General features: G+C 46.5%; 2 protein-coding genes across 2 annotated transcripts; one reads left to right on the top strand and one right to left on the bottom strand.

Moving 5' to 3' along the window:
* Positions 1-12,973: 12,973 nt before the first annotated feature.
* On the bottom strand, positions 12,974-17,497 carry LOC112258906 (forkhead box protein J1-B). The gene is made up of 3 exons (XM_024433554.2): positions 17,144-17,497; positions 16,230-16,874; positions 12,974-14,831 (listed from the first exon to the last, which is right to left on the bottom strand). The coding sequence occupies exons 2-3, from the start codon at positions 16,797-16,799 to the stop codon at positions 13,989-13,991; spliced, it is 1,413 nt and encodes a 470-aa protein (XP_024289322.1). The 5' UTR covers positions 16,800-16,874; positions 17,144-17,497; the 3' UTR covers positions 12,974-13,988.
* Positions 17,498-22,753: 5,256 nt separating this feature from the next.
* LOC112258898 (UBA-like domain-containing protein 1) lies at positions 22,754-50,903 on the top strand. Its single transcript, XM_024433544.2, has 3 exons — positions 22,754-23,053; positions 23,693-23,752; positions 48,284-50,903. The coding sequence occupies exons 1-3, from the start codon at positions 22,946-22,948 to the stop codon at positions 48,608-48,610; spliced, it is 495 nt and encodes a 164-aa protein (XP_024289312.1). The 5' UTR covers positions 22,754-22,945; the 3' UTR covers positions 48,611-50,903.
* The last annotated feature ends 21,186 nt before the right edge of the window (positions 50,904-72,089 follow it).

Raw genomic sequence — 72,089 nt, 5'->3', positions numbered from 1 at the left:
CTGAGTGGAGGACGGCTCATACTAATGTCTGGATTGGAGCAAATGGAATGGCATCAAACACATAGAAACCATGTGTTTGCTATATTTGATACCATTCCACTTATCCTGCTTCAGCCATTATCACGAGCCCATCCTCCCCAATTAAGGTGCCACCAACCTCTTGTGGCTTACACATATGTGTGCACACAGAGAGAGACACACACACACACGCAGGTGGTCCCACAAGACCCAATCAGTTTTAATTAACCCCTTGTGGTGTGTGTATGTGTGTGTTTGTGTGTGTGTGTGTGTGTGTGTGTATGCTCTCTAACTATCACAGCTTACTAATCCACTTCAGCTCGGCCAGGTTTGTCATCATGCAACTAGAGTCCTGCAAACCACCTCTGCTACAATCTTCTAACTCTCCAAGACCATGTTGATGTGGTCACTGTAAGGTAAGCTGAGGGAAGACACCTGATGTTTGGCACATGGCATATTCACACCCCACACAGGTGACCAGTCAGTTCATGCATATTTAACCAACAGGTGATTAGTTTAACTAAGGCCTGACCGATAGAGTTACACACCATACAGTCACCCTTATGTAATCAGAGGTGCTTTCCCAACAATGGAGTGAGATCATAGAGATCATGATCAGAGTTCGACAGATGTAAATGATTTAGACTGGACTGGTTTTTGTTAGGAGTGCTGCTTACGCTACTGATGGTGATGTTGATTGTGGTGATGGTGTGTGTATGTGTGTACGTGTGTGTGTGTGCCAGACGCCAGGCTTGACAAAGCAAAGCCCAGCTAATCAAATAAGAGCCCCTAGCAGTGTATGTGTAGACTGAGAGAGAGAATGGATGTGTGTGTGTGTGTGTGTGTGTGTGTGTGTGTGTGTGTGTGTGTGTGTGTGTGTGTGTGTGTGTGTGTGTGTGGACGTCGGGGAGAGAGAGCGAATGAGAGGAACCGTGGGGAGGCTCAGTGCTCAGTGTAGGGCCTTCAAGAGGCTAAGGACATTTGGTGTGGGTGTATAGACAGACAGGCACACACTCTCATATACACACACACACACACACACGCACACATTCTACCGAAAAATACTTTTTGCGAGAGTCTCAAGAACTATTAAGCATTCATATCTTTGTTGTGACAATCTCCACCATGATAATCTCCACCATGACAATATCCACCATGACAATCTCCACCATGACAATCTCCACCATGACAATATCCACCGTGATAATCTCCACCGTGATAATATCCAACGTGATAATCTCCACCGTGGTAATATCCACCGTGATAATCTCCACCGTGATAATCTCCACCGTGGTAATATCCACCGTGATAATCTCCACCGTGATAATCTCCACCGTGGTAATATCCACCGTGGTAATCTCCACCGTGGTAATATCCACCGTGGTAATGTCCACCGTGATAATCTCCACCGTGGTAATATCCACCGTGACAATATCCGCCGTGACAATATCCACCATGACAATATCCACCATGGATGGATATACCAATGTGTTGTATATTCATCAGAAACGACTTCTGCCGTCACACTAAATTACGTGGTGCAGTGTGTTTGGCATGGTGCGGTGTGTTTTGCATGGGACAGTGTGTTTGGCATGGTGCGGTGTGTTTTGCATATGGCAGTGTGTCTGGCACGGGGCAGTGTGTTCGGAATGGTGCAGTGTTTTGAATGGAGCAGTGTGTTCGGAATGGGGAAGTGTGTTTGGAATGGGGAAGTGTGTTTGGAATGGGGAAGTGTGTTTGCCATGGGGCAGTGTGTTTGGAATGGTGCAGTGTATTTGAAATGGAGCAGTGTGTTTGGAATGGGGAAGTGTGTTTGCCATGGGGCAGTGTGTTTGAAATGGTGCTTTGTGTTTGGAATGGGGCAGTGTGTTTGGAATGGGACAGTGTGTTTGGAATTGGGAAGTGTGTTTGCCATGGGGCAGTGTGTTTGAAATGGTGCTTTGTGTTTGGAATGGGGCAGTGTGTTTGGAATGGGACAGTGTGTTTGGCATGGGGCAGTGTGTTTGGCATAGGACAGTGTGTTCGGCATGGGACAGTGTGTTTGGCATGGGGCAGTGGGTTTAGCATGGTGCTGTGTGTTTTGCATGGGGCAATGTGTTTGGCATGGGGCAGTGTGTTTGGCATGGGACAGTGTGTTTGGCATGTGGCAGTGTGTTTGGCATGGGGCACTGTGTTTGGCATGGGGCAATGTGTTTGGCATGGGGCAATGTGTTTGGCATGTTGCAGTGTGTTAGGCATGGGGCACTGTGTTTGGCATGTTGCAGTGTATTTGGAATGGGGCAGTGTGTTTGTCATGGGGCAGTGTGTTAGGCATGGGGCACTGTGTTTGGCATGTTGCAGTGTATTTGGAATGGGGCAGTGTGTTTGTCATGGGGCAGTGTGTTAGGCATGGGGCACTGTGTTTGGCATGTTGCAGTGTATTTGGAATGGGGCAGTGTGTTTGTCATGGGGCAGTGTGTTAGGCAGGGGGCAGTGTGTTTGGAATGGTGCAGTGTGTTTGGAAAGGGGCAGTGTGTTTGGAATGGTGCAGTGTGTTTGGAATGGGGCAGTGTGTTTGGAATGGTGCAGTGTGTTTGGAATGGGGCAGTGTGTTTGGAATGGTGCAGTGTGTTTGGAATGGGGCAGTGTGTTTGGAATGGGGCAGTGTGTTCGGAATGGGGCAGTGTGTTTGGAATGGGGCAGTGTGTTTGACATGCGGCAGTGTGTTTGGCATGGGGCAGTGTGTTTGGCATGGGGCAGTGTGTTTGGAATGGGGCAGTGTGTTTGGCATGGGGCAGTGTGTTTGGAATGGTGCAGTGTGTTTGGCATGGGGCAGTGTGTTTGGCATGGGGCAGTGTGTTTGGAATGGGGCAGTGTGTTTGGCATGGGGCAGTGTGTTTGGAAGGGGGCAGTGTGTTTGGCATGGGGCAGTGTGTTTGGAATGGTGCAGTGTGTTTGGCATGGGGCAGTGTGTTTGGCATGGGGCAGTGTGTTTGGAATGGGGCAGTGTGTTTGGCATGGGGCAGTGTGTTTGGAATGGGGCAGTGTGTTTGGCATGCGGCAGTGTGTTTGGCATGGGGCAGTGTGTTTGGCATGCGGCAGTGTGTTTGACATGGGGCAGTGTGTTTGGAATGGGGCAGTGTGTTTGGCATGGGGCAGTGTGTTTGGAATGGGGCAGTGTGTTTGGCATGCGGCAGTGTGTTTGGCATGGGGCAGTGTGTTTGGAATGGGGCAGTGTGTTTGGCATGCGCCAGTGTGTTTGGCATGGGGCATTGTGTTTGGCATGGGGCAGTGTGTTTGGCATGCGGCAGTGTGTTTGGCATAGGGCAGTGTGTTTGGCATGGGGCAGTGTGTTTGGCATGGGGCAGTGTGTTTGGCATGCGGCAGTTTGTTTGGCATGCGGCAGTGTGTTTGGCATAGGGCAGTGTGTTTGGCATGGGGCAGTGTGTTTGGCATGGTGCAGTGTGTTTGGCATGGGGCAGTGTGTTTGGCATGCGGCAGTGTGTTTGGCATGCGACAGTGTGTTTGGCATGGGGCAGTGTGTTTGGCATGGGGCAGTGTGTTTGGCATGGGGCAGTGTGTTTAGAGCAGCAATTTAAGTTCCATAGACCCTCCCCCATTCTGTCCCCTGAGCAGCCAGTTCAGTTCCATAGCCCCCCTTTCTCTTCCCTGAACAGCCAGTTTAGTTACATAGTCTCCCCCATTCTGTCCCCTGAGCAGCCAGTTCAGTTCCATAGTCTCCCCCCTTTCTCTTCCCTGAGCAGCCAGTTTAGTTCTATAGTCTCCCCCTCCCTTCTCTTCCCTGAACAGCCAGTTTAGTTCCATAGTCTCCCCCCATTCTGTCCCCTGAACAGCCAGTTTAGTTCCATAGTCCCCCTCCCTTCTCTTCCCTGAACAGCCAGTTTAGTTCCATAGTCCCCCCCTCCCTTCTCTTCCCAAACAGCCAGTTTAGTTCCATAGTCTCCCCCTCCCTTCTCTTCCCTGAACAGCCAGTTTAGTTCCATAGTCCCCCTCCCTTCTCTTCCCTGAACAGCCAGTTTAGTTCCATAGTCTCCCCCTCCCTTCTCTCCTCTGAGCAGACAGTTAGGTTCCATAGTCCCCCTCCCTTCTTCTCTTCCCTGAACAGCCAGTTTAGTTCCATAGTCCCCCTCCCTTCTCTTCCCAAACAGCCAGTTTAGTTCCATAGTCTCCCCCTCCCTTCTCTTCCCTGAACAGCCAGTTTAGTTCCATAGTCCCCCCCTCCCTTCTCTTCCCTGAACAGCCAGTTTAGTTCCATAGTCTCCCCCTCCCTTCTCTCCTCTGAGCAGCCAGTTAGGTTCCATAGACCCCCTTCTCTCCTCTGAGCAGCCAGTTAGGTTCCATAGAACCCCCTTCTCTCCTCTGAGCAGCCAGTTAGGTTCCATAGAACCCCCTTCTCTCCTCTGAGCAGCCAGTTAGGTTCCATAGAACCCCCTTCTCTCCCCTGAGCAGCCAGTTAGGTCCCATAGAACCCCCTTCTCTCCTCTGAGCAGCCAGTTAGGTTCCATAGAACCCCCCTTCTCTCCTCTGAGCAGCCAGTTAGGTTCCATAGACCCCCCCTTCTCTCCTCTGAGCAGCCATTTAGGTTCCACAGAACCCATAGATCATGATGACCAAAGGGAGCAGAGAGGAATGTCTTTCACTGACCTGGGCAGTAGTGCTAGCAGCAATGCCAACACACAACAACACCCTCTGGAAAACACTCCACGGACTCCAACAACACACATCATTATGTCACTTACTGCTTACCAACTTTATCATACAAACACCACTGTCCATAGCACTGCTAGTACTGCCCCGTCAGAATAGAGGCCTGACTGGAATGATTTTTAACACAATTTGAATAGACAGAGAAGATCATCTTCTCCAATGAGCGAGCACCATAAGCTGTTGAAAATAAATGGCATCTCTCTGTTTCCCATTTCAAGCTCTCTGTTCTGCAGCTTATAGATCCCCCATTACTACTACGATGCAGTGGTTCAATGGTGGCACCCATTTCCAAATCGGCCCCCAGTCCCTAACTCCTAGGCACTTGTGTATACCTGGACAATTTTTTTATAAGTACAGTTGAAGTTGGAAGTTTGCATATACTTAGGTTGGAGTCATTAAAACTCGTTTTTCAACCACTCCACACATTTCTCGTTAACAAACTACAGTTCTGGCAAGTTGGTTAGGACATCTACTTTGTGCATGACACAAGTCATTTTTCCAACAATTGTTTACAGACAGATTATTTCACTTATAATTCTCTGTATCACAATTCCAGTGGGTCAGAAGTTTACATACACTAAGTTGACTGTGCCTTTAAACAACTTGGAAAATTCCAGAAAATTATGTCATGGCTTTAGAAGCTTCTGATAGGCTAATTGACATAATTTGAGTAAATTTGACCTTTTTAAGATGTTGGGGGAAAAAGGTAAAAAAGGATCTATATTTGCAACTGTTTGCAACTGCACATGGGTAAAAAGATTGTACTTTTTGGAGAAATGTCCTCTGGTCTGATGAAACAAAAATTGTTTGGTCATAATGACCATCGTTATGTTTGAGGAAAAAGGGGGAGGCTTGCAAGCCGAAGAACACCATCCCATCCGTGAAGCACGGGGGTGGCAGCATCATGTTGTGGGGGGTGCTTTTCTGCAGGAGGGACTGGTGCACTTCACAAACATCTCAAGACATCAGTCAGGAAGTTAAAACTTGGTCGCAAATGGGTCTTCCAAATGGACATTGACCCCAAGCATACTTCCAAAGTTGTGGCAAAATGGCTTAAGGACAGCAAAGTCAAGGTATTGGAGTGGCCATCACAAAGCCACGACCTCAATCCCATAGAACATTTGTGGGCAGAACTGAAAAAGCGTGTGCGAGCAAGGAGGCCTACAAACCTGACTCAGTTACACCAGCTCTGTCAGGAGGAATGGGCCAAAATTCACCCAATTTATTGTGGAAGCTTATGGAAGGCTACCCGAAATGTTTGACCCAAGTTAAACAATTTAAAGGCAATGCTACCAAATACTAATTGAGTGTTTGTAAACTTCTGACCCACTGGGAATGTAATTAAATATTTAAAAGCTGAACTAAATAATTATCTTTATTATTATTCTGACATTTCACATTCTTAAAAATAAAGTGGTGATCCTAACTGTCAGGTTCTCCCTAGGAGAGGTGGGTGTGGAGTCAGGCGCAGGAGAGAGTGAATTGCAAGAAAGGGTGTTTATTTACAAGTCCAAAGAACAGGAACAGGACCATAACAGTAGCCACAAAACAACAGGAACGCAGTCCAGAAAAAACTCCTGTTCAACAGAACAAACCAAAACGCAACCCAAACAAATGACAGCTACACGAACAATCCCGCACAAAACCAAGAGGGTAGAGCGAGATTAAATACCCCACTAATAACTTAAACTAGACACAGGTGAACAACAAGACAGACAAAACCAAACGAAAAAGAAAAGGGATCGGTGGCAGCTAGTAGACCGGCAACGACAACCGCTGTTCGTTGCCCGGACAGGGAGAGGAGCCACCTTCTTTGGAAGTTGTGACAGTACCCCCCCCCTTGACGCATGGCTCCCGCAACGCGCCGACGCCCGGCCTCGAGGACAACCCGGAGGGCGAGGCGCTGGGCGACCCAGATGGAGGCGGTGGAACTCACCCAGCAGAGATGGGTACAAGATGTCCCCCACCGGCACCCAGCACCTCTCCTCCGGACTGTACCCCTCCCAATCCATGAGGTATTGCAGGCCCCTCAACCGACGCCTAGAGTCCAGGATGGAACGCACAGTGTACGCCGGGCCCCCCAAAAATGTCCAGGGGGGGGTGGAGGGACCTCCCGCACCTCAACGTCCTGCAGTGGACCAGCTACCACCGGCCTGAGGAGAGACACATGAAACAAGGGGTTAATACGATAGTAAGGGGGAGCTGTAACCTATAACACACCTCGTTTATTCTCCTCGGGACTTTAAATGGCCCCACAAACTGCGGCCCCAGCTTCCGGCAGGGCAGGCGGAGTCCCTAACTTAAGCGCGAACCCGCTGTCCATAAAACTCCCCGCCGCGCCTGAATCTACTAGTGCCTTATGCTGGGAATGAGGGGAAAACTCAGGAAAGGAAATCAACACATACATATGACCAACAGGGAGCTCTGGGTGAGCCTGGTGCTGACTCACCTGAGGTGTCCCAGCAGTGCTCTGCCTGCCCTCTCGACTTCCAGACGAGCTCCTCCAGCACCGGTCAGAAGTGTGCCCTCTCCGACCACAACTGGTGCAGGAGGAGGCTCCTCCTCTGGTCGCCCTAGCTGCAGCCCTCCCTAACTACACGGGTGTCAGACCGGGAGGGCTGGGAGGTGGAATGAACAGAACCCTATCTGGACGACCGCGAGCAGCCAGCAAGTTGTCCAGCCTGATAGACATGTCGATCAGTTGGTCCAGAGTGAGGGTGGTGTCTCAACAAGCTAGCTCCCTGCGGATGTCCTCTCGCAGGCTACACCTATAGTGATCCATCAGGGCCACTATAGGTGGACCGCGCCGGCAGCTAGGGTCCGGAACTCCAGCGTGGAATCCTGTGCGCTCCTCGTCTTCTGCCTCAGATGGAACAGCCTTTCACCCACCACTCTGCCCTCTGGTGGGTGATCGAACACAGCCCGGAAGCGGGTGAACTCTGGGTAATGGTCCCTCGCCGAATCTGGACCCTCCCAGACCGCGGGGCCCACGAGGACGTTGACACTCTCCCCTCCCGAGGGAGTCGGGTGAACGGTCGCCAGGCAAAGCTCCAGCTGGAACAGGAACCCCTTGCACCCGGAAGCCGTCCCATCGTACTCCCTCAGGAGCGCGAGCCGAATCCTGCTGGGGCCGGACGCCGCCGGAGAAGGTGGAGGTGCAGGCTGGAGAGTGGCTGATGACGGGATAGGGAGGCCGCTCCTCTCCCATCTCTCCATTCTCGCCAACACTTGATCCATGGCTGTCCCCAGGTGGTGTAGCACGGCTGTATGCTGGAGGACATGTTCCTCCATGGACGGAGAGGGCGCGTCCGCTCCTGCTGACTCCATGATTGTGGTGTGGGATTCTGTCAGTTTCTCCCTTTGAGAGGTGGGTGTGGAGTCAGGTGCAGGAGAGAGCGAATTGCAAGAAAGGGCGTTTATTTACAAGTCCAAAGAACAGGAACAGGACCACAACAGTAGCCACAAAACGACAGGAACGCAGTCCAGAAAAAACTCCTGTTCAACAGAACAAACCAAAACGCAACCCAAACAAATGACAGCTACAAGAACAATCCCGCACAAAACCAAGAGGGTAGAGCAAGATTAAATACCCCACTAATGACCTAAACTAGACACAGGTGAACAACAAGACAGACAAAACCAAACGAAAAAGAAAAGAGATCGGTGGAAGCTAGTAGACCGGCAACGCCGAGAGCCGCCCGAACAGGGAGAGGAGCCACCTTCAGTGGAAGTAGTGACAAACTGACCTAAGACAGGGCATTTTTACTATGATTAAATTTCAGGAATTGTGAAAACTGAGTTTAAATGTATTTGGCTAAGGTGCATGGAAACTTCGGACTTCAACTGTGCATTAATAATATGTTAATAGTTTCAAATTGACCCCTAATATACTAGTTTGAGTTGTTGTTCACCATATTGCTTCCATCTCATTACCTATAGTTCAGGTGCCTAGAATAGATAGGGATCGATTTAGAATTGGTGGTCGTCACCTTTGATCGAAGAGGACGTCTGTCTGTTTAAAGCATGCACCACATTTATTTGCATTTAAATGCTTCTCTGTTTCTGTAGCATACTGGTCCACTGAATGACATATAATTGTGCTTAATAGTCATCCCCCTATAGAATGAACCCTCTGAATAACATAGAACTGTGCTTAATAGTCATCCCCCTATAGAATGAACCCTCTGAATAACATAGAACTGTGAGAGGACGAGAGGGCAGGTGAGGGTAGGGTTAGGGCAAGTGAGGGGAGGGGAGAGGAGGGTAGGGGAGGGCAGGGCAGGTGAGGGTAGGGTAGGGTTAGGGCAAGTGAGTGGAGGACAGGTGAGGTAAGGGGGGTTAGGGCAGGTGAGGGGAGCGGAGTTCGGGTGGTTGAGGGTAGGGTAGGATAGGTGAGGGGAGGGCAGGTGAGGGTAGGGTTAGGGCAGGTGAGGGGGTTATGGCAGAGGAGGTAAGGGGAGGGTTAGCACATGGTGAGGGGAGGGCATGGTGAGGGGAGGGCATGGTGTGGGGATTTAGGGCAGGTGAGGGGAGGGGAGGGCAGGGTAGGTAAGGGGAGGGTTTAGGGCATGGTAAGGGCATGGTGAGGGGAGTTAGGGCAGGTGAGGGGAGGTGAGGGGAGGGCAGGAGAGGGCAGATAAGGGGAGGGTTAGTGCAGGTGAAGGGAGTGGGGGCTTAATGAGGGGAGTTAGATTAGGTGAGGAGAGTAGGGTAGGTGAGGGGAGGGCATCGTGAGGGAAGTTTGGGCAGGTGGGGGAGGGGAGGTGAGGGGAGGGGAGTGTTAGGGCATGGGGATGTTCTGGCCTCCATCCCAGATACCTCTGCTACGGTCTGAATGGATCCTCTTTAAGCCATCTGCATGCTTCCTATCCAAAACAGTTTGTGCATTATGATGATATTTTGTCACGTTTTTGTTTGTTTTGTTGTTCAGCAAGGGTTTTCTCGACTGTTTGTGGCACGATATTTTATCCTGAGGCATGCCGAAGTTCGGTAGCCAAAGTCTAGGCCCCTTCGTTGATTGGTCAACAGTAGGGATTCTTCAATTAAGTGTTTGTTGTCATTCAACGCATTTTTTCACTTGAGAAATACTGCACCAAACATCAAATTTAGATGTAAAATTATGTGACTAAGCAGCAAAAATGTCAAAATTAATGACAGATTCATTCAGACTATTTTGAGGAAGCATATACTGGCTGCAGCGTCTCAAGAGGGACAAACAGTACTATTGCCGCTTTTTTCTAGTTTTTCAAGCGAACGATTAAGGGCGTATGCGAGGCACAGACGTTCACTTCGCCTAGCCGAGTTCTGCTAGGGGCAAACCGAACCTAGTATGCAGACGCCACCATGTCCCTAATTGCCTCCTGGCTAGGGGAGGAGGGGTGGGGGGTGCATGAGTAAATGAAATTAGCACATCAAAAACAAATGAAAATGTGTGTGTACATGTGCGTGTGTGCATGTGTGTGTGTGGGGGGCACACACACACAACTTATAAGGTACAGCCACTGTTAATCATAGCCACATAGACATAATGGTTAATTGCTGGGGAAAGCTTCTGGGTTTAGCTTAACAATAACATCACTAAACCCCATTCAACACAGGCTGCTGAGAGCTTTTACATGTAAAGTGTTCTGAACAGACGGACATATTGACACACGTAGCAGGCACACACACACACACACACACACACACACACACACACACACACACACACACACACACAAACACAAACAATGTAAACCATTGTATCACTGGTACATAGTACACTGAGAAGCACAAGGATGAAAAGAGCAAATATTGTCAAATGGAACAGACCCTCAAATGGAACCTGATTTACATGTCATGCATAAACATCAACATTTTAGAAAGGTCATTGAGGTGTATTTCCTTAGCCACTCCCCTTCCACTCCTCAGATTCCCTTCTCATGTTTTCTATGTGTTATAGGGGTCTGTCTGTATGCACCCCGCTAATCAGGGTTTGCCCCCCCCCACACACACACACCCTCACACACACATACACACACACAGACACACCCACACACACACACACACACACACACACACACCCTCACACACACATACACATACACACACACAGAGACAGACACACACACACACACACACATACACACACACACACCCTCACACACACACACACACACACACACACACATACACACACACACACACACACAGTGATAAAGTTGCGTAGCATAAGCCCACTGTGACAGGCCGGTCTTGTTCCTGGTCCTGCAGTCACAACATCTGCATTTTGAGCAGCGCTGGTCTTAAGAGACAGGGTGAATAGAGCTGCAGGGACCTGCCCCATGGAGATAAGGTTATCTATTCAACCATGGGGACAATATTTAAACCTCACATACAAACACATTTACAAACAAACACACATGCACACACACACACACGCATACACACACAGAGACACACATGCACACAGAAAGACAGAAAGACAGACACACACACACACCGGGTGACACAGAGACACGCAAGCACACAGAAAGACAGACAGACACACACACACACACACACACACACCACACACACACACACACACACACACACACACTGACTCTCCTCAATGTGCCCCTCAACAACAAGCGTTAGTGATCCCTTGACTTGACAATGATATTAGGCGCACTGTCAAACAATAACAACAAGAAGCTGGTCTCCTTTTTTTGAGACTGGAACATAACAACTGGTACAGGCTGGTACAGAGCTGATGAACCATAGTGTTAATCAGCTCTCAGGATGAATATGGAAACAAGTAGCGTCACAATTCTGTCTATGTGCATAGTCCCTGCTGTTTCTAGGAATCTGAGTTATTTGGTCGATCCCAAAAGATCTTTACTCCTGACCTCCAACCCCAGGGAAGGAGAACCAATGGGATAATCCTCATTTGTATCCCCTTTTGCTGCCTTTTTCAATTAAAAAGAGATTTGAAGGGAGAAAATCATGTTTGTATTTATTACACAGATGTAATATCCTTGAAACCTGTTAATCTTAGTTCAAACCAACCTGGTTTGAGAGAATGTTCTCTGGATAGAGACTTGATCAAGACAAATGCTTCAGACCCTTAATCTTTCAAGTAAAAGGGGCATGTCAAGAGACAGCAAAAGGAGACAACTGGAAATAGAAAATGACATTAATGCCGTTCTTCATGCTCCAACCCCACAATATGCTCCTGTACTACCATGAACAAGTACACTTCAGCACATGGCGTATCCAACCTCTAACAGGTGAATGAAACACTCTGTGCCCGTGGCATGCCCATGCTTGCCCGACATCCCCCCAATCTTTGACCCTCTCTCTCTTCCCACTCACTCTCTATTAACACCAACTCATACTCTCTCTCTTGTGATGTTGAGAAACCAGGCTAGTCTGAGAGACCAGGTTAGTCTGAGAGACTAGGTTAGTCTGAGAGACCAGGCTAGTCTGAGAGACGAGTCTGAGAGACAAGGTTAGTCTAAGAGACCAGGCTTGTCTGAGAGACCAGGTTAGTCTGGGAGATCAGGTTAGTCTGAGAGACCAGGCTAGTCTGAAAGACCAGGCTAGTCTCAGAGACCAGGCTAGTCTGAGAGACCAGGTTAGTCTGAGAGACCAGGTTAGTCTGAGAGACGAGGCTAGTCTGAGAGACCAGGTTAGTCTGGGAGATCAGGTTAGTCTGAGAGACCAGGCTAGTCTGAGAGACCAGGTTAGTCTGAGAGACTAGGTTAGTCTGAGAGACCAGGTTAGTCTGAGAGACCAGGTTAGTCTGAAAGACCAGGCTAGTCTCAGAGACCAGGCTAGTCTGAGAGACCAGGTTAGTCTGAGAGACGAGGCTAGTCTGAGAGACTAGGTTAGTCTGAGAGACCAGGTTAGTCTGAGAGACCAGGTTAGTCTGAATGATGAGGCTAGTCTGAGAGACGAGTCTGAGAGACCAGGTTAGTCTAAGGGACCAGGCTTGTCTGAGAGACGAGTCTGAGAGACCAGGTTAGTCTAAGAGACCAGGCTTGTCTGAGAGACCAGGTTAATCTGAGAGACCAGACTAATCTGAAAGACCAGGTTAGTCTGAGAGACCAGGTTAGTCTGAAAGACCAGGTTAGTCTGGGAGACCAGGTTAGTCTGGGAGACCAGGCTAGTCTGGGCCTGACTATGATTGAGATATATTGTCTTCCCAACTATGAACAAGCTGTTCTTGACCCTTATTGACCAATGGATTCCATCTTTGACTTTCATATGCAGTATGGCAAACGAATGAGATAAAACATCTAAATTGCCATTTATTGCATTGAGGCATGATTGCATTTTGAACAATTTATGAATTACACCAGAATTACATTGAAGACATTGTATCAAGTTTGAGCTGAACTTCACGATTGACTCAAGAAGTACAAGTATTTCATTGGTTCATCAGTTTTCCCAAACAAGATACCTTTTAAAATAAATCATCCTTTTAAAAACATACAAAATTATAGTAACTTGAAGTAATCAATCAGAAATCAATATCACTAAAAGGAAGCCGATCACCCCAGAGAGAGAATTTAGATTTCCTCAGTATATCAATGGGTAGCCTAAACCTGAACATACTCATCGACAGAGTTCAATCAAATGCAAGATTGGCAGAATAAATCATGGAAAACTTGAACAAAAGCATCTGTGCCTGCCAAGGCTGTGGTATTGTTGTCAAACAATGGAGTGTTCAATCTGTGTCTTTGCATGTTTTATGGAACAAGGGCAAATAGCATTCTGACGGACAGTAGAGCATTAGAAATTGAAATGTTTTCTATCCTCAAACATACCCGTTGTCTCTCATGCTTGGATATTCTGATTGAGGCATTTCAGTTCATTTATGTCCCTCTCTCCACTTTGCCATAGCCTAGGACTCAAAAGACTAGTGCCCAGCCAGACTCTTATCATAGACTCTAATGGATATATATTAAATTGACTACTTGAAAAGCATATTGAAATCTGATCTCTAGGTCCGACTACGACCCACCACCATAAGTGCATCTCCACTTCATTGACTCCTCTAGTCCTCCAGTCTGTGATCAAACCAGAAACATAGATCATCTTGAAGTCCTAAACATACAGTATAGATCTCTCAAAACATGATGACTTTATGATGCTAATGTAGCAAAATAGTAGTCTGTATGTAGGTCTCCCGGCCCACTGGTGAAGTCTGACTTTCCTGTCCCAGCATTTACTGTAAGAAAGCTGTGGCTAGGGCCTGAATCCCTTGGTTAATGGCTGGCGTAACAGTAGTTGGTCTGTCACAGGTAGGCCTCAGCCCTCTCCCAGGGTTGTATCTCTGAGAAGAATCCTTCACACAGCCCAAAGCCCTGATCCAGAGGGATAGCCTGAGCCTCCTCCTTCATCTCCTCCCAGGGATGCACCTCCTGCTGCTCTGGAAACAGAGTCACCTCCTCGAACTGGTGCAGGTGGCTCTGTAACAACTGATCCTGGCTCAGCTGTTGCTGTTGAACATGATGGTCCCCCATGTTACTGCTGTCATATCCCACTGAGCCACTCAGCTCCATGTAGTCGTAAGAGTAGTGGGTCTGCTGGGTCTGGTTGTCCCCCTCTCCACACCACCTTCCCAGCCCAGCGGAGTGCCTCCCCTGCAGGGTCAGGTCCAGAGAGCAGCCCAGGGAACTCAGAGCAGTGTCGATGTCCAGTTCTTCGAACGTACTGCAGTTACCACTGAGGACGTCATCAAACACAGACACAAGGTCAAAATCTCCCCTCAGAACTATATCTGCGTTGTGGGCCTCCATGGCTAACAGTGGGGATTTGTGGGTCCGCGCAATCTTGCCGTGTTGCCTTGGAGAAGGTTGTTTACGCTTACTGCTGGCTCCAGCTCCTAGGTAGTGGTAGCCATCTTGGCTCCCCTGAGTGCCTCTATGGTAGTCAGTTTCCTGGTTGTGTAGGAGCTTGCTCTGCCTGTTGGTGTTGTAAAGGTTGGAGGACATTCTCCTTCTCTTGAAGACTCCGTTAACGAACATGTCAGCGTACTGAGGGTCGATCTGCCAGAAGCCTCCTTTCCCTGGTTCATCCTTCTGCCGCGGCACCTTCATGAAACACTTGTTGAGCGAGAGGTTATGGCGGATAGAGTTCTGTTAGGGGAGGGGAGGGGAGAAGTGGAGGGGGAGTGGAGAATGGGAGGGGGAGTGGAGAATGGGAGGGGAGGGGAGAAGGGGGGGGGGAGTGGAGAATGGGAGGGGGGGGAGAAGGGGAGGGGAGAAGGGGAGGTGAGGGGAGAAGGGGAGGGAGAGGGAGAAGGGGAGGGGAGTGGAGAATGGGAGAATGGGAGGGGGAGGGGAGAAGGGGAGGGGGATGGGGAGGGGAGAAGGGGAGGGGGAGTGGAGAAGGAGAGGGGGAGTGGAGAAGGAGAGGGGGAGTGGAGAATGGGAGAATGGGAGGGGGAGGGGAGAAGGGGAGGGGGAGTGGAGAATGGGAGAATGGGAGGGGGAGGAAAGAAGGGGAGGGGAGAAGGGGAGGGGGAGTGGAGAATGGGAGAATGGGAGGGGGAGGGGAGAAGGGGAGGGGCGATGGGGAGGTGAAGGGGAGAAGGGGAGGGGAGAAGGGGAGGGGGAGTGGAGAATGGGAGAATGGGAGGGGAGAAGGGGAGGGGAGATGGGGAGGTGAAGGGGAGAAGGGGAGGGGAGAAGGAGAGGGGGAGTGGATAAGGGGAGAGTGGAGAAGGGGAGGAGGGGAGGGGGAGGTGCAGGGAAGAGGGGGAGGGGAGAAGAAACAAATGTGTTAAATCCATGTTGCATGTGATGTAAATAATAATCTAATTTGATATAGTGTGTGTATGTGTGTTCATATGCGTGTGTGTGTCAAATAGAGAGAAAAAGAGAGAGGGCCTTCTAAGGGGGAGGAGGAGTTATTGTTGTTGTTTGTGTAGGAAATGTACCTAATGAGGCTTTCTAGTGTAGAGCTCTGTGCATTTCAAACGTGATCAACTATGCTTAGCTGCCAAGGGAGATCTCATAGGGATACTCATTAACACACACACACACACACACACACACACACACACACACACACACACACACACACACACACACACACACACACACACACACACACACACACACACACAACAACCCCTCCCTAGAGCAGTAAAGCACTTGTGTCTGACCCCCTGAGATAGAAGCCTGACAGATATCTCTCAGAGGGTAGAAATAGCAGAGATGTACTCTTATTTGAGACACCTTGGTTTATAAATTATGAATGTAAATTCAAATGAATATCACTAGGATCTAATAAAATACAGTATAAGTTACTGTTGGTGATTATAAGTTACTGGATGATTATAATAAATAACAGGAACAATGTGTTTTAAATGGATTTTTGTGTATTAATATTCTTACAACAAAACAACAGGTTTAGTATGCATATTGCAACCCTTCTGCTAGCCCTTATCTGGTCTCTCTCTTCTCTCTTCTCTCCCTGTCGCCATTTAGCTCATCAATAATAGAGTGACAGAGGAGAGCCGGGTCATTTACCTGCCAGCTAGGATCTGCGTGTCTGTAGTAGCAGAAGTTGTCTGTGATCCAGTTATAGATGGTGGACAGAGTCACCTTGGGCTTCTTGCTGGCCTGCATGGCCATACAGATGAGAGAGGCGTAGGAATACGGCGGTTTGACTTTGGGGTTCGTTTTAAAGTCAATCTCCTCCGGTGGGATGATCTGCGCCTTGATGTGGTGTTCGTGGTGAGGGTAATTCACCAAACGCACATCGGTGGAGTTACTGCCAGAGGTAACCGGGCTCCCGAGGCAGCGAGGCATCCCGCAGGCGGCGGTGTCCCCCGCTGGAGGGCTGGACGGGGACTCGGTTCCACGGCGGTACAGGCGCTGGTGGTAGGAAAGTAGGTGATGTGATGGGCAACCGGAGCCAGTGCCGGTGGGTCTTTCCTGGTTAGCGCTGAGGATGGAGAAGTTCTGCAGCCAGTGGAGGCTGGTCAGGCTGTCGTCCAGGTGCACTGAGCCGGCTGCGCTGTCCTGAAGCTCTGGCTGGAGGTTCAGCCATTTCTCTTTAAACTTGGAGGCGATCTCCGGACTCATCAGGACAGGCATTAAGCGTGACGCAGTGGAGGTTCTGGTTCAATCGCGAAGATGTGGAAATTTTGAAGGACTGTTCAATGAGATGTCCTGCAGCAAAACAAATATTGAAATCGACCGAAACCACATAAAAAAGATCGCATTTGAGCCACTACCTCCATTACAGTAGCCTATTAAAAACACACTATATAAAAAAGCCTATGTGTCTCAACAGTCGAATTCGAGTCACTACTCCCATTACAATATGCTATTAAAAACATTCTATATATAAAAAAAACTTTTTTTTTCTCAACATGCCAACATGTCAAAACATAAAAATTAAACAAGTGATTATAACACAGTAGCCTATATACCCTTACCTCAAAAACAGGTCAGCGATAATGCTCGGGAACAGTGTACACCTGTTGCAGTGGTCGGTGATCGGTCGGTCCCTGTGCTCTATTCTCCTAGGACTCCGGAGAAGCAGCATCTATCTTCTGCTCAACAAGTGCAGAGGGGGAGGGCTCACCTAAGTATGATCCAGCAGTTTATATAGAAATGTAGAAGATGATTTAATCAATTTCAGTCGTTTTTAATAATCCATAATATTTCAATCCCGGCCAATTGCTCACCAGAATGATACATGAAAAGGTCTGGGTGCTGGAAGGTTCTTAGATGCTCATAATAAAGGCGGAGAGACTTCCCACGAGCCCTTTAAACGTCGTAGAGGTCTCTGATTGGTTGCCTGCTCTCCAGGTTTCACTTGTCTTGACAGACAAAGCTGGTGTGCATGAGGATATGAGGAGCGCGCTCAACTGCTCAACCAGGAATGTATCATTATACCGACATTAGGCTGTGTTAAGGTTACATTGCGGAATACAAGGATGATCACAAAATCAACAACAATTGACATCTCTTTCTAAAGGCTATTGTTGTCCCGAGCCCAATCCTGATCCAAGACCTGTTGAGAGCAATATGGCGCGACAATGCCCCCACGGAGCGCTGAAATGTCGCGCCTCAAGTCCCGCGCGTGTGCTACACTTTACTCTCAGCATTCCATACCTTTTGTCAACATTTAGCTAACCCCTTATTAACTGTAGGCCATCAAATAGCACCATCCAACTGCAGAGAGGGGAAATATGAGAGGGAATTCCTACACAATAGCGTCATAGGCTATAGTAGACCTTAGGCCTACTATAACATATTACGGTATCTGAATTATTTCATTTTAAATAATGTAATGTATATTCAATTTGTCACCAACTATAATGCTTGTGAAATAGAATACAAAATGACTCAAGTTGCACAACTTCACTCCTAGGGAATTAGCGTAATATTGGGGGATGACCTAACAAATTTGCCTACTCCAACAAATTATTGCAATTTTGTGGGATTTTGGACATCTCGTTTTTCTATTTACTACAATCCACAGTTTATAAATGACACAAAAAAACCTGCCTCCATCTGTTGCCAATGGAAAGCTATCTCAGCTCCTCACATAGGGATGCACTGCCGCTCTGTGGAGATATAGTGTACTGCATCTTAATTTGAGCCAATTTGCGACAGCAGGAAAATAATCCTCCAGCAACAAGAAATGTGAATTATTATGTGGATTATAATTCATATACATTTTTGTAGTGAATTGTACATTTTTCATATCGGAAAATCAAGTCTGAAATTTCAAAGTGAAAACTCAAATGCCAACAAATATAAATGTCCTGTATTTCAGGAAAGTTCTCCTGCTACAGGGTGATCACATTAAGATCCTACACTGTACCTAGAGAGCTGAATCAATTTGTACTGATATGAGAAAACTGGACAGGTGAAAGCAAATTCCCAGCAGGTTGGTGCATGTAGATCAATGCAAATGAAGGAAAGGGCATGAGCAGAGCAAAACACATAAGACATTGAGATGCTGCCCATGGTGGTTTCAGCATCTTCAAACAGATGGCCCCAGACCTGAGCCTGTAATAGATCAGACATTTTCTAGAGGTTGGCAGAGATTGAGGATCCTAACCTGACCTGACCTCACTCTCCCTCACACACAGTGACCTTCCCTTTCACAAGCCTCATTTAACCTCTGTTGCAGTTGCTCTGAATCCATAGTCGTGGGAAGTCGGGGTGCTGAGGGTATTAATATATTAATATGATAAAAATACAAATAAATCTGACAAAAGTAGTGCACTGGGTCTTTACTAGTATTAAGGGATCGATATAGCAGGCATCTCTGATTTGGCAAGAAAGGTGGTTGTATAATGAAGAACAGTATCTTGCAGGATTCAATAGTTGGAATTGTAAGAGTTGTTGCCCTGACCCCTTCTCTTCTAAATCCATTCTAATAGGATCCAGAAAGAACAAAACCCTGTCTGTCCTCAAACATTTACATCAAAAGGCGTAAAGTTATGGGCAAAGACACAAAACATCCACATCAAATTATTATTATTTTTAAATCAAATAACAATAAACCACCACTTTTTGTGCAGTATTATTTTAGCATTCTTACTTAGTCTTATTGCACTTAATGTAAATGTACATTACTGTGTTGTACATAGGCTGGTGGTCATCTAGGTTTGTACCTGTAGACTTTCTGTCACCAAAAACAATGCACAATATAGTAAGTGAGTACATTGAGACATCAAGTGGTTTGCAATGATGTGATGATGTGGTGCAGTTGGTAGACCATGGTACTTGCAATGCTAGGGATGTGGGTTTGATTCCCATTGGGGATCAGTATGAAAAAGTATGCAAATGCAACTTATTTCTATGTGAAAACTGAAATGGTCTATTCATTCCTTTTCCATTTTAGTAGACACTCTTATCCAGAGAAACCTACAGTACTGAGCACATACATTTTCAAATTGGAAAACATATATCAACCAAGTATTTTTATATCCACAAGTATTATCAGATAATTATCAGACTCAAGTTACAAATGCTTGTAAACACTCAAATACATTTAGGTTTTTAAAAATCACAAATGTAGTGCATCCCTCAATACATTTTTCTAATTAACTGCCAACATGCCTACATTCCATTCAAACAATGCAGTCCAGCCACAGCCGGTCACTGGCTGAAATCAGTTGATGATAGGACAAGTTGTAAATGCAACAAGTACTGACATTGTTTCATATAATAGCACTCATAGTTTTCCCCCACTTTTATTTTTTATTTGGACATTTATGGTCTGTTTACATACATTTTAGAGGCTATTTATACAGAAAATTGGTATAAAACCTGTTTAAACTATATTTATAATTATATGACAATATTCTAGGTTGACAAACATGTTATTACGCAATTTCTGATATATTACATAACTTACGCTACTTTTATTTTCCTGCTTTAAGTAAAATCAGGATTATGCCTCTACTGCCATTCATTCTAATTAGACTGGTTAGGATTTCTCCCTGACCAATATGGCTGCCATTTTCACCCATTCTGGAACTTTTAGGGTTTATGACGTAGTCCCTCTAGTAATTTAATAGAATCTCTATTGTGCTTGCCCTGTAACTTGAGGGGTGGTGGTTGGAGCGCCGAGCTGGCTGTTCCCTCTCAGTTGTTACATTGGTGGCACTAGTGGGAAAATACTGCAGTCTCTCAATCATTACACTGTTAATAGTGGGCATACTAAAGAGCCTTTGGTCCATGCGCTTGTAGAAGAGCAGGTTCACAAACAGTAGGCCTAGTTGCCTGAACAGATCTGGGGCAAAGCAGAGCTGTGAATGCCGGGACAAAGAAGAAGTGGGTCATTTTATGAGTGTAGCATGAATGACTGCATGTAAACACTTAGATAAGCCAGTCCAGCTGTTGCAGGCTACTGTCTGTCACAGAAGGAAGGAGGCACCAAATGGTTTCAAAATCCCACTGGGCACAGATGTCAATTCAACGTCTACTCCACTTTGGTTCAATGTGATTTACTTGAAATGACGTGCAATTAACGTTGATTCAACCAGTGTGTGCCCAGTGGGATGTTTCCAGGTTTGTTTCTGGTCAATCACGAGGGGGCCCTGGTGAAACAGGGTAAGTGTTTGACCAGCTGTCGTTATGGTTGCTAGAGGCAACAGCAGTGTTTGTCAAGAGAGGCCTATGGCATACAGCAGGTCTACAGACGGGGGTCTGTTGTAATAAGGGATGTCTTGTAATCTATCATAATTCACCTGTTTTGCATGACGTCTAGCCCACTTTACATGAGGACACTGAAATCAGGCCACGGTATATAGTCTAGCTATGATGTCCTTTAAGGGTGATTATAAAGGTCATCAGACTAATCAAAAAGGGGATTATAGTACTAAAAGCGACAACATTGGCCATATTCATAGAGAGTCCAAAACTAGAATTTGGCAGTTTGGTTGTGCCCTGAGGATAGCTATATTATTTTGATATAATGCGCTTTTCAAAGGGACCATTTCACCAGCAGGTGTCTCTATTTCCAAAACCTAAGACAAACCCACGCACACACACCCACGGAGAGGTTGCGCATAAGAGAGGCTGCACACAGATAACAGGATGTTTACAGTATCCAGTTTCCCACACTCCTTGTAAGTTTATTGACGGTATTGAGGGTTCGTTTTACACACAGTCTACTCCAGGGATCATCAACTAGATTCAGCAGCGGGACGATTTTTCTTGAGCAGATGGTCAGGTGGCCGGAACATAATTGCAAATAATTTGTCAACTGCAAATTGACCGCAAGAAGCCCAAACAGATATAATATTATACTAAAACAGAATAATTTCAACCCTTGCTGATATTTGTATGTGGTCACATACTGTATATCTCTGTATTATGCGTGGGAATACTTTGGAACAGATTTCCTAAATTAAAATCACTTGGAGCTGATTTGCTGGTGTTTTTACAGTATTTTACGTTCAACAATAAAATAAACACACACACATATATATATATATATATATATATATATATATATATATATATATATATATATATATATATATATATATATAATAAAATAAATATCGGAAAACGCCAGCTGGGGAACCGTTGTCTACTCCCTGTGGCTGCAGTGTTCTTTGCCTTTCACCCTGCATCCACTTCAATGCAATTTAGGCATTGGGGGCTGTTGTTAATAGGGGTCTCATTGGGGCCATTAAATTAAACATTGTCTTTCTTATGAGAGCTAATTGGGATGAAACAGTCTGCCAACTAGAAGCTCAGTACATAGGGTGTATGGACAAAGAGAGAAAATGATTGCAGATTCTCAAATCTGCACGAGCAGAATGAGAACAAGTCACGCATGCAGTAGTCTCGCGTTACCATACCTCCAAAATCACATCGTTGTAACCGCCTCCCTTGGAGAAGCCTGGTTCTCGGCGAGGCTACGCGTACAGTAATAGAGTCGTAGACAGTTTGAAACATATATATAATACATATATTATAAAGTATTCATAATACAAAACACAGATATAATTGGTATATGACAACATTTAACAAGTCATTTATAAACATGTAATTAATTATTTAATGACTGCATATAGAGAATCTAGGCTGTGCTGCGTGGTTTTGACTGCAATATTGACTTAAGTCATCTCACTAAAGAAATGCGCAGACACGACGCTTCTGAATGTGGGCTATATTAAATACACCCGTGAATAGACTGTCCCTAATGTAATTGTGGAAGTTTTGTTTACCATATTTGGCAAGATAGTGACACAGCGCGCATGGGAATTGGACAGGACAGGCCGTTATTCACAAAATTCCACCCCCTAGAATTTTACAAACAAAGCATTGACTCACGGGACTTGTAGTCCAAAACAAACAAATATAATAAATCCTCATTTTTGGGCACATAATCCTCTCATATTTGACGTTACTATTTTATATTTTCATGAACATGTGAACTGTCTAGATTCTAAGCATTATTTTTTGCAATGTACTGACAATTCCTGTCTTGTGATTCGAGAACATGGAATAATTCATCAAGGCCCCCCTAGTTATGGCAGGACTTTTGCGGCATACAAATCCCATTTGCAGTGCTTTGTCTTCACTGGCTGCCGGCTGGCGTCACTCAAGGGGCACTACTGCTCCTACAGTAAATATTTGTGTTTTCTCAACCGGTTGTGATGGTGAACGACTGAGACTGAAAAGAGAGGAATAAAACCACGAATATCAAAGTCTAGACACAATACTACGAGACGCGAGTAGGAATAAAGCTTCAGCGCAAAATGGATGAGCTCAAACACCAAGTAATGATAAACCAGTTCGTCTTGACAGCGGGTTGTGCTGCAGATCAGGCAAAGCAGCTTTTGCAAGCAGCACATTGGCAATTTGAGGTAAGGGGTTTAGGCTACGATCAGTAGCGAGATGGCTTGCTAATGTTTATGTTTGACTGTGTATGTGACAGACAGTAAATGTGGTTTTGACCGGGCTGCGATGTTCATTGTTGTTGGTCATGGCCGAAATTTGATGTTGCACAAGAACATTCGAAAAGAAAGATCAGCATCAACACTTGAACTCAACTTCTAACATGTATTTATTTGTATTTTTATCGAATTGTGCTATTGTATCTGTGCTTTATAAATATCCGTAGTATCCATTAAGTAAGGCTGGAATGGGAAACGTTTACCCAGTCAATATCCAATTATAATTTACTCTAGAGATTAAATTAACCTGTTCCCATGCAGTGGTTAGGCGAGGCTAGAAAATGCAATTATGCAATGAAGACAAGCGTTCGTTTGTTTTGACTGCACATGATTGTTTAGTCTGCACAAAAAAGTGAAATAGATTTTTCACATCACATTTGATTCAGCTCCATTGTTTATGTGCTGAATGTTTTGTAAACACACACTGTAATGACATACATCTCTAAACAACATGTATTTATATTGATTTATTTTAAAAATACATGTTCTGTGTTCTATGTAGTAGAGTCTAAATGTAATTGATCAAATTATATTTTATTTTTGTTTTAGACTGCCCTCAGTGCCTTTTTTCAAGAAACGAATATTCCATACGGTCACCATCATCAAATGGTGAGTATGGGCTCCGTATCAGAATGCAGTCCACTCTTCACCTTAACCTTTTTTAAATATGGTGGTGTTATTTATTTTTAACGGTGTCAATAGTAGTATAGTAGAACTTCTCTTAGTAATTACTTAGAACACGATAATTATGATGTAGCAACAATAACAAAGCACATGTCGGCCATGTTGCGGAGTCGGGGTCTCTGTAAACAGAGGCATGCTTGCAGCAGCCACGTTCGGTTCAGCCAGCACAGGCTGCGTTCGATCAGAACCTTGGTGATCATGGAATGGACAGAGGAAAGTTGCAGATGGTTTCGAAGAATATGTCGGTGATATGTGGACTGCATAGTGGTGGATACACGTGGACGGATTTCACATTCTGTGTGCCACAAACACCACATAATGTAACATAGTCCGATAAATGGAGACACCAGGTAATGTCACTTCCCAGAAAAGGACAGCCAGTCCCTGCTGCTGCAGTTGTCTCCATTTTGTCGGACTATGTTACATCATTATGTGTTGTTCTAAGTGTATTACATGTGTAAAGCAATAGAGGAAACGAAATCTCAAGCATAACATTGTCAGTCAGTCAGTCACTTGTTATGGTTTTGTAAGCACTACACTGCCCACTCAGTGGCACATAGGCCTTTGTGTTGAGCTGCATGTCATGTCACGTTCTGGGACACACCATAGATGAGAATTTGTGGTAATGTTCATCAGTTTGGAGCTGAGCAGAAGCCCATCGCTGTGTTTGTCCAGATTCTCTCTCTGTCAGGTAGCCTCACCGCGCTAGTGGACATTTTAGTGTTCATGCTGCTGTGTCAATGCAGTGATTGGTATCAGACATACGTTTTATTGGGGTGCATGGCATGATGCTTACAGTGTAGTGTATTCATACAACACTGTTTATTTCAGCTGGAGAATATGCTGTTTTACCTGAAGCTTTTGTGTTTGAAAGTACAACACTGTAGGAGTGATTCAACCGAGACCTGAGGACATCTATTAGCTGTGCAGAAACAGTACTTCTACCTTCCAACCTTTTTTTAGCCTATATGTGTGTCACCTGAAATGACTTTTTTTATTTAGTAAGTCAACATTCACGCAGATATAGGTGAACCTGGTTCGACCACTTGTATTTGTGTACAGTAGCCTGTCATATCAGTAGGCATTTCATATCCATAGACACAGAATAATGAACCTCCATCTCAATGCAGAACAGTTTGCTCTGTGTCTGTGTGTGAGGTAGTCTACTTCATGGCAGGCTGCAGCCATTGCCAACCCCCTGGAGCCTGTATGTGTGGCTTGGCTATAGAGACTTAATCCACTTTGCTCCAGTCTTTCCTCTAACTGACACACTTTATAGTGATTGACAGACCTGATGGAATCAGCTAAAGCTCCGTAAAGGAAACCAGCATAAACCAGGTCCTGAGCAACTGTACTGAACATGAACCATGTCAATGCTCTACAGTACAACACACTTGAATATAAATCTACCCCTAACATGAGTGGTAAGATACTTAGCTATGTGTTTGCATGTAGTGTTCTATTGTACGCTAACCTCTTGTCCTCAAGCAGGTGGGATTTCTCTATTCTATGCTCATGAATTCACATAAATGTTTATCCTCAGTATAATGAGATGATGACTGTTCCAGAGTATACTATAAAATATTATCTTTATTAATTTGGACTTTCCTTTAGCTAAGTCTAAATCGTATTTACCCTAGCATCAACACATTCCACCTATGAGCTTTTTACAGCTGGAGATTGATCACCAATTAAATATGGACTGGTCCCAGTAGCGGCATGCAGCAGCCCCTGCCTCTTCTTGTATAATGTTGTGAAAGGTTGGAGATTTAGCCTAACTTAAGCTTTTTATTATTTTTTCAGCAGCTATTGCAAAGCTAGAGGAGTGCCGTGTCCTTTCCCTGGCACAACATAAACAAACGTTAAGCTTTGCACAGACACGGATTTGATGGGTGTGTGTTTGTGTGTGTGTTTGTACACAATCTTTTTTCAGAGAGCATAACAGGCTTCAAATGAGTCGTGTTTATTGGACAGAATACTAATGAAGCATCCTCTGTTTGACAACACAAAGACTAATGGGCGTGAAGCAGACCCTTTCCTGTGGACTTCAGTTCTGTGAGCCTGTTACTGATGTAAGGGCCTTAGTTAAAGCCTGTAGTTAAAGTGAGACTTAGCCTAACCGTGGTGGAGTTAGGAGCCTACTACTCAGTGAGGAGCTTAGGACCGAAGTAGCCTTTCTGGTACAGATCTAGGATCAGCTTTCCCTCCCTAAATCCTAACCTTAACCATCAGATGGACGAGATAGACCTTCCAAATCAGTGGCGAGGGGACAAATCAGTGGCGAGGGGACAAATCAGTGGCGAGGGGAAATGTACTCCTAAACTCCTGCCGGCTGCCTGGGTAGATTCCCTCCCTGCCCTCCACTCTGCTTCCCCAGCCCCTCCCTACTCTCTTCCTTGCTCCGCCTGCCCCTCCCTACCCTCCAGCCTCCTGCCCCCCTACCCTCCACTCTGCTTCCCCAGCCCCTCCCTACTCTCTTCCTTGCTCCGCCTGCCCCTCCCTACCCTCCAGCCTCCTGCCCCCTACCCTCCACTCTGCTCCCCCGGTCCCTCCCTACTCTCTTCCTTGCTCCGCCTGCCCCTCCTTACCCTCCAGCCTCCTGCCCCCTACCCTCCACTCTGCTCCTCCGGTCCCTTCCTACTCTCTTCCCTGCTCCGCCTGCCCCTCCCTACCCTCCAGCCTCCTGCCCCCTACCCTCCACTCTGCTCCTCCGGTCCCTCCCTACTCTCTTCCCTGCTCCGCCTGCCCCTCCCTACCCTCCAGCCTCCTGCCCCCTACCCTCCACTCTGCTCCTCCGGTCCCTCCCTACTCTCTTCCCTGCTCTGCCCGCCCCTCCCTACCCTCCAGCCTCCTGCCCCCCTACCCTCCACTCTGCTCCTCCGGTCCCTCCCTACTCTCTTCCCTGCTCTGCCCGCCCCTCCCTACCCTCCAGCCTCCTGCCCCCTACCCTCCACTCTGCTTCCCCAGCCCCTCCCTACTCTCTTCCTTGCTCCGCCTGCCCCTCCCTACCCTCCAGCCTCCTGCCCCCTACCCTCCACTCTGCTTCCCCAGCCCCTCCCTACTCTCTTCCTTGCTCCGCCTGCCCCTCCCTACCCTCCAGCCTCCTGCCCCCTACCCTCCACTCTGCTCCCCCGGTCCCTCCCTACTCTCTTCCTTGCTCCGCCTGCCCCTCCCTACCCTCCAGCCTCCTGCCCCCTACCCTCCACTCTGCTCCCCCGGTCCCTTCCTACTCTCTTCCCTGCTCCGCCTGCCCCTCCCTACCCTCCAGCCTCCTGCCCCCTACCCTCCACTCTGCTCCTCCGGTCCCTCCCTACTCTCTTCCCTGCTCCGCCTGCCCCTCCCTACCCTCCAGCCCCCTACCCTCCACTCTGCTCCTCCGGTCCCTCCCTACTCTCTTCCCTGCTCCGCCTGCCCCTCCCTACCCTCCAGCCTCCTGCCCCCTACCCTCCACTCTGCTCCTCCGGTCCCTCCCTACTCTCTTCCCTGCTCTGCCCGCCCCTCCCTACCCTCCAGCCTCCTACCCTCCAGTCTGCTCCTCCGGTCCCTCCCTACTCTCTTCCCTGCTCTGCCCGCCCCTCCCTACTCTCTTCCTTGCTCCGCCTGCCCCTCCCTACCCTCCAGCCTCCTGCCCCCTACCCTCCACTCTGCTTCCCCAGCCCCTCCCTACTCTCTTCCTTGCTCCGCCTGCCCCTCCCTACCCTCCAGCCTCCTGCCCCCTACCCTCCACTCTGCTCCCCCGGTCCCTCCCTACTCTCTTCCTTGCTCCGCCTGCCCCTCCCTACCCTCCAGCCTCCTGCCCCCTACCCTCCACTCTGCTCCTCCGGTCCCTTCCTACTCTCTTCCCTGCTCCGCCTGCCCCTCCCTACCCTCCAGCCTCCTGCCCCCTACCCTCCACTCTGCTCCTCCGGTCCCTCCCTACTCTCTTCCCTGCTCCGCCTGCCCCTCCCTACCCTCCAGCCTCCTGCCCCCTACCCTCCACTCTGCTCCTCCGGTCCCTCCCTACTCTCTTCCCTGCTCTGCCCGCCCCTCCCTACCCTCCAGCCTCCTGCCCCCTACCCTCCACTCTGCTTCCCCAGCCCCTCCCTACTCAGCCTTGCTCCGCCCCCCCTCCCTACCCTCCAGCCTCCTGCCCCCTACCCTCCACTCTGCTCCCCCGGTCCCTCCCTACTCTCTTCCTTGCTCCGCCTGCCCCTCCCTACCCTCCAGCCTCCTGCCCCCTACCCTCCACTCTGCTCCCCCGGTCCCTTCCTACTCTCTTCCCTGCTCCGCCTGCCCCTCCCTACCCTCCAGCCTCCTGCCCCCTACCCTCCACTCTGCTCCTCCGGTCCCTCCCTACTCTCTTCCTGCCCCCTACCCTCCACTCTGCTCCTCCCCTCCCTCCCTACTCCCCTGCTCTGCCCGCCCCTCCCTCCACCCCCCAGCCTCCTGCCCCCTTCCCTACCCTCCACTCTCCTGCTCCTCCGGTCCCTCCCTGCCCCTCCCTCTCTCTTCCCTGCTCTGCCCCCCTCCCTACCCTCCAGCCTCCTGCCCCCTACCCTCCACTCTGCTTCCCCAGCCCCTCCCTACTCTCTTCCTTGCTCCGCCTGCCCCACTACCCTCCACCTGCTTCCAGCCCCTCCCTACTCTCTTCCTTGCCCCCCCCTCCCTACCCTCCAGCCTCCTGCCCCCTACCCTCCACTCTGCTCCTCCGGTCCCTCCCTACTCTCTTCCCTGCTCCGCCTGCCCCTCCTTACCCTCCACTCTGCCCCTCCCCCCTGTCCCACCCTGGCTGTCTCTTCCCCCTGCCCTTCCCTGTACTTCTATCAGCCCTCGCCCCTTCCTGTCCCTCCTGACCCAGCGGTCCTCAGAGGCTAGCCTATGCTCAGCCATGTTTAGGTTTTCCTCTTTGTTGTGTCTGCTCGGCTCTCCCCTCCGTGGTTTCCCTCTCCACACACTATCTGCCCATACAAACAGTGCCACCGCAACACATTCCAATAGGAAGCCAGACTCCGGCTGTTCCAAATGGACTCTTTCAGAGCAGCAGGGGCCAGCTAGGCTGCAGACACAGAGCTAACTATCTGGCTGTGTTTTGGGCCTAGACCGAGGTCTCACTGCACCTCTATGAGGGTGTGAGCTGGGGGACTTTCTGAATAGGAGGTGGTGGTGAAACCACCCACACTTTGGTGTGTGTGTGTGTGTGTGTGTGTGTGTGTGTTGTTGACTGGCGGCTTTGTTGGAGAGGGGAACTGAAAGTAACTTCTCTTATCTCTATCTGGGCCTTAAAGCTGTAGTAAAGTGAATGGAGCATCATGTGACCTGGGAGAAGGAAGTGGGCTGACTTTCACTACAGCACATGTGACTAATCACTAACCTAGAGAACCAGCTACAGTAACAACCAGGAAATACAGTTTATAATGCTTAGACTGTTACAATATGCCTGTAGATTTGACTAATTTCATGTCACTATTGTATTATCAAAACCAGGGGATGTGATTCACTCCAACACAAATATACAGTTTGTGGATATGGATGTCATTGTTCATTCTTGTCTGGTGTGATATTGTAGGTCTAGTCGGAGGGGGTGGGAGAGAGGGAGGGGCAGTGGGGAGGGGGTGGGAGGGAGAGAGGGGATGGGGAGAGGGGTGGAGAGAGGGATGGGGAGGGGGTGGGAGAGGGGGAGGGGCGGGGGTGGGAGGGAGAGATGGGGGAGAGAGGGAGGGGCGGTGGGGAGGGGTGGGGAGGGGGGGGGGGTGGGAGAGAGGGAGGGGCGGTGGGGAGGGGGATGGGGAGGGGGTGGGGGAGAGAGAGGGATGGGCAGGGGGTGAGAGGGAGGGAGATGGGGACGGGGGGTGGGAGAGAGGGAGGGGCTGTGGGAGGGAGAGATGGGGGAGAGAGGGATGGGGAGGGGGTGGGAGGGGGAGAGATGGGGAGAGAGGGATGGGGAGGGGGTGGGAGAGAGGGAGGGGGGCGGTGGGGAGGGGTGGGAGGGAGAGATGGGGAGAGAGGGAGGGGTGGGGTGGGAGGGAGAGATGGGAAGAGAGGGAGGGACGGTGGGGAGGGGGTGGGAGGGAGAGATGGGGAGAGAGGGAGGGGGCGGTGGGGAGGGGTGGGAGGGGTGGGAGGGAGAGATGGGGGAGAGAGGGAGGGGCGGTGGGGAGGGGTGGGAGGGAGAGAGGAGGGGGTGGGAGGAAGAGATGGGGGAGAGAGGGATGGGGAGGGGGTGGGAGAGAGGGATGGGGTGGGAGAGAGAGATGGGGGAGAGAGGGAGGGGCGGTGGGGAGGGGGTGGGAGTAGTTTCTGGTAACTATAAGCTTGTGATTTTGTTTCTGGGTGTGGCTGAAAAGACTGTTAGAAGAACTCTGATCAGCTGACACACAAACAAACACACTCTTTCACACATGTACATTGTAATGTAATATTGTGGTATTATACATTTTGTATTGTAGAAATGTTGTGGTAGAGTAGTGTGTAATAATGTGTTGTATTGTAGATATGCTGTGGTAGAGTAGTGTGTAATAATGTGTTGTAGATATGTTGTGGTAGAGTAGTGTGTAATAATGTGTTGTATTGTAGATATGTTGTGGTAGAATAGTGTGTAATAATGTGTTGTGTTGTAGATATGTTGTGGTAGAGTAGTGTGTAATAATGTGTTGTATTGTAGATATATTGTGGTAGTGTGTAATAATGTGTTGTATTGTAGATATATTGTGGTAGAATAGTGTGTAATAATGTGTTGTATTGTAGATATGTTGTGGTAGTGTGTAATAATGTGTTGTATTGTAGATATGTTGTGGTAGTGTAGTGTGTAATAATGTGTTGTATTGTAGATATGTTGTGGTAGAGTAGTGTGTAATAATGTGTTGTATTGTAGATATGTTGTGGTAGAGTAGTGTGTAATAATGTGTTGTATTGTAGATATGTTGTGGTAGTGTGTAATAATGTGTTGTATTGTAGATATGTTGTGGTAGAGTAGTGTGTAATAATGTGTTGTATTGTAGATATGTTGTGGTAGTGTAGTGTGTAATAATGTGTTGTATTGTAGATATGTTGTGGTAGAGTAGTGTGTAATAATGTGTTGTATTGTAGATATGTTGTGGTAGAGTAGTGTGTAATAATGTGTTGTATTGTAGATATGTTGTGGTAGAGTAGTGTGTAATAATGTGTTGTATTGTAGATATGTAGTGGTAGAGTAGTGTGTAATAATGTGTTGTATTGTAGATATGTTGTGGTAGAGTAGTGTGTAATAATGTGTTGTATTGTAGATATGTTGTGGTAGAGTAGTGTGTAATAATGTGTTGTATTGTAGATATGTTGTGGTAGAGTAGTGTGTAATAATGTGTTGTATTGTAGATATGTTGTGGTAGAGTAGTGTGTAATAATGTGTTGTATTGTAGATATGTTGTGGTAGAGTAGTGTGTAATAATGTGTTGTATTGTAGATATGTTGTGGTAGAGTAGTGTGTAATAATGTGTTGTATTGTAGATATGTTGTGGTAGAGTAGTGTGTAATAATGTGTTGTATTGTAGATATGTTGTGGTAGAGTAGTGTGTAATAATGTGTTGTATTGTAGATATGTTGTGGTAGAGTAGTGTGTAATAATGTGTTGTATTGTAGATATGTTGTGGTAGAGTAGTGTGTAATTGCCTTCATCTTGTTTGGACCACAGGTAGAATAGCTGCTGCCTTGGCAGGAAGTAATGCATATCCTTAATAAATACAAATACACGCACACATTTATTTTGAAGTCTCCATTAGGCTATAACTGGTCATATGTTAGATGGGAAGATATTTATAATCACAGTCATAAATGACAACATGGCTGTTACGAGAGAAATGGTCCTATCCCTCTCTGTCTGACTGGCCCTGGACAATGACCATGATCTGTTCATCACCAGGGCGGAGGGAGGGAGGGAGGGAGGAAGAAGGGAGAGAAAAGAGTAGTGAGGCAAAAAGGAAGGGAGGAAGATAAAGTCAGAGTATTGGTTTTCCAGCAGGGTAGAATAGGGTAATAACAGGGTAATGATGATGAAATATTTGGAGATGAGATGATTCTCCTCAGTTACTAACACAGATCATCTTTGTGTCTGTAGCAGTCTGTCTGGCTGGGTGAAAAAACTTCCACTTTGTCTCAGGATAAATACCATTGGAGTAAACTGAAATCCACTGTATGTTTCCCGTATTGAGAAAGACAGGTGTGTGTGGGTGCATGACTGTGTGTGTCTGCGTGTGTATTTTTGCTCATTGTTCCAAGTTTGCCATCTGTTCAGGCCACGCAGAGTGTATAGTATTTCCCAGTGTGGTGTGTGTGGGGTGTCACAGTACCAGGCAGGCTTGTCCTGAGCTTAGTATGTTCCATTGTGCTGTTCTGCATGTTTCCACGAGCAACACTACCCAGAACGCTGGACCTGGCTAACCACACACACACACACACACACACACACACACACACACACACACACACACACACACACACACACACACACACACACACACACACACACACACACACACACACACACACACACAGGTACAACACACATACACAGATACAACACACACACATGTTCAACACACACACACACACACACACACACACAGGTACAGTCGTGGCCAAAATTTTGAGAATGACACAAATATTAATTTTCACAAAGTCTGTTGCCTCAGTTTGTATGATGGCAATTTGCATATACCTCAGAATGTTATGAAGAGTGCAGGTGAATTGTAATTAATTGCAAAGTACCTCTTTGCCATGCAAATGAACTGAATCCCCCAAAAACATTTCCACTGCATTTCAGCCCTGCCACAAAAGGACCAGCTGACATCATGTCAGTGATTCTCTCGTTAACACAGGTGTGAGTGTTGACGAGGACAAGGCTGGAGATCACTCTGTCATGCTGATTGAGTTCGAATAACAGACTGGAAGCTCCAAAAAGAGGGTGGTGCTTGGAATCATTGTTCTTCCTCTGTCAACCATGGTTACCTTGCAAGGAAACACGTGCCGTCATCATTTCTTTGCATAAAAAGGGCTTCACAGGCAAGGATATTGCTGTCTGTAAGATTGCACCTAAATCAACCATTTATCGGATCATCAGGAACTTCAAGGAGAGCAGTTCAATTGTTGTGAAGAAAGGCTTCAGGGCGCCCAAGAAAGTCCAGCAAGCACCAGGACCGTCTCCTAAAGTTGATTCAGCTGCAGGATTGGGGCACCACCAGTACAGAGCTTGATCAGGAATGGCAGCAGGCTGGTGTGAGTGCATCTGCACGCACAGTGAAGCAAAGACTTTTGGAGGATGGCCTGGTGTCAAGAAGGGCAGCAAAGAAGCCACTTCTCTTTAGAAAAAACTTCAGGGACAGACTGATATTCTGCAAAAAATTGGACTGCTGAGGACTGGGGTAAAGTCATTTCTCTGATGAATCCCCTTTCCGATTGTTTGGGGCATCCGGACAAAAGCTTGTCCGGAGAAGACAAGGTGATCGCTACCTTCAGTCCTGTGTCATGCCAACAGTAAAGCATCCTGAGACCACTCATGTGTGTGGTTGCTTCTCAGCCAAGGGAGTGTGCTCACTCACAATTTTGCCTAAGAACACAGCCATGAATAAAGAATGCTACCAACACATCCTCCAAGAGCAACTGCTCCCAACCATCCAGGAACAGTTTGGTGATGAACAATGCCTTTTCCAGCATGATGAAGCACCTTGCCATAAGGCAAAAGTGATAACTAAGTGGTTCGGGGAACAAAACATCAATATTTTGGGTCCATGGCCAAGAAACTTCCCAGACCTTAATCCCATTGAGAACTTGTGGTCAATCCTTAAGAGGTGGGTGGACAAACAAAAACCCACAAATTATGACAAACTCCAAGCATTGATTATACAAGAATGAGCTGCCATCAGTCAGGATGTGGCCCAGAAGTTAATTGACAGCATGCCAGGGCGGATTGCAGAGGTCTTGAAAAAGAAGGGTCAACACTGCAAATATTGACTCTTTGCATCAACTTCATGTTATTGTCAATAAAAGCCTTTGACACGTATGAAATGCTTGTAATTATACTTCAGTATTCCATAGTAACATCTGACAAAAATATCTAAAGACACTGAAGGAGCGAACTTTGTGGAAATTAATATTTGTGTAATTCTCAAACTTTTGGCCACAACTGTACAACAGGCACAGTACACACACAGGCACAGTACACACACACAGGTGTGTTTACAGCACACACACACACACCCACACACAGGTACAGCGCACACACACACACAGGTACAGTACACACACACACAGGTACAACACCACACACACACACACACAGGTACAGTACACACACACAGGCACAGTATACACACAAGCACAGTATACACACAGGCACAGTATACACACAGGCACAACACACACACACACACACAGGTACAACGCACACACATGACACACAGGCGCAGTACACATGCACACACCCGCAGGTACAGCACACACACACACGCACACAGGCACAGTACGCACAGTACACACACAGGCACAGGTACAGAACACACACACACACACACACAGGCACAGGTACAGAACACACACACGCACACACACACATACACACAGTATACACACAGGCACAGTATACACACAGGCACAGTACACACACACACTCACACACACAGTTACAGCGCACGCACACAGGTACAGCACACACACACACAGGTACAGTACACACACACACACACATGCGCAGTACACATGCATGCACATACACACACCCACAGGTACAGCACACACACGCACACAGGCACAGTACGCACAGTACACACACAGGCACAGGTACAGTACACACACACACACACACACACACACACACACACACACACACACACACACAAACACACACAGGTACAGTACAGGCACAGTACACACACACACACACACATGTACAGTACACACACACATGTACAGTACACACACGCACGCTTTGGTTTCACACACACACACTCTACTTTGTCTCAACCGATAACTGAGAGTGTTGTCCCGCTTGTACGCTACATGACGAAAAGTATGTGGACACCTGCTCGTCAAACATTTCATTCCACTCTTCTGGGAAGGATTTCCACTAGATGTTGGAACATGGCTGCGGGGACTTGCTTCCATTCAGCCACAAGAGCATTAGTGAGGTCGGCACTGATGTTGGGAGATTAGGCCTGGCTCGCAGTCGGGGTTCCAGTTCATCCCAAAGATGTTCAATGTGGTTGAAGTCAGGGCTCTGCAGGCTTGCCAAGTTCTTCCACACCGATCTCGACAAACCATTTCTGTATGGACTCGCTTTGTGTACGGGTCATTGTCATGCTGAAACAGGAAAGGGCCTTCCCCAAACTGTTGCCACAAAGTTGGAAGCACAGAATCATCTAGAATGTCATTGTATGCTATAGCATTAACATTTCCCTTCACTGGAACTAAGGGGCCTAGCCCAAACCATGAAAAACAGCCGCAGTCCATTATTCCTTCTCCACCAAACTTTACAGTTGGCACTATGCATTGGGGCAGGTAGCGTTGTCCTGGCATCCGCCAAACCCAGACTCGTCTGTCGAACTGCCAGATGGTGAAGCGTGATTTATCACTCCAGAGAACACGTTTCCACTGCTCCAGAGTTCAATGGCGATGATCTTTACACCACTCCAGCTGACACTTGGCATTGCACATGGTGATCTTATGCATGTGTGCGGCTGCTTGGTCACGGAAACCCATTTCATGAAGCTCCTGACGAACAGTTCTTGTGCTGACATTGCTTCCAGAGGCAGTTTGGTAGTGAGTGTTCTAAAAGAGGACAGACAATTTTTACATGCTACTCGCTTCAAAACTCAACGGTCTTGTTCTGTGAGCTTGTGTGGCCTACAACTTTGCGGCTGAGCCATTGTTGCTCCTACACGTTTCCACTTCACAATAACAATCACAGCAGCAAGATTTGTGACCTGTTGCACAAGAAAAGGGCAACCCTCTGTCTCTCTTTCTGTCTCGGTCTCTTTATCTTTCTATTTCTGTCTCTCTCTGTCTCGATCTCTGTCTTTGTCTCTCTCTCTCTCTCACACTCTGTCAATCTTTTTCTCTCTCTGTCTCTCTGTTTCTCCGACAGTTCAGACACTGCTGCGAGTCTGTGCATCATCATGCGTCTTATCAGGTTGCTTTACAGTGGAACACAGAGACTCATCAATTATTCCATTACCTACCATATAATTATATTAACTAGCATATTATTATATTAATTGCAGGACATCCTAGTCACCTAGCCCCAAGGGTCCCTGAGAGTCAGAGGAAGCGTCCCAATAGTCTAAAATTGATTGTTTTGCTTATCTCCTCTCCTGTATTTACACAGACTGTATTTGCAAAGGACTGGATCTAGTCACTTTCTCCCTCTGTCACAACACAGGTCGATGACTTTGGAACAGACCTCCTCATTGGACAGAATGGATTTTGAAAACAATCCTGCACAATTCTACGTTATGCTCCGGTACATTCCACATTCAACCAGTTAAGACAGGTGCAGCTTTTTCATGGCTCTCTCAAAAAACTGTAAATACTTCCCTACCCTGTTTATTGAGCAAGGGACGTCATTGGACAGGGATTCATGCCGCGTTCATGTGCTAGTCGGAACTAGGAAACGCAGAAGTTTTCGACTAACTGGTTGAAGTTATACACGTGCTGCGTTCCAGCAGTTAGCAAGTCGGAAATCAGTTAGCAAAAGAACACGAGACTAGACGGAATGTTGGTGGAGAGAAAAATCGAAATAAATAAAAATGGCGAAATAAAATACAATTTCATTGGTCACATACACATGGTTAGCAGATGTTAATGCGAGTGTAGTGAAATGCTTGTGCTTCTAGTTCCGACCATGCAGTATAATCTAACAAGTAATCTAACTATAGAAAGTTACGCCTAAAAACTGATCTAAGGTCAGTTATGTGTTTGGCCCACATAATGGTTAGCGTTAAGATTTGGGGAGGGTAAACTGATCCTAGATCATCTGTGCCGAAGGGCAACTTCTACCCAGATCTTTGTGGTTCTCTAGTTAAACTTTCATGGGTCTGTCTGCAAGGGGTGACATGAAACAGCCACGGAAGGAGAGACAGACAGAGACAACTAACATGTGGTTGAATAATATGCAGGGCTACAGCAGTCATGTAAACGTTTGAACCTCTCCAGGCTGGATAGTGATCGGGAGGAATATCTGCTCCACTTACAAATTCAACACGTTGCTCCCTGTAAACAGGGTTTTATTCAGGAATGTCGTCGGTCAGAGACATTAGTGACGAGTGAGGCCTGGGCTTAAGCCTCACCACAGTGGAGGGCTGGTTGGACAGAGAGACAGAAAGGCAGGATGAAACGTCAGATTGGAGTCCACAGTAAACTTAATGACAGACGTCCTTCAGCCTCACCACAGTGGAGGGCTGGTTGGACAGAGAGACAGAAAGGCAGGATGAAACGTCAGATTGGAGTCCACAGTAAACTTAATGACAGACGTCCTTCAGCCTCACCACAGTGGAGGGCTGGTTGGACAGAGAGACAGAAAGGCAGGATGAAACGTCAGATTGGCGTCCACAGTAAACTTAATGACAGACGTCCTTCAGCCTCACCACAGTGGAGGGCTGGTTGGACAGAGAGACAGAAAGGCAGGATGAAACGTCAGATTGGAGTCCACAGTAAACTTAATGACAGACGTCCTACATACACAAAAATGATGGTTCCTCAAGGGTTCTTTGAGAATGGTGATGGTTCTACGTGGGTAAACCTTTGAGCCCTTCAATGGTTCTTTACAGTTCACAAAAAGGCTATTTGTTCTTTTAGTGATCACTCAAATGTAGGGCCGGCAGCTCATTAGCATATTTTGAGGTGTGATTTGCTCACAGCTCTTTTTGTGCATCCCTGAGTGAGAGTGTCATTCCAGTTGATCTAATGTTGTTGTGTAATGTCAGGACATATTAGTGATGGAAAATCTGGCTCTATTTGCGACTTCAGCTGTTTGACTGCTGCGAGAGAGATTTGCACAATAGGCGATCGTTTGTGAAATGTAGCAGCCGCACAAACTATTGGTTCTGGAGTTTGAATGTTGAGCAGAGGCAAGCTGTGTATGTTCTGGTTCTACAAAGCTGTGTCCATCCATAACATTCAATAATCAATTCATTTTTGCACCATGTAATCATTTCTCAGTTATTTCCCTTGTCTATGCTGCCTGCAGCATGATCTATATTATTACATGATAGACAGTTGGTGGTCAGAGCACGTCTCCGGAGCCGCTGAACCAGAGGAGCACGTATTAATCCTGCTTTAGAATTTAGATCAAACAAACGATTAAAATGAAAGAGTCACTCGGAAATACAAACCATGACTCACGAGTCATTTAAAAAGAGTCTGCGAACTGCACACCACTACTGCAGGTTATACTGTATATGACTATGGCCAGTGTCTTGTGAGAGACCCACTTATGGCCTTCTGTCATTTGAAAGTGATTGACAAAATCAGTCACTAGTTGTCAATTCTCCCCTCGGGGACCCCCAGCTGTTCCAGAGGTAACTGACTTAATTCAACTTGTCAATTCATTCAATAATAACACCTATGGAATTTAACAATATAATATGGTTGACCAGAATAAAACAACCATTATGGTTCTTCAAAATGATTTTCAGATTGAGAAAGGTTATTTTATAGAACCGTTCTCCATAAAGATTCTAGATAGAACCATACAAACGTGTTCTATATAGCCCCAAGAAGGGGTTGTAACCATAGCGAAACCCTTTTTTGGTGCTGTATAGAACCTTTTATTAATGGTTCTTTATAGAATTTTAGGACAGGGTTCTTTATAGTACTATACAGGTTCCATTTAGAACCTTATCAGCATGGTTCTTTATATCAAAAAGGGTTCCGCTATGGTTACAAGCCAAAGAACCCCTATCTGGTACAATTTAGAACCTTTATTTTTGTGTGTATCCATCACCACCAGATCTGTCTTCACCATAACAATGGGCCATCCCCATGACAACGCCTCAGTGTTTGGCTATTTTAGAACACTCTCCTTCTAGAACAAATACACTCTCTCTCTAAATAATGGATGCTGTGGTTGGTAACATGCATTTCTCTTAGTGTGTACATACATGCATTTATGCACCTTTCTCATTTCAAGTGCACATGTCCCCACTCATCCAATCGGATTTGATGCTTTGTCCTCACGCACTGTCCCAGCACCCATTTCAGCATTACCTGGCTGTGTCCTTCACAGACAGACAGGTCCTAATTTGTATCTTCTGCCAGCCTGATCAAGCTACTATGGCTTTACAGCAGGCCGTAATGCTGTAGTCTCCAGTCTGCACAGCCCAGTGTGTGCTGCCTGGCTATGACTGAAAATTAACTGTACACAGACTATTCCTCTGAGCATGTGCTTCCTTCCAGTCTAGATAAACATCAGCACCCTGTCACTGACTGCAAGGTTGAGGACAGACAGACAGACAGACCTCTACAGACACTGACTGCAAGGATGAGGACAGACAGACCTCTACAGACACTGACTGCAAGGTTGAGGACAGACAGACCTCTACAGACACTGACTGCAAGGATGAGGACAGACAGACCTCTACAGACACTGACTGCAAGGTTTAGGACAGACAGACCTCTACAGACACTGACTGCAAGGATGAGGACAGACAGACCTCTACAGACACTGACTGCAAGGATGAGGACAGACAGACCTCTACAGACACTGACTGCAAGGATGAGGACAGACAGACCTCTACAGACACTGACTGCAAGGTTGAGGACAGACAGACCTCTACAGACACTGACTGCAAGGATGAGGACAGACAGACCTCTACAGACACTGACTGCAAGGATGAGGACAGACAGACCTCTACAGACACTGACTGCAAGGTTGAGGACAGACAGACCTCTACAGACACTGACTGCAAGGATGAGGACAGACAGACCTCTACAGACACTGACTGCAAGGATGAGGACAGACAGACCTCTACAGACACTGACTGCAAGGATGAGGACAGACAGACCTCTACAGACACTGACTGCAAGGTTTAGGACAGACAGACAGACCTCTACAGACACTGACTGCAAGGATGAGGACAGACAGACCTCTACAGACACTGACTGCAAGGTTTAGGACAGACAGACAGACCTCTACAGACACTGACTGCAAGGTTGAGGACAGACAGACCTCTACAGACACTGACTGCAAGGATGAGGACAGACAGACCTCTACAGACACTGACTGCAAGGTTGAGGACAGACCGACCTCTACAGACACTGACTGCAAGGATGACGACAGACCTCTACAGACAAGGAGTGTGTTGCAGCCGCTACACTGAGCACCGGTCCTTTTCCCTATGTGTGTGTATGTGTGTGTGTGTGTGTGTGTGTGTGTGTGTGTGTGTGTGTGTGTGTGTGTGTGTGTGTGTGTGTGTGTGTGTGTGTGGAGTGAATGTATGTGAGTGAGAAGGGCATATGTGAGCTCAGCAGTAAGACAATCTGGGGTGGTCCATTTAGCGTAGCAGTGTTACATACTAGTGGTGCTAGGGACAGCTGTATGTTCACCCGCAATAGCTAATAACCCATCCACAACCGCCTGACTATATGTGATAAAGTGAAAATCTCAGGCCCACTCCAGACTCTAAACCACTAATATAGAAAATGCGGAACAATTTTTTTGATAGGGTGCAGGATTGAATTTTTCTTAATATAGAATTTCTGACATTTTGGTAGGCTATTTGTTAGTCAGCTTGTCTATAATTAGATACATGCAGCTTCTCTCCTGTCATTATATGTTGCCCTCACAAGAAACATGTTATAAATTGATATAATGACCGCTTCAATCTAGTTGAAATCAGTAAAGTGTTTTCTGTCATCTCAGGTTCTTTGGGGCTCCCAAGTGGTGCAATGGTTTAAGGCTCTGCATTTCAGTGCAAAAGCTACACTACAGTCCCTGGTTCAAATCCAGTTTGTATCACATCTGCCTGTGATTGGGAGTCCCATAGGGTGGCATGCAATGGCCCAGTGTTGTCTGGGTTTGGCTGGGGTAGGCTGTCATTGTAAATAAGAATTTGTTCTTAACTGGCTTGCCAAGTTACATATAGGATAAATACAATTATTTCTTGGAGCAAAGATGTTTAGGGACCGGGGGGGAAACAGGAAAGATTTTTCTGCGCAAAATGTCCAAATGACTTCAGTTTGACGGTTGTAAGGAAATAGAAATCTGTTAAAACGACCCAACATGTTTCTGATCAGATTTCAGTTCGGCTTGGATGCATATTTTATGTGGATGAAATTACTATCAGCTTTTGTGATGCTGATAAAGACAGCACCTCTACAGACAGTCCCTAACTGCACATTCACATTCTCTCAAGATGCTGATACAAAGAAATCATATTTCTCCCCTCCTGTTCCCAAGTCAAAATTTTGCCTACATTTTGGTGTATAATTTTACTGCATGAAAGGGTTATTACTTCTGCAGGAGTTAATATTAAGGCTATGTGAGAGGTTATAGGCATATAGTCAGTGTCCAGATTTCAGTTTCCATTGAACCCATCTCAACAATAGACTACAGCTCGCTTGCCATCCCATAGGCCTATTTGAAGTCCCCATCTTGTGACTGTGGAATTGGTATAGCGCCTCACAATCATCACCAAATCTTTCCCAAACATTACTTTTCTGGCCCTCACTTCTCTTTTTTTTCAACTCTCCATTTTGCAGCTTTTCGCCTCCGTCAATCGACGTTAACCTTTTCTGACTGGCGATTGGTGTGTAGGCTATTTGGTGGGAGTACAGTTAGCCCCTAAAGCTTAGGGTAATACACTAATGCCAGATAGACTAAAATAAAGAAAAACCTCAATGTAGCCTATAGATATAAATTGCACAACAATGATACATTTATGGATTTTTCAAGGTATTGTTTTCTCAACCCGCCCATCATCCTCCCTAAACTGTGGGTTATGAGTCAACACGCGTATCACTATTTCAATACCTAAGTAGAGGAAATAGGGAGGAAGTAGAGGGGTTAACCAGGAAGTAGAGGGGTAACCATGAAGGAAAGGGCATTTCCTCTCGCTGCAGGGTGTCTGTACATACATGGCATGTATTTTGTTATAAGCTAAGAGTGTTGTGTAGACACAGTACTCGTGACCCATTCTCAAAATTAGCATTCATCGTCACAAGTTGGGCTATTCTTGTTTACCTCCGGTCCTGCTGTTGGGAGTTGAAGGCTGTGTAACGTCTTGTTGTAGTTCAGGAATAGATAGTAGCTACAGTGGGGCAAAAAAAGTATTTAGTCAGCCACCAATTGTGCAAGTTCTCCCACTTAAAAAAGATGAGAGAGGCCTGTAATTCTCATCAGAGGCACACTTCAACTATGACAGACAAAATGAGGGGAAAAAATCCAGAAAATCACATTGTAGGATTTTTTATGAATTTATTTGCAAATTATGGTGGAAAATACGTTTTTGGTCACCTACAAAACAAGCAAGATTTCTGGCTCTCACAGACCTGTAACTTCTTCTTTAAGAGGCTCCTCTGTCCTTCACTCGTTACCTGTATTAATGGCACCTGTTTGAACTTGTTATCAGTATAAAAGAAACCTGTCCACAACCTCAAACAGTCACACTCCAAACTCCACTATGGCCAAGACCAAAAAGCTGTCAAAGGACACCAGAAACAAAATTGTAGACCTGCACCAGGCTGGGAAGACTGAATCTGCAATAAGTAAGCAGCTTGGTTTGAAGAAATCAACTGTGGGAGCAATTATTAGGAAATGGAAGATATACAAGACCACTGATAATCTCCCTCGATCTGGGGCTCCACGCAAAGATCTCACCCCGTGGGGTCAGAATGATCACAAGAACGGTGAGCAAAAATCCCAGAACCACACAGGGGGACCTAGTGAACGACCTGCAGAGAGCTGGGACCAAAGTAACAAAGCCTACCATCAGTAACACACTACGCCGCCAGGGACTCAAATCCTACAGTGCCAGACGTGTCCCCCTGCTTAAGCCAGTACATGTCCAGGCCCGTCTGAAGTTTGCTAGAGAGCATTTGGATGATCCAGAAGAAGATTGGGAGAATGTCATATGGTCAGATGAAACCAAAATATAACTTTTTGGTAAAAACTCAACTCGTTGTGTTTGGAGGACAAAGAATGCTGAGTTGCATCCAAAGAACACCATACCTACTGTGAAGCATGGGGGTGGAAACATCATGCTTTGGGGCTGTTTTTCTGCGAAGGGACCAGGACAACTGATCCGTGTAAAGGAAAGAATGAATGGGGCTATGTATCGTGAGATTTTGAGTGAAAACCTCCTTCCATCAGCAAGGGCATTGAAGATGAAAAGTGGCTGGGTCTTTCAGCATGACAATGATCCCAAACACACCGCCCGGGCAACGAAGGAGTGGCTTCGTAAGAAGCATTTCAAGGTCCTGGAGTGGCCTAGCCAGTCTCCAGATCTCAACCCCATAGAAAATCTTTGGAGGGAGTTGAAAGTCTGTGTTGCCCAGCAACAGCCCCAAAATATCACTGCTCTAGAGGAGATCTGCATGGAGGAATGGACCAAAATACCAGCAACAGTGTGTGAAAACCTTGTGAAGACTTACAGAAAACGTTTGACCTCTGTCATTGCCAACAAAGGGTATATAACAAAGTATTGAGATAAACTTTTGTTATTGACCAAATACTTATTTTCCACCATAATTTGCAAATAAATTCATTAAAAATTCTACAATGTGATTTTCTGGATTTTTTTTCTGATTTTGTCTGTCATAGTTGAAGTGTACCTATGGTGAAAATTACAGGCCTCTCTCATCTTTTTAAGTGGGAGAAATTGCACAATTGGTGGCTGACTAAATACTTTTTCGCCCCACTCTATTTGGGGCTGCCTGTGTAACGTCTTGTTGTTGAGGTCAGGAATAGACAGTAGTCTATAATAATAATATCGATGTAGAGTACAGGAAACTGGCCCTGGAAGAACCAGGCCTCTGGGAGTGAGATGCTGTGTCTTGTTGCTACAACACTCTGAGGAGTGTGTTATGAAGACAGTGTTTACGCCTGCCTGGCCTGGCTCCTGAACTGCAGGAAGGTGATGGTTGGCTGGTGTTGTTTTGGGGAGGGAGGATGGGGAGGATGGGAGTTGGCAGAGAGATATGTCAGGGTACTGCTAACAGGATGTGAGGTCGTGGAGAGGCTGAACCCAAACACAGGTTGTTAGGAACCGAACAGAGAAAAGGGTGGGAGGAATGTCGTCAGGATCCTCAGGGAGAGAAAGGATGGGATTCCCCTACATTCCCCTCTATTTTGGACTGACCATATACAGGCTTAGATACTGGCCTCCTCATCCTGGATGCAGTGATGGTGTGTAACATGTAGTGATGGTGTGTAACATATAGTGATGGTGTGTAACATATAGTGATGGTGTGTAACATATAGTGATGGTGTGTAACATAGGGATGGTGTGTAACATATAGGGATGGTGTGTAACATATAGTTTTGGTGTGTAACATATAGTGATGGTGTGTAACATGTAGTGATGGTGTGTAACATATAGTGATGGTGTGTAACATATAGTGATGGTGTGTAACATATAGTGATGGTGTGTAACATATAGGGATGGTGTGTAACATATAGTTTTGGTGTGTAACATATATTTTTGGTGTGTAACATATAGTGATGGTGTGTAACATATAGGGTTGGTGTGTAACATATAGGGATGGTGTGTAACATATAGTGATGGTGTGTAACATATAGTGATGGTGTGTAACATATAGTGATGGTGTGTAACATATAAGGATGGTGTGTAACATATAGTGATGGTGTGTAACATATAGTGATGGTGTGTAACATATAAGGATGGTGTGTAACATATAAGGATGGTGTGTAACATTGTGATGGTGTGTAACATACAGTGATGGTGTGTAACATAACTGTATGTTACACACCATCACTGTATGTTACACACCATCACTATATTATATACAGTATGTATAAGAATAGTGTCAATAACAATATCAGTGATAGATGAGGTAGTTATATGCATACAATCAGGGGTAAAGTGGCTGAGCAGCAGGATAAAAAAATAAATAGTAGCAACAACGTTTGGTGTGTGTTAGGAGAGAGTCATTTGAATAGAGGCACTGCAGATTGTGCTGATGACTGGTCCGTCCGAACCACGCATGAACAAGGAAATCTATATTCGGAGAGCCTGTTTCTGTCCTGTCCTTAACTTTGATGCAGGGCATCTGATGTCCATAGCCTCTTTGTTGCAAAACTCCCTGATCTTCTCAAAAATATAAGTTTGTCTAGCAGTGTCCAGTCCAGGTGGTGCTTGTACAGGCAGACCATCTATGGGAGGAAGGATGTCAGCGTTGCGCAGCAGCTAAAACCTGGCCCCGACTGAGTCCAATGCTCCTTGGTGACAACATCAGGCTTCAGAGCATCGAAGCTGTAAAACAGGAAATAACAAAAAGACATTACAACCTTGAACTACATCAATTCACCTCCCAAGTTTAGATAGGAAGAATAACCTCATACAATTCAATGAAAATGCTATTCACCTGAAGAGCTGGTACTGCTTGATCTGTGGCAGCGGCCTGAAGTACGGAGTCAGGTGTTGTTGCCAGCCATAGCGTTCCACCAGCACCGTACCATCCTCCAGTCCAACCAGCTGTGGGATGTTGACCCCTGTCACAGTGCTGTTCTTCACAACACCAGCCATCTCAGACCAAGTGTTCACTCTGGTCTTTCTGAAGCGCTGCTTGATGAGGCTGAAGCACCAGTCAGGGGCAACTTGGTGTGGCCTGGGATCAGGAAGTCAAGGTCCAGACTGTGAGCTTGTGCATGGTCCGCCAGGCACAATACCAGAGCACAAACTTGTTCTTGTTTTGGCCACTGCAGTTATTACAATTCAGGTCCACACGTGTTTCCCCAACTCCGTAGTTGGTGAAGAAATGGTGCATGTAGTTGATGACTGCGCTGCTGCCTTTGCTGAATGACATGCTTTCATCAATCAAGTAGTTGACTTGTTGTGGTATTCCTTCACAGCAGACACCAAACAAGCCACACTTGCGAGGAGTTATTAAAAATTAGATGGGACTTGGCTGCATAGAGCCAGAAGGACAGTGCACCTGCAAACAACAAAATAACAGTAAGATAAGTTCATGAAAAGAAAATGTAATTTAAAACTTGATACCATTTTTTAAATTCATCATTGTCAGCTAAGTTTAACTTAGCTACAAATGTGCAGAGCTGCACACCCCCGGACAGGGCCAAACAGGAAGGATATAACCCCACCCACTTTGCCAAAGCACAGCCCCCACACCACTAGAGGGATATCTTCAACCACCAACTTACCATCCTGAGACAAGGCCGAGTATAGCCCACAAAGATCTCCGCCGCGGCACATCCCAAGGGGGGGCGCCAACCCAGACAGGAAGATCACATCAGTGACTCAACCCACTCATGTGACGCACCCCTCCTAGGGACGGTATGAAAGAGCCCCAGTAAGCCAGTGACTCAGCCCCTGTAATAGGGTTAGAGGCAGAGAATCCCAGTGGAACCGGCCAGGGACCGGCCAGGGAGAGACAGCAAGGGCGGTTCGTTGCTCCAGAGCCTTTCCGTTCACCTTCCCACTCCTGGGCCAGACTACACTCAATCATATGACCCACTGAAGAGATGAGTCTTCAGTAAAGACTTAAAGGTTGAGACCGAGTTTGCGTCTCTTACATGGGTAGGCAGACCATTCCATAAAAATGGAGCTCTATAGGAGAAAGCCCTGCCTCCAGCTGTTTGCTTAGAAATTCTAGGGACAATTAGGAGGCCTGCGTCTTGTGACCGTAGCGTACATATAGGTATGTACGGCAGGACCAAATCAGAGAGATAGGTAGGAGCAAGCCCATGTAATGCTTTGTAGGTTAGCAGTAAAAACCTTGAAATCAGCCCTTGCCATGACAGGAAGCCAGTGTAGGGAGGCTAGCACTGGAGTAATATGATCAAGTTTTTTGGTTCTAGTCAGGATTCTAGCAGCCGTATTTAGCACTAACTAAAGTTTATTTAGTGCTTTATCCGGGTAGCCGGAAAGTAGAGCATTGCAGTAGTCTAACCTAGAAGTGACAAAAGCATAGATAGCCGTAATCACTGTCAGACACACCTGGCTAACTTGATGGGTTGTGTAATCATCTGGCAAAGTGGAGTCTTTTTTGTTCAGGCATGCTAGCTAAACAATGTAGCATAATGCCAATCCATAGAGTACTAGACATACAAACCGATTGTCATAGCTAGCTTGGCATTCTAAGATAACATTACTACACACAGATCATAGATGTAATGTTAGCTAGCGAGCCAGCCAGCCATCTAACATCAGCTAGCTAGCTAACAGTAAGCTTTAACTTAGTCTTTTGTTTATACCTGAAGCTAGCTAGCTAAACAATGAACCATAATATCAATCCTTAGAGTACTAGCAATACAAACCGATTGTTGTAGCTAGCTAAAGTTAACCAAATCGGTTCAGACTGCAACCCCTTTCATTAAATAATAAGTCCTGTATCGTTTCCTTTTTGTTTGTACAGCTTGCTTGGTCCGTTGTTGTGTCAAGTCACTCTGGTTCACACTACCTGTGTGCAATGCCATAAGAATCAGCTTAAACTTTAGCCCCCACCCAAACTCTGACCATTTTACTCACCCTAGCAGAGCTGGTTAGGCTGTTTTCATGTTCTCCAGAGTGTTGGTGACTGTAACTGTTCTCCTGGCAACAATTTAATTACGCTTTTTTTGCCGTGTTTACTGACGCCAGCCAAATCCAACCGGTGTTGAGCGTGTGTACATTCATCAGTTATTCTGCGCTCTGGCACACTCGGACAGAGTGCTCTGACACAGTTGTTTGTGTTGACATTCTATTGAAATGGATACTTGCATAGTGGAGTCTTTCGTTAAGTTTTACTACGCAATACATGTTTTTATAAGCAGCGTTAGACAGGTTTCCTAGACATACTGACCAGCTCAAATAGACAGAAGCGTACTATATGGCAGACCAATCCAAACTCTCAGTGTATGGGGCAGCAGGTAGCCTAGTACTTATAGCGTTGGTCTAATAACCGAAAGGTTGAAAGATCGAATCCCTGAGCTGACAAGGTAAAAATCTGTCGTTCTGCCCCTGAACAAGGAAGTTAACCCACTGTTCCTAGGCTGTCTTTGAAAATAAGAATTTGTTCTCAAGTAACTTGCCTAGATAAATAAAAATTAAGGCAATTGAAAATTCACAAGGCATTTCTGCCCAAAAAACTATTTTGATTTTAGAGTTCAAACGGCTCTCCTGTGAAGTATCGACCATGACATACGCCTAGTTTCCTGAAACGTGTCACACACAGTGATGGTGTGTCACACACAGTGATGGTGTGTCACACAGTGATGTTTATGAACAGTATGGGCTCCTCCTCTTCTGTCCCTCTAACATCTCTGTCTCTCTCCTCCAGATGTGCACCCCAGCTAACACACCGGCCACCCCACCCAACTTCCCTGACGCCCTCACCATGTTTTCCCGGCTGAAGGCCTCAGAGAGCTTCACCACCAGCAGCCCCATGGCCTCCATGGCCACCTCTCCCCCTCCTCCACACGATTGCTGGGGCGTGCCACCGCCCCCCATGCCCATGAGCGGCCCACAGGGTCAGGGACTCTGGATTCAGGGGGAGCCACCCTCCCACCCTGCAGCCTGGCCCACGGGGGTCACCATTAACCCCCACACCCACCAACACCCGGCCACCGAACAGAAGGCGAGTGTGGCCATGGAGGCCGAGAGATGAGGGGCCAGGACTGGATGGCCCTGGGGGGAGGAAGGGAGAGGGAGGGATGGGTGAGGAGGAAAGGAAAGGTGAAGGTGTCTCTTTCCAATTGAGGATGGGAGGGTGAAGACAAAGACAGCTACGTAAACCAAGAAAAACCAAGCAACTACATAATGTGGACATTTCAACAAGAGGTGGAGAAAATGATTCAAATAAGGAATCAAAAGGAAAACATTTTAATGGAAAAAGCAGTGCACACACTTAGCAATAAGAGAGCAACTGAAATCTTTGTTAGTTTGTTTTTCTTCTCTCTCAGTAAATGTATAGATAAGACAAAGAAATGTATGGAACTAAAGGTAATCACCATCATGCTTATGTTTTCTGACATTTAAAAGGCAGCAACTGTTTCTTCTCTTGTTCTTCTTCTTTTCTTTTTGTCTGTCCATCCAGTGTTTCCCCTATACTGGGGACCTGTGATAAGAAGTGTTTGTGTTGCATGGAGAGAGAGAATCTGTCCATCCAGTGTTTTACCTCTACTGGGGACCTGTGATAAGAAGTGTTTGTGTTGCATGGAGAGAGAGAATCTGTCCATCCAGTGTTTCCCCTATACTGGGGACCTGTGATAAGAAGTGTTTGTGTTGCATGGAGAGAGAGAATCTGTCCATCCAGTGTTTTACCTCTACTGGGGACCTGTGATAAGAAGTGTTTGTGTTGCATGGAGAGAGAGAATCTGTCCATCCAGTGTTTCCCCTCTAATGGGGACCTGTGATAAGAAGTGTTTGTGTTGCATGGAGAGAGAGAATCTGTCCATCCAGTGTTTCCCCTCTAATGGGGACCTGTGATAAGATGTGTTTGTGTTGCATGGAGAGAGAGAATCTGTCCATCCAGTGTTTCCCCTCTACTGGGGACCTGTGATAAGAAGTGTTTGTGTTGCATGGAGAGAGAGAATCTGTCCATCCAGTGTTTTCCCTCTACTGGAGAACAGTGATAAGATGTGTTTGCGTTGCATGGAGAGAGAGAGAATCTGTCCATCCAGTGTTTTCTCTCTACTGGAGAACAGTGATAAGATGTGTTTGCGTTGCATGGAGAGAGAGAGAATCTGTCCATCCAGTGTTTTCCCTCTACTGGGGACCTGTGATAAGAAGTGTTTGTGTTGCATGGAGAGAGAGAATCTGGCAGTGTAATGTTTTACTCTAGTATTCTCAACATGTGTGCAGTGTAACCGTCATGCACACTTACACACTCAACTAGCGAGCAGAAGAAACAGTGACATAGTTTTCATTACCCATCGGAAGGTGGAACTCTTCTTACCTCACCTGGTGGTCACCTGACTTTTTTCAGCCTATCAGGGATTCTCAACTGTTTGACAATGCAGAATTTTTTTTTTAAACTGATTGTAATTTTTCAACTCTGGTATTTTCTCATGACGATGACACTGTTCACTGCTATAGCTTTTCTTTCCAATGAAGGGTGATGCTTTACTATTAACCTGTTCTGGAAGATAGAACAGGCCACTGCAATGGTTCTGCAGATTTGGGTATTATATAAAAATCATGGTTTGATATATTAAAGTTCATGTTTTTCTTGGTGGGAGGGATGGATGGGGTTTTGGAGGATTCGAGAGTGGGCGGGATTTGTTTATGTTGTGTTTGGGAAGAGCCAATCGGAGAAGCTAATAATAAATCTACAGAAAAAACAGACTACTATAAATACATTGACCATTTGTAAAGCAGAACTTGCCATTTTGCATGAGGGATACTGTCTTGTAGCAAACACTTGAAACCGAGACGTGTTTCTGGCTGTTGGCGCAGGGGATACTACATGGGTTATCCCTCTGATTTATAATTTGTATAGCAGCATAATACAACTGGTTATGATCACGCGTGTACTGTGATCCTGCCTATAGCAGATTATGTAAAGCATTGATTTAAGACAATATTCACATGCAGGGACAGCCCCGTTCAGTTTTGTTGTCCTTGGGTTATTTCAATTGAATAAAGAATATAAAATAAACCCAGCTAGAAATCATTGTTTATGTAAGTTCTTTTTTTAGGCAGAACATTTTCAGGAAAATATAATTATAATTCTGAGTAAACCATCTTTAATTTTACTAAAATAATGTTTCAGTTCATCCCTTTTCCATCATTTTTGTTTGAATCTGGGAATCTTGGGATGGCCTATACCTGAATGGTTTTTCAGTGTATGTTTCCCCCTGTGTGACTGTATTACCATTCCCACAATATTTGTGGACTACCTGATAATTAACTTAGCATTTTTTGTGTTCCTAAATAAATATTGTATGTCAACCTACACAGTATGATCTCTCTTTAGTTGTGACTGAACTGAATGTAGCCATCAGTTGGTGAAAGATATAGAGATAGATTTAGAGAAGAGATGGGTAGATATAGATAGAGAAAAGAGTTGAGGGAGAAAGGGTGAGTCAGCTTGGGTGAATCTAAATGTTTTAACCGTGACACAGAGAAGATGGATGAATCCTAATCGACACGCCTGGCTACTCTAGAGAGGAACAGGGATTTAATCCACCAGTCCAGTGTCAGACCGAAGTACTCCTAACTCTAGTTTGACCAGTTGACTACTGTCTGTCTGTTGGTCCCTCTAGACTCTTAACTAGTTTAACCAGTATACTTGTTTACGTGCTGCTGTGCGGTTTGTTGCTAACCTTACTTTGCTACCTGCCAACTTTATGGTTTTTAGTTACCGTTTATATTTTTAGTTTTTCCCTCGCTCAACTTTTTTCATTCAACTTTTTCACCCTGGACGCTTTATCTGGACATGGTTCGTCAGGACCTAAACCAGACGAAGCACAGTAGTAACATTAACATGATGCCTTCTAATTGCAGACGCTGTACTCATAATATACAGGAGAACGATTGCCTTACGGCGAGGATAGCTGTGCTACAAGCCCAGCTTCAGACGCAATAGTTAGGCAAGGGTAATTTGGGAAAGGACACTGTGGGAAAGGCAAGTGTGGGAAAGGACACTGTTTCAGCGTCTGTGCAACCAGTAAGTACAGATAGTAGTTTAAATCCCTTCGCACAGTCCCCGCAGCCAGACAATTTTCTCATGGCTTCTGGAAGGAAATGCTGTAGGAATGCTCAACCGGTGTCGCTCATTCAGCTGACAGAAACATTCAATCGGTTCTCCCCATTAAGCAATGGGTTGGAGTCAGAGGCCGAGCCTTCTCTGATCTCTACTCCCGTTATGGGGTCTGAGACGCCGAAGCCTCCCACCATTAGCTCTGACAAATTGAAAACCCTAGTCATTGGCGACTCCATTACCCGCAGTATTAGACTTAAAACGAATCATCCAGCGATCATACACTGTTTACCGGGGGCAGGGCTACCGACGTTAAGGCTAATCTGAAGATGGTGTTGGCTAAAACTGCCGAGAATAGGGATATTGTTATCCACGTCAGCACCAACGATGTTAGGATGAAAGAGTCAGAGGTCACCAAGCACAACATAGCTTCAGCATGTAATCAGCTAGAAAGATGTGTCGGCATCGAGTAATTGTCTCTGGCCCCCTCCCAGTTAAGGGGAGTGATGAGCTCTACAGCAGAGTCTCACAACTCAATCGCTGGTTGAAAACTGTTTTCTGCCCCTCCCAAAAGATAGAATTTGTAGATAATTGGCCTTCTTTCTGGGACTCACCTACAAACAGGACCAAGCCTGGCCTGCTGAGGAGTGATTGACTTCACCCTAGCTGGAGGGGTGCTCTCATATATAGGGCTCTAACTCCTCTAGCTCCACAATGAGAGTGCAGGCCAAGCAGCAGGCTGTTAGCCAGCCTGCCAGCTTAGTGGAGTCAGCTCAGCTATCCCCATTGAGACCGTGTCTGTGCCTCGATCTAGGTTGTGCAAAACTAAACATGGCCGTGTTCACTTTAGCAATCTCACTGGAATAAAGACCTCCTCCATTCCTGTCATTATTGGAAGACGTTATGATATCTCACATCTCAAAATAGGGCTACTTAATGTTGGAACCCTCACTTCCAAGGCAGTTATAGTCAATTAACTAATCACTGATCAGAATCTTGATGTGATTGGCCTGACTGAAACATGGCTTAAGCCTGATGAATTTACTGTGTTGAATGAGGCATCACCTCCTGGTTACACTAGTGACCATATCCCCCACGCATCCCGCAAAGGCGGAGGTGTTGCTAACATTTACGATAGCAAATAAAACATTTTTAAAAACGACTGAGTTTTCATCTTTTGAGCTTCTAGTCATGAAATCTATGCAGCCTACTCAATTACGTTTTATAGCTGAAGTTAACAGGCCTCCTGGGCCATATACAGCATTCCTCACTGAGTTCTCTGGATTTCTATCAGACTTTGTAGTCATGGCAGATACTATTCAAATTTTTGGTGACTAATTTTCACATGGAAAAGTCCACAGACCCACTCCAAAAGGCTTTTGGAGCCATCATCGACTCAGTGGGTTTTGTCCAACATGTCTCCAGACCTACTCACTACCAGTCATACTCTGTCCCGTGGAATAAATGTTGAGGATCTTAATGTTTTTCGTCATAATTCTGGACTATCGACCACCATTGTATTGCGTTTGCAATTGCAACAAATAATCTGCTCAGACCCAAACCAAGGATCATCAAAAGCCATGCTATAAATTCTCGGACAACCTAATGATTCCTAGATGCCCTTCCAGACTCCCTCCACCTACCCAAGGACGTCAGAGTACAAAAATCAGTTAACCACCAACTCAATTGAACCTTGTGTAATACCCTAGATGCAGTCGCACCCCTAAAAACAAACAAAAAATTGTCATAAGAAACTAGCTCCCTGGTATACAGAAAATACCCGAGCTCTGAAGCTTCCAGAAAATTGGAAAGGAAATGGAGCTACAGCAAATTGGAAGTCTTCCGACTAGCTTGGAGAGACGGTACAGTATTCGACGAGCCCTCACTGCTGCTACATCATCCTATTTTTCCAACTTAATTGAGGAGAATAAGAACAATTCAAAATGTATTTTTGATACTGTCGCAAAAAGCAACATTCCCCAAGAGAGGATGGCTTTCACTTCAGCAGTGATAAATTCATGAACTTCTTTGACGAAAAGGTCATGATCATTAGAAAAAAAATTACGGACTTAGTTGTCCCGAAAAAGCTTAGTTGTCCCGAGTCTACACAACACTGCCAGGACCTAGGATCAAGGGAGACACTCAAGTTTTTAATACTATATCTCTTAATCATGGCCTCTAAACCTTCAAGATGCGTACAGGACCCTATTCAAACTAAACTACTGAAAGAGCTGCTTCCTGTGCTTGGCCCTCCTATGTTGAACATAACAAATCAAATCAAATGTATTTATATAGCCCTTCGTACATCAGCTGATATCTCAAAGTGCTGTACAGAAACCCAGCCTAAAACCCCAAACAGCAAGCAATGCAGGTGTAGAAGCATGGTGGCTAGGAAAAACTCCCTAGAAAGGCCAAAACCTAGGAAGAAACCTAGAGAGGAACCAGGCTATGTGGGGTGGCCAGTCCTCTTCTGGCTGTGCCGGGTGGAGATTATAACAGAACATGGCCAAGATGTTCAAATGTTCATAAATGACCAGCATGGTCAAATAATAATAATCACAGGCAGAACAGTTGAAACTGGAGCAGCAGCACGGCCAGGGGACTGGGGACTTTCCGTTCACCTTCACACTCCTGGGCCAGACTACACTCAATCATATGACCCACTGAAGAGATGAGTCTTCAGTAAAGACTTAAAGGTTGAGACCGAGTTTGCATCTCTCACATGGGTAGGCAGACCATTCCATAAAAATGGAGCTATATAGGAGAAAGCCCTGCCTCCAGCTGTTTGCTTAGAAATTATAAGGACAATTAGGAGGCCTGCGTCTTGTGACCGTAGCGTACGTGTAGGTATGTACGGCAGGACCAAATCAGAGAGATAGGTAGGAGCAAGCCCATGTAATGCTTTGTAGGTTAGCAGTAAAACCTTGAAATCAGCCCTTGCCATGACAGGAAGCCAGTGTAGGGAGGCTAGCACTGGAGTAATATGATCAAATGTTTTGGTTCTAGTCAGGATTCTAGCAGCTGTATTTAGCACTAACTGAAGTTTATTTAGTGCTTTATCCGGGTAGCCGGAATGTAGAGCATTGCAGTAGTCTAACCTAGAAGTGACAAAAGCATGGATTAATTTTTCTGCATCATTTTTGGACAGAAAGTTTCTGATTTTTGCAATGTTACGTAGATGGAACAAAGCTGTCCTTGAAACAGTCTTGATATGTTCTTCAAAAGAGAGATCAGGGTCCAGAGTAACGCCGAGGTCCTTCACAGTTTTATTTGAGACGACTGTACAACCATTAAGATTAACTGTCAGATTCAACAGAAGATCTCTTTGATTCTTGGGACCTAGAACAAGCCTTTCTAGGGAGTTTTTCCTAGCCACCTTGCTTCGACACCTGCATTGCTTGCTGTTTGGCGTTTTAGGCTGGGTTTCTGTACAGCACTTTGTGACATCAGCTGATGTAAGAAGGGCTTTATAAATACATTTGATTGATTTGATTGACTACTGTCTGTCTGTTTGTCCCTCCAGACTCCTAACTCTAGTTTAACCAGTAGACTACTGTCTGTCTGTTGGTCCCTCCAGACTCCTAACTCTAGTTTAACCAGTAGACTACTGTCTGTCTGTTGGTCCCTCCAGACCCCTAACTCTTGTTTAACCAGTAGACTACTGTCTGTCTGTTGGTCCCTCCAGACTCCCAACTCTTGTTTAACCAGTAGACTACTGTCTGTCTGATTTGATAGAGGGTTGGATCAAGAAGGCAGTCATCACCCTGTTTATCTCCCAGATTGAGAGTTGTTCATATAAACGCAAACACCAGCTGTTTCCAAAACAACCACGCCCCTCCCATCGTCTTAGTAATGGAGGGGATGCTGGGTTCTGAGCGTGTCCTCAGCTCACCTCTGCCTGCCTCACACTCCTCAGCAGGAAATGAGAGAGAGCGGCTTTGATTCCTCTGTGCCCTGCCCCTCCCAACACAGCGGTGTGTGTGTCCTTGCCGCCGTGTGTGTGTGTGATTGAAAACACTGCCAACTTGGCACTGGGCTACCGGCTCTGAGCCTGTGGAAGCAAACATGAGACCCAGCCTAACAGTACCCAGAGTATTCCGTCTAAAACACACACACACACGCACACCGTAACACACACACACACACTGTGGTGTCTACCGCATAGCGCAGCACAAAACGTCACAACCTGGTACAGTATGGTGCAAGGAAGGTTGCTGGCCAAAACACACTCACATGACGAGACCTGAAGACTTACATCAAGGCTTTAGCTCTGTGTGCTAACATGGCCCTGAGTCACGCGGACCAGACCACCCTGGTTGGATACCTGTTTAGTTGCTATAGAAGAGTAGGCTGTGGTGTAGATTTTCCATGACTCATCCAACAACATTACATGGGACTAAAGCAGTAACACTTCTCACAGAAACTCAGTACAGCATAGAGAATGTTAGAAAAAAAACAGGAAAGCTTATAGGAAAGCTTTTTATTTATTTATTATTGAACCTTTATTTTACTAGGCAAGTCAGTTTAAGAACAAATTCTTATTTACAATGACGGCCTACACCGGTCCAACCAGTGACCCTGTAAGGGATCTCGTCCTCCTCTTCTGAAGAGGAGAAGCGAGAAGGATCGGAGGACCAAAACGCAGCGTGGTAAGTGTCCATAATGTATTTATTCAAAAACACAACTGAACACTGGAACAAAATAATAAACGTGAAATATACAAAACCAAAACAGTACCGTGTGGCCCAAACACTCACACGGAAACAAACACCCACAAACCAAAAGTGAAACCCAGGCTACCTAAGTATGATTCTCAATCAGAGACCACTAACGACACCTGCCTCTGATTGAGAACCATACTAGGCCGAACACAAAAACCAACATAGAAAAACAAACAGACTGCCCACCCCAACTCACGCCCTGACCACACTAAAACAAATAATAAAATAACAGAACTATGGTCAGAACGGAACAGTAACCCCCCCCAAAGGTGCGGACTCCAGCCGCAAAACCTGAACCTATAGGGGAGGGCCTCCGCCGGACAGGCAGGAGACTCCAGCAGCTCCTGGCTGACTGACGGCTCTGGCGGCTTCTGGCTGACTGACGGCTCTGGCGGCTCCTGGCTGGCTGACGGCTCTGGCGGCTCCTGACTGGCTGACGGCTCTGGCGGCTCCTGGCTGACTGGCGGCTCCTGGCTGACTGGCGGCTCTGGCGGCTCCTGGCTGACTGGCGGCTCTGGCGGCTCCTGGCTGACTGGCGGCTCTGGCGGCTCCTGGCTGACTGGCGGCTCTGGCGGCTCCTGGCTGACTGGCGGCTCCTGGCTGACTGACGGCTCTCGCGGCTCCTGGCTGACTGGCGGCTCTGGCGGCTCAGGACAGACGGGAGCCTCTGGCGGCTCAGGACAGACGGGAGACTCTGAAGACTCAGGACAGACGGGAGACTCTGGCGGCTCAGGACAGACGGGAGACTCTGGCGGCTCGAGACAGACGGGAGACTCTGGCGGCTCGGGACAGATGGGAGACGCTGGCGGCTCAGGACAGACTCAGGACAGACGGGAGACTCTGGCAGCTCAGGACAGACAGGAGACTCTGGCGGCTCAGGACAGATGGGAGACGCTGGTGGCTCAGGACAGATGGGAGACTCTGGCGGCTCAGGACAGACGGGGGACTCTGGCGGCTCTGGGCAGGAGGAAGGCTCTGGCAGCGCTGGACAGGCGGGAGCACCTGTAGGGAGAAGACGGAGAGACAGCCTGGTGCGGGGGACTACCACCGGAGGGCTGGTGCGTGGAGGTGGCACCGGATAGACCGGACCGTGCAGGCGCACTGTAGCTCTTGAGCACCGAGCCTGCCCAACCTTACCTGGTTGAATGCTCCCCGTAGCCAGACCAGTGCGGCGAGGTGGAATAGCCCGCACTGGGCTGTGCTGGCGAACCAGGGACACCATGCGTAAGGCTGGTGCCATGTACGCCGGCCCGATGAGACTCACTGGAGACCAGATGCGTAGAGCCGGCTTCATGGCACCTGGCTCGATGCCCACTCTACGAGGAGCTGGAATGTACCACACCGGGTTTCCCCGCGGTTTCCCACACGGTATCCCCGATGCAGATGCACCAGGGATACCGTGCGCTCCACCGCATAACACGGTGCCTGCCCGGTCCCTCTCGCTCTCCGGTAAGCACGGGGAGTTGGCTTAGGTCTCCTACCTGACTTAGCCACACTCCCTGTGTGCCACCCCCCAATACATTTTTGGGGCTGCCTCTCGGGCTTCCAGCCGCTCTGCCATGCTGCTTCCTCATACCGGCGCCTCTCTGCTTTCGCTGCCTCCAGCTCTGCTTTAGGGCGGTGATATTCCCCTGCTTGTGCCCAGGGTCCCTTGCCGTCCAAAATCTCCTCCCAAGTCCAGGAGTCTTGTGTCTCTGCAGCTGCTGCCCGTTACCACGCTGCTTGGTCCTCTTGTGGTGGGTGTTTCTGTAAGGGATCTCGTCCTCCTCTTTTGAGGAGGAGAAGCGAGAAGGATCGGAGGAGCAGAGCGCAGCGTGGTAAGTGTCCATAATGTATTTATTCAAAAACACAACTGAACACTGGAACAAAGTAATAAACGTGAAATATACAAAACCAAAACAGTACCGTGTGGCCCAAACACTCACACGGAAACAAACACCCACAAACCAAAAGTGAAACCCAGGCTACCTAAGTATGATTCTCAATCAGAGACAACTAACGACACCTGCCTCTGATTGAGAACCATACTAGGCCGAACACAAAAACAAAGATAGAAAAACAAACATAGACTGCCCACCCCAACTCACGCCCTGACCATACTAAAACAAATAATAAAATAACATAACTATGGTCAGAACATGACAGACCCAATCCCAATCACGGCCGGTTGTGAAACAGCTTATAGGAAAGCTTATAGGAAACCTTATAGGAAAGCTTAGAGGAAACCTTATTGGAAAGCTTATAGGAAACCTTATAGGAAAGCTTAGAGGAAACCTTATTGGAAACCTGCATATAATCTAATAATGACAAAGTCAGAGTTTCATGCGTAGGCTTCTGTGATTCAGCAGGCACACCATTTACAAGGCCACCAAAATGCGAAAGCAGCCTTTGAGACCAACCACTCTAGTCAGGAATGCTGGACTTTAGTGTACTCTTTCTTACACTGTAGCTGGCAGCTGGTCCTGGACCACACTGAGATAGCTGCTTCAGCACAGATCCTGTATCAGCCACCCTCCAAACCTTTTCCTTTCCCAATCCTAGGATGGGAAAAACTAACCTTAGATCAATGTCTAGGGAGAATTTCATCCTCTGCTGAGTTGGCCAGGTAGGAGAGAGAAAGGGAGATAAGGGAGTGAATTGTATTTATAATAAGGGTTACATGGTGAAAATTGGAGAGGAGAGCACAGGAGAGGAGAGCAGGGGAGAGGAGAACAGAGGAGAGTGGAGCAGGGGAGCGGAGAGCAGGGGAGGGGAGAGAAAGAGAGAGGAGAGGAGAGCAGGGGAGAGGAGAGCAAGAGAGAGGAGAGCAGGGGAGAGGAGAGCAAGAGAGAGGAGAGGAGAGCAGGGGAGAGGAGACCAGGGGAGAGGAAAGCAGAGGAGAGCAGGGGAGAGTAGGGGAGAGCAGAGCAGGGGAGAGGAGAGAGCAGGAGAGAGGAGAGCAGGGGAGAGGAAAGCAGAGGAGAGGAGAGCAGAGGAGAGGAGAGCAGGGGAGAGGAGAGCAGGGGAGAGGAAAGCAGGGGAGAGGAAAGCAGGGGAGAGGAGAGCAGGGCAGAGGAGAGCAGGGGAGAGGAGAGCAGGGGAGAGGAAAGCAGGGGAGAGGAGAGCAGGAGTGAGAGAGGATAGGAGAGCAGGGGAGAGCATGGGTATTGGGTGCATTGGTAACCTGTCCCGTATGTCTCTCTGGGTGAGGCTGAGGAAAAGTTGGTTGTTTAATGAATGGCCATGAGTTTGCAGGAAGTGTGACAAAGGTAACAATCTGGGTGGGAGGGACAGGAGGGAAGGAGGGAAAGAGATAAATAAGATGAAGGAATGAGAGAAATAAGATGAAAGAAAGTGTGTGAGTGTCCATGGAATCCAAAAGAGTTCTATCTGGAACCCAAAAGAGTTATTTCTGGAACCCAAAAGAGTTCTATCTGGAACCAAAAAGGGTTCTCCTATGGAGACAGCTGAATAAGCCTTTTTTCTTAGAGTGTAGTGTTTTGTAGTGTTGATTATCAGGCATACTGTAGAGGACACCTCACTGCCTTCATACTCACTAATGACCAAAATAGACATTCAGATGAACAGCAAATCACAGTTCCAAACACTAGCCAGGATAACATGAAAATGTACTGATACACAAATGAACCGATATATATAACTCAAACACATAATAAGATAGTACAATAGGTACAGTGCTTTATTGTCCATGTTTGTTAAAGAGATGGTGTGCCAGGTTTGAAGTGTCATACCCAAGAAGACTCGAGGCTGTAATCTCTGCCAAAGGTCCTTCAACAAAGTACTGAGTAAAGGGTCTGAATACTTATGTAAATGTCATATTTCAGCTGTTTAAAAACCTGTTTTTGCTTTGTCATTTTGGGGTATTGTGTGTAGATGTATGAGGGGGAAAAACGAATTAAACAATTTCAGAATAAGGCTGCAATGTAACAAAATGTGGAAAAAGTCAAAGAGTTTGAGTAGTTTCCGAATGCACTGTATATAGCCTACCACGTGTATGAGCTGTTCCATCTATTCTCTACAGCAGCAGTAGCAGTAACTATAGTAGCCTGTACTAACTGACCTTGACACGCACCCTGTGAACCTACAGTAGTATGACAATGCCCCATGCAGCTTCAGCCCTTCCATAGTCCACTTCCTAAGTGGGGCACAAAAGGCTGGTTTACCATGCCTCTGTTCTGCGTGTCAGTGCTGCCTGAGTAAACACATTAGAAAGCCTCTTACACTGCAGATACAGGCTGGACATGGACACACACACACCAAGCACATACACACCAAACACGCACACACACACACACACCGAACACACACATACACGCAGTGTAGACCTGTGTAAAACATTATTTCATCTGCTTGAGTCTTCCTAGAAACAGGAAGAGGCCTCTCCAGCACTTTGGTGTGTCATTGGAACTTTTATGCTGAAATCTGGTGAAGTGTTTTGTACAACCTTAGTAGCTAATTGCTGTTGTTGTGTGTGTGTGTGCGTGTGTGTGTGTGCGTGTGCGTATGTGTGTGCCTACACTGACAAAACAGGTCAGACAAGGCTAATAACAACAAAATGCATCAGCGAGCACATTTATTCCTCTGTGCCTCTATCTGTGCCTCTATCTCTCCCTCGCACTCCTTCACTCCCTCCTGTGTGCGTGATAAAGCTCCACCCCCCTGCGGCTGACAACACACAGACACATTCCAGTGTCCCCCACCCAAAAAACACTCACACTCAATCTGAGAGAGAGAGAGAGAGAGAGAGAGAGAGAGAGAGAGAGAGAGAGAGAGAGAGAGAGAGAGAGAGAGAGAGAGAGAGAGAGAGAGAGAGAGAGAGAGAGAGAGAGAGAGAGAGAGAGAGAGAGAGAGAGAGACCTTTTATGGGTAAATCAACAGGTTCCTAAGCTACACTATGAAGACACTTCTGACCTCTGGTGAAGACATTCAGCTCTGTCTCAGAAAAGGATGTTGATGCTGACTTATTTTACCACGGCAATTCCCAATCTGCCTTCCACGTTGCACCACAGACAGTGTGTGTGTATGTGCGTGTGCGTGCATGTGTGTCAGTGGTGCAGTGGACCAGTCCGTCCGAAACCAAGCATGTCCTGGTATGATGACATCACTGCAGCTCACGTTTAGCCAATGTGTCGGTGGGGAGACGGCTGCTCTTCTGTGTCCTGAATATGCTGCAGAATGAGAGAGAGAGGGAGGGAAATAGGGAGGGGAGAGAGGGAGAGAGTGAGAAGAGGAGATTGATAGAGAAGGGACGGAAAGAGCAGAAGAGGGAGAGAGAGAGAGAGAGAGAGAGAGAGAGAGAGAGGAGGAGGAAAGCTGAACAGTGATTAGTGGCTGTGAGTCTCTCATCATGTCATGTGTCAGTTCTTTCATTCTCCCGGCATTACTCACATCCACAGGCCAGCTGCTCAGTGCTACATGGGAAATAGCCTCATTCAGACAAATATTGAGAACACACACACATATACTTTTGTGCAGCTGAATTTTTGGAACGTGACGCAACTATGAAATCACTGTGGAGAGCACTTAAAGGGTTAGTTTAGCCCTAACCCTAGCTTTATGTCTACATCCCAGATCAACCCTAAACTTAGCCTCAACCCTAATCCAAACCCTCAACCCTAACCCTTGCATCATGTCCACATCCCAGTTTAACCCTAACCCTAGCATTGAATCCCCCAAGGGAAGGGGAAAATAAATATTTTGGGTGTTCCGTTGAGAAAGGCACTTGGCGCCAACTGTTTTATGGTACGCTGTTGATGGGAATTTTGCCATTTAGTGACCACTAACAAATATTACAGGGAACAACCCTGTGTTCTGGTTGGAAGTTTTGAGTTTTCTGGGACCACTTCATCTATTTTTACAGTGGGTTAGAATGGTACCTTGGTTTTAACTAGAGGTTCATAAAATGAGTGGGGTAATTGTATTAAGTGCCCGTGCACCCTGTATCCCTTGAGGTTAACAGTTTTTGTCCCATTTAACCCCAACCTTAACCCTAACACTTCACCTTAACCTAAACCCAGCACTTACAGGTTACCAAGTCATGCCCTTGACCCTTGACCTAATCTTAACCCCACCCTTTACTGAGGCCCTAACCTTAACCCCACCCTTTACTGAGGCCCTAACCTTAACCCACCCTTTACTGAGGCCCTAACCTTAACCCACCCTTTACTGAGGCCCTAACCTTAACCCCACCCTTTACTGAGGCCCTAATCTTAACCCCACCCTTTACTGAGGCCCTAACCTTAACCCCACCCTTTACTGAGGCCCTAACCTTAACCCCACCCTTTACTGAGGCCCTAACCTTAACCCCACCCTTTACTGAGGCCCTAACCTTAACCCCACCCTTTACTGAGGCCCTAACCTTAACCCCACCCTTTACTGAGGCCCTAATCTTAACCCACCCTTTACTGAGGCCCTAACCTTAACCCCACCCTTTACTGAGGCCCTAACCTTAACCCCACCCTTTACTGAGGCCCTAACCTTAACCCCACCCTTTACTGAGGCCCTAACCTTAACCCCAACCTTTACTGAGGCCCTAACCTTAAACCCACCCTTTACTGAGGCCCTAACCTTAACCCCACCCTTTACTGAGGCCCTAACCTTAACCCCACCCTTTACTGAGGCCCTAACCTTAACCCCACCCTTTACTGAGGCCCTAACCTTAACCCCACCCTTTACTGAGGCCCTAACCTTAACCCCACCCTTTACTGAGGCCCTAACCTTAACCCCACCCTTTACTGAGGCCCTAACCTTAACCCCACCCTTTACTGAGGCCCTAACCTTAACCCCACCCTTTACTGAGGCCCTAGGCCCTAACCTTAACTGAGGCCCTAACCTTAACCCCAACCTTTACCCCACCCTTTACTGAGGCCCACCCTTTAACCCTAACCTAACCCCACCCTTTACTGAGGCCCTAACCTTAACCCCACCCTTTACTGAGGCCCTAACTTTAACCCCACCCTTTACTGAGGCCCTAACCTTAACCCCACCCTTTACTGAGGCCCTAACCTTAACCCCACCCTTTACTGAGGCCCTAACTTTAACCTTCCTTTGGGAATGTTTACTCACCTCATATAACAACTTTTATAAAGATGTTTCCCTAGGAGCAATAGAATTAGAGAACACGTGCCCGTGCATTGCTTTCACCTAACCTTTAACCCTAACCTTAACCTTAACCCGAACCTAAACCCTAACCTTAACCCTAGCTTCATGTCCACATCCCAGCTCAAACATATCCTCAACCCTTAACCCCAACCCTTAACCCTAACCCTTAACCTGAACCTAAACCCTAACCTAAACCCTAACCTTCACCCTAACCTAAACCGTAGCTTCATGTCCACATCCCAGTTCAACCATAACCATAACCCTAACCTTAACCCTAACCATAACCCTAACCTTAACCCTAACCTAAACTCTAGCTTCATGTCCACATCCCAGTTCAACCATAACCATAACCCTAACCTTAACCCTAACCATAACCCTAACCTTAACCCTAACCTAAACCCTAGCTTCATGTCCACATCCCAGTTCAAACATAACCATAACTCTAACCTTAACCCTAACCATAACCCTAACCTTAACCCTAACCTAAACCCTAGCTTCATGTCCACTTCCCAGTTCAACCATAACCATAACTCTAACCTTAACCCTAACCATAACCCTAACCTTAAGCCTAACCTAAACCCTAGCTTCATGTCCACTTCCCAGTTCAACCATAACTATAACCCTAACCTTAACCCTAACCATAACCATAACCCTAACCTAAACCCTAGCTTCATGTCCACTTCCCAGTTCAACCATAACCATAACCCTAACCTTAACCCTAACCATAACCCTAACCTTAACCCTAACCATAACCCTAACCTTAACCCTAACCCTAACCTAAACCCTCGCTTCATGTCCACATCCTATATACCTCTGGTGTACTATTTCTCCATGTGTTGTGTGTCCCTCCCTGGGTGGTAACACTGAGACAGCTGGCACACTGACATGGATCCTCTCTGTCTGTCATGCCATTAACAGTGCATTCGGAAAGTATTCAGACCCCTTGACTGCCCATGCAACCTAACAGAGCTTGAGAAGATATGCAGATAAGAATGAGAGAAACTCCCCAAATACAGGTGTGCCAAGCTTGTAGTACCATACCTAAGAAGACTCGAGGTGCTTCAAAATAAATCTTTAAAAAATCTGTTTTCTCTTTGTCATTATGGGGCATTGTGTGTAGATTGATGAGGGGAAAAAATCATTGTATACATTTTTGAATGAGGCTGTTACGTAACAAAATGTGGAAAAAGTGAATGGAATTGAATACTTTCCAAATGCACTGTATGTCACATCTCACAGGAGAGTGTAGGGAGCAGCAGGACACTATCACCCGTGTGTGTGTGTGTGTGTGTGTGTGTGTGTGTGTGTGTGTGTGTGTGTGTGTGTGTGTGTGTGTGTGTGTGTGTGTGTGTGTGTGTGTGTGTGTGTGTGTGTGTGTGTGTGTGTGTGTGTGTGTGTGTGTGTGTGTGTGTGTGGTAATGAATAGCGATGAGTTGACCCCCTGTGGGAGGAGGATGCCTGAACTATGTTCACTCATGTCACCTGGGAGAGAGAAAGAAAATGGAGTGAAGGGAGGAGAGAGAGAATCAAGGAAGAGTTGGAAAAATAATCAAAAGAGCAAATCGAGAGAGAGAGAGAGAGAGAGAGAAAGGAAGATTAGTTGAGAGTGTGAGGGAGGAAAGGAGGAAGTAGGGAAGCGAGGCGGGCAGATCTCTTCGTCTGGTAATATTTGACCTCTGTATGACGCAGCACGGCAGAGCACACATAGAGCTGTTCTACTGACTACATACCAGAGAATTCTTCAACATGACAGGCCTCAGGCTGCCTTGGGAATCTGTGTATGAGGCTGCTATCTAGTGGTGGTTTACCTGAATAACAACAGCATATACAGTGTCCTAAGTCAGTGGTTCCAAAACTGTGGGCTGGGGTCCACAGATAATATAATTATATATATATTATATATATATATAATTTTTTTATTTATTTAAAAAAAAATATATATATATTTTTTTTAAATGAACTCAATCCGGTTTTAAACTTACCCTTGTAATAGTAGGATTCAGAAGGTGCAATTTCGAAATTGAGTAGTGTATCATCAGTTCCATTTGTCATGTTAGTCATTGCACCTTAGAGAGCTATTTATGACTTGTCAGAAATGTCCAGATCAACTAGCCCATGTCAGGAAAATAAATGTATTTCGTTTTTTTTAGTTCATAGATAATGTTGTAATTTCAAGGCAAGGGCTGATTTCAAGGTTTTACTGCTAACCTACAAAGCATTACATGGGCTTGCTCCTACCTATCTCTCTGATTTGGTCCTGCCGTACATACCTACACGTACGCTATGGTCACAAGACGCAGGCCTCATAATTGTCCCAAGAATTTCTAAGCAAACAGCTGGAGGCAGTGCTTTCTCCTATAGAGCCCCATTTTTATGGAATGGTCTGCCTACCCATGTGAGAGATGCAAACTCAGTCTCAACATTTAAGTCTTTACTGAAGACTCATCTCTTCAGCTCTTTATGATTGAATGTAGTCTGGCCCAGGAGTGTGAAGGTGAACGGAAAGGCTCTGGAGCAACGAACCGCCATTGCTGTCTCTGCCTGGCCGGTTCCCCTCTTTCCACTGGGATACTCTGCCTCTAACCCTATTACAGGGGCTGAGTCACTGGCTTACTAGGGCTCTTTCATACCGTCCCTAGGAGGGGTGCGTCACTTGAGTGGGTTGAGTCACTGATGTGATCTTCCTGTCTGGGTTGGCGCCCCCCCTTGGGTTGTGCCGTGGCGGAGATCTTTGTGGGCTATACTCGGCCTTGTCTCAGGATGGTAAGTTGGTGGTTGAAGATATCCCTCTAGTGGTGTGGGGGGTGTGCTTTGGCAAAGTGTGTGGGGTTATATCCTTCCTGTTTGGCCCTGTCCAGGGGTGTCATCGGATGGGGCCACAGTGTCTCCTGACCCCTCCTGTCTCAGCCTCCAGTATTTATGCTGCAGTAGTTTATGTGTCGGGGGGCTAGGGTCAGTTTGTTATATCTGGAGTACTTCTCCTGTCCTATCCGGTGTCCTGTGTGAATTTAAGTATGCTCTCTCTAATTCTCTCTTTCTCTCTTTCTTTCTCTCTCTCGGAGGACCTGAGCCCTAGGAGCATGCCTCAGGACTACCTGACATGATGACTCCTTGCTGTCCCCAGTCCACCTGGCTGTGCTGCTGCTCCAGTTTCAACTGTTCTGCCTGTGATTAATTATTATTTGACCATGCTGGTCATTTATGAACATTTGAACATCTTGGCCATGTTCTGTTATAATCTCCACCCGGCACAGCCAGAAGAGGACTGGCCACCCCTCATAGCCTGGCTCCTCTCTAGGTTTCTTCCTAGGTTTTGGCCTTTCTAGGGAGTTTTTCCTAGCCACCATGCTTCTACACCTGCATTGCTTGCATGTTTGGAGTTGCTGTTTGAAGGGCTATATCAAATCAAATCAAATCAAATTTTATTTGTCAGTTTTAGGCTGGGTTTCTGTACAGCACTGAGATATCAGCTGATGTATGAAACCAAGGGCTAGTTAAAGTGGCTAAATACATTTGATTGATTTGATTGACTACTGTCTGTCAAATTGTATTTTTATTTTATTTTATTTATTTGTTATTCAAATATCACTAGAATAGTCTCTCGGTACATTTGAGACATGGCAAAATTTTATTTTATTTTATTTATTTGTTATTCAAATATCACTAGAATACACATTAGACATGGCAAAATGTGTAGAATTGCAAGAAAATGAACTTGAAAACTGCTAAATGTTCTTTGTAACCCAAATTTCTCTCCACCAACAAGAGGGGTGTGAACAGTTTGTATCATGAACAAACTGTGGCCATAGAAATAGATGTGGTGCATGCAATGCTGGAAGGGGGGCCCCGAGTGAAAAGGTTTGGGGATCCTTGTCATAAGACACCCACTCTATACCACTATTGAAGAGGCTTCAATTCAAATGAATTAGGCCAACACCATAAGGCTACAGCTACTGCTATTTTTTTATTTCACCTTTATTTAACCAGGTAGGCTAGTTGAGAACAAGTTCTCATTTGCAACTGCGACCTGGCCAAGATAAAGCATAGCAGTGTGAACAGACAACAACACAGAGTTACACATGGAGTAAACAATTAACAAGTCAATAACACAGTAGGAAAAAAAGAGAGTCTATATACATTGTGTGCAAAAGGCATGAGGAGGTAGGAGTGATAAATGGAGTGATAAATGATCAGATGGTCATGTACAGGTAGAGATATTGGTGTGCAAAAGAGCAGAAAAGTAAATAAATATAAACAGTATGGGGAAGAGGTAGGTAAAATTGGGTGGGCTATTTACCGATAGACTATGTACAGCTGCAGCGATCGGTTAGCTGCTCAGATAGCAGATGTTTGAAGTTAGTGAGGGAGATAAAAGTCTCCAACTTCAGCGATTTTTGCAATTCGTTCCAGTCACAGGCAGCAGAGAACTGGAACGAAAGGCGGCCAAATGAGGTGTTGGTTTTAGGGATGATCAGTGAGATACACCTGCTGGAGCGCGTGCCACGGGTGGGTGTTGCCATCGTGACCAGTGAACTGAGATAAGGCGGAGCTTTACCTAGCATGGACTTGTAGATGACCTGGAGCCAGTGGGTCTGGCGACGAATATGTAGCGAGGGCCAGCCGACTAGAGCATACAGGTCACAGTGGTGGGTGGTATAAGGTGCTTTAGTAACAAAACGGATGGCACTGTGATAACGTGGTTACACGTGGTCTGTGGTTATTAGGCCGGTTGGACGTACTTCCAAATTTTCTAAAACAATGTTGGAGGCGGCTTATGGTAGAGAAATGAACATGAAATTCCCTGGCAACAGCTCTGGTGGACATTCCTGCAGTTAGAATGCCAATTCCCTCAAAACTTGAGACATCTGTGGCATTGTGTTGTGTGACAAAAAGGAAGATTTTAGTGACCTTTTATTGTCCCCAGCAGAAGGTGAACCTGTGTAATGATCATGCTGTTTAATTTTCCAAATTCTGTCAATACGTGTGATAGGTGTAAGTGTAATAAGTGTATAGGTGTAATAGGTGTCATTACACATGATACCGGTGAATGATCCGATATCACTATATCATTAATTTTTGAATCCAGTAAATAGTTGAGTGCATTTTTGGAGATAAAAATGTAGTCCATTTTTGAATAACTTGTCTTACTTTGAGAAAAAAGGAATAGTCTTTTGTAATTGGGAATAGTAATCTTCAGGTGTCATGTAAATTATTTGCAGATGACATTTTTCAGACTCTTTGGAGGCTCCCTAAATTTGCCTTATATTACTACATCTGTTAATCTTATCGAATGTTTGATTTAGATCACCTGCTAAAATAATGGTTCCTGTCTGGATTTGATCTATAGCTTGAATTATATCTAAAAACACTAGATTTGCACCTGGTGGGATATACAATGAAGTCAATGTACATTTTTCACCATGTAAAGTACAATTCAACATTAGAAAACGGCCTTCTCGGTCCATGTGCTAGGATAAGGGAAAATTGTGATTTAATATTTATCAGGATGCCTACACCTCTGCTGTTACTAGAGTAGAGGGCAGCATATGCCTCTCCAACACAACTCCCCTTTAAATGTTACATTTTTCCTTTTTTTCTAAACCACATCCGCTGACAATTTCTTTAAGTGTTTGAGAACCTAGTGCTTCCCCCCCCCCCCAACATGTAGCCTGTTGTCACGCCCTGGTCTTAGTATTTTGTGTTTTCTATATTTATTTGGTCAGGCCAGGGTGTGACATGGGTTTATTTTGTGTTGTGTTTATGTATGGGGGTTTTTCATAGGTTTTGGGATTGTGGCTTAGTGGGGTGTTCTAGCAAAGTCTATGGTTGGCTGAGGCGGTTCTCAATCAGAGGCAGGTGATTCTCGTTGTCTCTGATTGGGAACCATATTTAGGCAGCCATATTCTTTGAGTGTTTCGTGGGTGATTGTTCCTGTCTCTGTGTTTGTTGTAACAAGATAGGCTCAGTCACTTTGGTTTTTCTTTTTTCCTTGTTTTGGAAGAGAAGAGAACGAGCGCCATTCTCCTTGCGGAGATGGTGCAAAATCCATCAACACGGTCGGTCCCTGGGATTGGGCTGGCCAACACGATTCGGTTTGCTTGGAAGGAAAAGGAGTTGGAGCCTTTAGGACGGGAAACTTTTGGAAGGATAATATTGATGGGGATTCTAAAGCTGACGGTGAAGGACGTGTTTTGTTTCCAAGGCAACTCATTGGAGGGAGCATACGACGTGGCACTATATACAGAGGAGAAACACGATGATATCCTGAGAAGTGCAAGAGCAGTGGGAGGTGAGAGGCCGATGAGCCACTATGAAATAACAAGCCTGGCGAAGAACAACTTTAGGGTTGTAACTGTCAACATTTACAACCCTTACGTTAAGGACGAAGAGGTGAGGGCCTTTCTGGGGAGATACATGGATAACGTCTCCTCAGCAAGGCACCTCAAAGACTCCCTTGGGTTTTGGAATGGGAGGAGAGGCTTCCAGGCCCTCCTCAGGGAGGACCCAAAGGGACATGGTGGCTACCTCCATCCTCCTGCTGTGTTCTCCCTACGGGCTGACAGGGGGACGTTGTTTTATGCACGTCAGCCCCCATTTTGCAGGCGCTGTATGAAAATGCAGATTTTGTGGATCTGAGGAACACGAGGCGAGGGATTGTGACAAGCCTAAGGCGTGCCACGGGTGCACTCATCGGGGGTAGGGATTTTGTGTGGGCACAGGGAGGTAAAAGTGGAGGATTCTTTTGTGGTAATGCAGGGGAGGGTTATAGGGGTGGATGTCACGATAAGGGATTGTAAATTTAGATTAGTGGTGGTGTATGGGCCACAGGTGGTGGCAGACAGGAGGGAGATGGTGGACTGTCTGACGCCCCTGTGTGTCACAAATAGGAAATTAGTGATAGGGGGGATTCTAATACAGATTTAGGAATAGGGGGGGATAGCAGTGCAGGTGCCATTACCGGGCTAATGGCTTGCCATGGTCTGGTTGATGGTGGTCTGCACACTACTCCGAAAATGGCCGGTCCTACATGGCGCAACTCCAGGGGGGGTTGAGCGGAGGCTCGACTATATTTTTGTACCCAGGTCTTTGGGTAAGTTGTCTGGGCGGCTGTTGCCTGTTTTCTTTTCGGATCACGACGGGGTGCTCCTGCAGGTGGGGTCGCCAGTCTGCCTCTTTGGTAGGGGGTACTGGAAGTTAGATCGGGATGTGCTGGAGGAGCAGGCTTTTGTTGACAGGTTTTATGGTTTCTTTTGGAGGCTTGAAGGCCTCCGGTCCATGTGCGAGGGGGTGTTAGAGTGGTGGGAATTAGTTAAGGTGAGGATTAGGGCTTTTATAATAGGGTATTGCAAGAGGAAAAAAAAGGGAGGAGAGGAGGGAGGTGGATCGTATCCAAAGGTTAATTGAACTCGAGTACGAGGCAGGCAACCTCGGCGGGTCGTTTGACTGGGAGAGATCCGCAACCCTAAAGGCGCAGCTCAGGGAGTTGCAGGAGCGGAAGGCTCGAGCTTTCCTGGAGCGTGCGCATAGTGGCTTTCTAGAACACAATGAGACTTGTTCTGCTATGTTCTTTAAGTCGGTTAGGGCCAGACAGAGTAGGAAGGTAATGCATGGCGTTAGGGAAGAAAATGGTAGTATAGTTAGAGAACCAGAGGATATGGTCAGGGTGACAACTGATCATTTCCAAGGTTTATTTAAGGAAAGGTAAATAGATGTAGAGCAGGGAAATGTGTTTTCAAACACTTGTCCAGGCGGTTGCCGGAGGACATTAGAGAAGTGATGGAGGCCCAGATCTCACTAGAAGAGGTTGAGAGCGCTCTTAGGAGGATGGGAAAAGGGAAGGTGCCTAGGATGGATGGGCTGCCGGCTGAGTTTTATCTCAAGTTTTGGGGTATACTTGGACCGGTGGTCCTCGAAGTCTTGAAGGCCATCCTTGAGACGGGGGTCCCGGGGGGATCAATGGCTGTTGGTGTGCTGTCACTTTTATATAAAAAGGGGGAAGTAACAGACCTTGGCAACTGGCGGCCGTTGACCATGCTGTGTGTAGATTACAAGCTACTTGCAAAGGTTTTAGCAGACCGGTTGCGCACAGCCCTTCCCTACGTCGTCCATGAGGATCAGACATGCGGGGTAGAGGGCCGCTCTATTAGACGGAACCTACAGTTAATCAGGGACTCCATCTCTTGGGTTGAAGATAGAGGACTGCCTTTAATGGTAGCAGCGCTAGATCAGGCGAAAGCCTTTGATCGCGTGAATAGATCCTTTTTATTCAGAGTGTTAGGTCGATTAGGATTTGGGGAGAAGTTCATTGGATGGATTCGTACATTATATGTCGGAGCGGGGTGCCGAGTTAGTGTAAATAGTCACTTGGGTGACATTTTTGACCTCTCGTCTGGGGTCAGGCAGGGGTGCCCACTCTTGGCTCTCCTCTTCGTTCTGTACATGGAGCCTCTGGGGGCTGCCATTAGGGCAGACACAGGGGTGGAAGGCTTGTTGATCCCTGGAAGTGGTGGGCTGTGTGTTAAGATGACGCAGTACACCGACGACACTTCCTTGCTGCTGTGCAAGGACTCGTGCCTGACAAGGTCCCTTGCCATCTTTGGGGATTTCACCCGAGCGTCGGG

Source organism: Oncorhynchus tshawytscha, linkage group LG01, assembly GCF_018296145.1.
Source record: "Oncorhynchus tshawytscha isolate Ot180627B linkage group LG01, Otsh_v2.0, whole genome shotgun sequence".
Taxonomy (NCBI): domain Eukaryota; kingdom Metazoa; phylum Chordata; class Actinopteri; order Salmoniformes; family Salmonidae; genus Oncorhynchus; species Oncorhynchus tshawytscha.
This window is presented reverse-complemented; position numbering and strand designations above follow the sequence as displayed.

Excerpts from the sequence above, each read along its gene's own strand:
- LOC112258906 (XM_024433554.2), bottom strand. The coding sequence starts at position 16,799 with ATGCCTGTCCTGATGAGTCCGGAGATCGCCTCCAAGTTTAAAGAGAAA. Across the intron at positions 14,832-16,229 it reads ACGCAGATCCTAGCTGGCAG|AACTCTATCCGCCATAACCT; the intron begins GTAAATGACCCG and ends CTCCCCTAACAG.
- LOC112258898 (XM_024433544.2), top strand. The coding sequence starts at position 22,946 with ATGGATGAGCTCAAACACCAAGTAATGATAAACCAGTTCGTCTTGACA. Across the intron at positions 23,054-23,692 it reads CAGCACATTGGCAATTTGAG|ACTGCCCTCAGTGCCTTTTT; the intron begins GTAAGGGGTTTA and ends TTTTTGTTTTAG. Across the intron at positions 23,753-48,283 it reads ACGGTCACCATCATCAAATG|ATGTGCACCCCAGCTAACAC; the intron begins GTGAGTATGGGC and ends TCTCTCCTCCAG.